Here is a 72,089-nt window from a genome sequence, read left to right on the forward strand (position 1 = left end):
TCGCTGAGTCTTGTCTGACTCTTAGCGACCCCATGGACTGCGGCCCACCAGGCTCCTCCGTCCATGAGATTTTCCAGGCAAGAGTGCTGGAGTGGGGTGCCATTGCCTTCTCCAAAAAGAGAGAGAGAGAAGGCCTAAGGGGACAACCAGCGTTCTCTGCCTCAGCTCTCCCCCTGGAGAAACAGGACATAAATATACGTGCTTACTCCTCTCTTGGTTCCTGAACACACATTCTGTATCTTGAAAAGATTCTGTGCTTCTGTATTATGCTCTGCCTTGAGGATTCTTATCATCAGCATCACTATCACCAGAAACTTGCCTTCTTTGTTCCCAGGCAGTGTCAAATTCCAAGGTACAAAGTTTTGTGTGTGTGTGTGTGTGTGTTTTGTTTGTTTTTTTTTTTTTAATAAGCAGGGGGAGAGGGAGCTTGCATCTAGAAGAAGGAGAAAGAAAATCCTTCTGCACTGTTCATTTGGAGCTCCAAGGATGAGTCACATGAACTGTGAGTCAGTGAGTCATGAGTATTTCGGTAGTTGGATGCGTTACATAAATTGAGATTCAAGTCCAATGTTTCTCATATTTTTCTAAGTAAGAAGTCACACAGAACCTAATGTTTATAGGAGTACATCCTCAGTGGAGCAGTGCTCAAATATTTGTAAGATGACAGCTGATGGTGAAGCTGAAGGGAGACTCTCTAGAAACCTTTACTTCTTCATGCCTATAATTGTTCATGGAGACCACACCATCAAAGCCCTGGGCTTCATAAAACCAAGAAATCTTATTCTCCTGCCTTGTCAATATAAGCATGGCTCATGTTCCGTAACCTTGCCTGACTTCTGTGCACTCCACTACCTCCTAGTACTTCCATCATGGGAAGAGAATATGAAGTTTTGTTTTAAATTATTTATTTATTTATCTTTCATGTATGGATGTGAGAGTTGGACTGTGAAGAAGGCTGAGCGCAGAAGAATTGATGCTTTTGAACTGTGGTGTTGGAGAAGACTCTTGAGAGTCCCTTGGACTGCAAGGAGATCCAACCAGTCCATTCTGAAGGAGATGAGCCCTGGGATTTCTTTGGAAGGAATGATGCTAAAGCTGAAACTCCAGTACTTTGGCCACCTCATGCGAAGAGTTGACTCATTGGAAAAGACTCTGATGCTGGGAGGGATTGGGGGCAGGAGGAGAAGGGGACGACAGAGGATGAGATGGCTGGATGGCATCACTGACTCGATGGACGTGAGTCTGAGTGAACACTGGGAGTTGGTGATGGACAGGGAGGCCTGGCGTGCTGCAATTCATGGGGTCGCAAAGAGTCGGACACGACTGAGCGACTGATCTGATCTGATCTGATCTGATCTATCTTTTGGTTGCACTGGGTCCTTGTAGCTGCAAGTAGGCTTTCTTTAGTTGCGGTGCACACGCTTCTCATTGTAGGGGCTTCTCATTGTGGAGCGCAGGCTCTAGGCAGACGGGCTTCAGTAGTTGCAGTGCATGGGCCAGTGGTTGTGGGGCATAGGCTTAGTTGCTCCATGGAATGTGAGATCTTTCTGGATCAGGCAAATTCTTATCCACTGTACCACCAGGGAAGTCCGAGAATATGACATTTTAAAACGACTTTTCTTCTTATCGTTGTTATTCCTAGTTACTCTGGCATTGAGTTTGGGCAGGGATATATTTGAAACAGTTTGTTGAGGTTTTCAAATGACCCTTTAGTGTAAAGTGGAATATGTGGAACAAGATTGCTGCATGGAGATGGCCAGGGTTGAGGGAGAGCAGCCAAATGTCTGCAAGAAAGTAACAAAACCCTATCTATCAAACATTTGCACTTAATTACAAAAAGTATGTATTTAATGTCCATAAATTATCTACCTGTCAGTGGTCATCTTTTCCTTTAATATGCAAAAATAACCTTTTTCTCAAGTCCCCATCCACTGAGAATTGTCTGGTGTTCTGTCTGGTTATTTTTAGGGTTTGTTGGCCTATGTATTCCTGGCTTTCTTTTACTTTGAATTCCTGCTTCTTCTGGATTCATAGTTACACTAGTGGCCAGTATTCCTCCTTCTATGCACTCCTTTCTTCCTTTTTTCACTCTCCCATTAGTTAGGATTCTTTTTGTTGCTAATGGCAGATACACACCAAGAAGGGGATTCGCTAGTTCACGGATCTAGGAAGGCAGGGATGGAAGCGTGAACCCAGTGCTCTCTCACTCTCTGTGTCTCTCTCGTTCTAACTTTCATCTCTGCCTGGCTTCATTCTCTCTCACGACGTTCTCTCCCTAGCTGGGTCTATGGCTGCCTGCAACCCCAGGCCTCCACCCTCACAACTTTCTAAGCACGAGGACAGTAGAGAACTACCCCTACCATTCCAGTTGGGAAAACTCTGGTGAGGGACTTTAATCGGCCCAGCTTAGATCCAAAGCCCGTATCTTGGTTCAGTCCCCAAGTGCAAAGGGCCATGGCGTTGTGATTGTCTGGCCTGGGTCGTGTGTCCAACTCTGAGTAGGGCGGGGAAATGGGGATGCTATGTTTAACCGCTCTATCACATGAAGTGGGAGGTGTTCCCCGGATGTAAAGAGGTGTTGTTACCCCTTCACAGGAAGACAGCTCTCAGAAACAAGTGCTTCTACTGCCCACTCTGGGCCACAGACATGGCCCAAGCGGCTTCTGCCCTCTCCACCCTGCAAAGCACCGCCAAGGCAAGGCCATTTTGTGTAATAGCGCCATCCTCAAGGTGACGGGTAACAAAGAGCAGTGGTGGAATGGTAGCCAATGTACAGTGTTAATATAAAGTGGCATTTAAAAGTCCCTGAGCCAACCCCACCAGCCTTTTGGGTCAGTGGGCATGTTGCTGGAGCTTGTGCTCTGTCCCAGATCACGCTCCTCCGTCTCTCCCCTCAGTGCCTGAGAGCCCCAGCTAGCTGCCCACCTGAGCATCCATGGGACACAGTGCTAAGTTTCTGCTTCTTTCTTGTGAACAGCCACTGAATTCCTCATTTTCTTCCCTTCTAGGCTTATGTTGAATGGCCCCCAAAACTCATCAAGGTGTTTTCATAAACAAAAGAGCAAATTCCTCCCTTAGGAAGAATCTTTCTAAGGATATTGTGATCTTATGATTATTAATAAGTAATATACATGTTTGCTCTTCATCTTGATCCCGGCACGCAGCTCCCCAAACCCTTGTAATTTCCTAAGTGATAAGAGCAATGGGAATGTCTTACTATTTTTTTTAATAATATTTGGTCTTTTGCCCTCAAATAGCTCCAGTTCCTGAAGTAGCTCCAGAGTGAGAAAGGCAAAAGAAACCTCTTGTCATGAATAACTAGGACTTCCCTGGTGGCTCAGATGGTAAAGAATCTGTCTGCAATGCAGGAAACCCGGGTTCAATCTCTAGGTTAGGAAGATCCCCTGGAGAAGGAAATGGCAGCCCACTCCAGTATTCTTGCTTGGGTAAGCCAACGGACAGAGTAGTCTGGCATTCCATGGAGTCACAGAGTCAGACACAACTGAGTGAGTTTCACTTCACTTTCAACCACACCTGAGTTTGTGTTATGGAGGTGATTTTTGGAAAGCCCTTAGATAACCACAGGACTGGGGACTGGTCACCAGGGGAACCAAGCAGGTGGTTAGAGAGGTGGAACTTTCTGCCCCCTCCCACCCTCCCACTGCTGACCTCCAGGGAGGGGATCGGGGCTGGGGATTGAGTTTAATCATGATTAGCCAATGATTTAATCAATCACACCTACATAATGAAGTCTCTGTAAAAAGCCCCTAAAGTGCAAGTTTCAGAGAGCGAGCTCCTGGCTTGGTAAAGAGGAGAAGGTGCTGGGAGAGTGGCGTCAGAGCCAGCCTGGGAGCTCCACATTCTTCCCCCAAGCCTTGCCCTCTGCATCTCTTCCATCTGACTGTTGCTGAGTTACAGCCTTTATAATAAACTGGTAATCTAGGGAGTAAACTTTTCCTGAGTTCTGTGAGCTGCTCTGGAAAATCAATCCACCCGGAGGAGAAGAACATGAAACCTCCAATTTACAGCCAGTCCATCAGAAGCACAGACCGGGCTTGTTCCACTTGCTGAACATTAAATCAGCCTTAAGGCCGATGACAACAAGAAACAAGGGCAGTGGGTAGACTGCCCTGAAACACTGACAGAGAGAAAAACCTGGCATAGTGGTTGGTTGCAGTTGTGTGGTGGTTAAGGACTATGACAACAATATCATCAAGGAATACTTCAAATGCAAGAAATGAACAAACAATGCCCTAGTTAGATACATATATTAATTGAATAATTAATTCGTTAAAGGATACTCGATCTTCATTCCCTTCCAGCACCTGCCATTCAAGGATTCGACTCTGGGGCCAGATAAACACAGGAAGTGATCCTCTATCATAAACATGCTTCTCAACTCCAAGCCAAAGGCGCACTTTCTGCTCAGCTGGTTAACTCTTCTCGTTCTGGATGGCTTGTTCTTGAATCATTTCTCTGGTGTGTTGGATAGACTTCTGAGCTGGGGCTAGGACCTGGTTTAGTATCTCTCTCATTGCCTGACACGGGCACGTCCCCATGCTCTGTCTGGGTTTGCTTTGCCTACTGTAATATTAACAGTGCATTTTTTCCCTGTTAGACCGTGACTATGAAAGCGCTTTGAACAGTAAAGAATGCTCTCTCTATGCAGGTGTTTATGAAGTGCACACATTCCTGTGCATCTCCCTTCTTTCTTTCCAGAACATGATGTCAGCATCGAGCCATGTGCTGACAGATGCTCCGACTACCACCGACTGGGCTGCAGAGGAGTCTGCCAGACGAGGCAGTTCTGCTCGGATGCTGGTCCACTGCGTGTTGTTTAGAGAAGAAATGTTTTAAGGTAAAGGAGGAGGAAGCTTGCCGAGGATGTTTAATGGGATCTTGTAAACATTTGTATTCCAAATAACTGTTACTGTTTCTTATTCTGGGCTCTTTATAAAGAACTGAAAAGACTGTGCCCGCATTGTAGGTAAGAGTTCAGAAGTGCACACCAGCTTCGTTCTGGGCTGGGTTGGCAGATACTGCTAGTGGCCTTTCCAATATCCATCCTCCCCTTTCTTCTTCCTTACCAAGAGAACCCTAATTTTTCTTTAGGCAGTATGATGCCCAATTACATATGCTCACCTTCCCAGACTCCCTTGCAGTTGGGAGTGACCATGTGACCCAACTCTGGCCGATGAGATGTAGGTGCAAGTCCCTAGGGAGGGGCCTCCAGAAACTTTTAAAGGGAAGAGTCTTACCTAGCATTTGCCCTTTGTTTTTTCCTTTTTTATTTAAAACGCACCCATCTTGTCTCCATGAACACAAGAGCCACATGCTAAAGATAGGAAAGTAGGAAAATAAAATGACTGCAGTTTCTTGTCACCCTTACCTGCTGATGTCTTATGTAAAAACAGTCAATTAAACAAACATATAGAAAGCTTATTTGGTTGATCCATTGTAATTAAGTTACTGTTCACGCACTCAAACATAGACCCTGCTAAGCTGTTTCATGTGCTATGTATAATAGAAAATGGATGCAAATCGACTGTAGAGTTTTTAGATCAGTGCTGCTCAAGCTTTCATGCGCATGTGCATCACCTGGAGAGCTTGTTGAAAATGCAGATTCTGATTCAGTAGGTCTGGATTGGAGTCGAGATTCTGCACTTTTCTCACAAGCTTGCAGCTAATGCTGATGATGCCAGTTCTGGACCACACTTTGAATAGCAAGGATTAGAAAATGACAGCTCTTTTGTCAGGCTGCTCTTATGCTGAGCTATTCTACTTTCCTTTGATATGCTTATTATTCAGTTAAAAATCTGCAGAGGACTCAGTGCATTTTCACAAAATGTTAAGGTTTTATTTGGAACATCATCTCAGAGACAAAAAACAGTTCATTTTGTTTAGCAAAATAAATTGACAAATGTATTTAAATAAGGGAAATTCAAGACTTTTGTGGATTTTCCCCCTTAGTTATTTGATTTTTGCCAGTTGGGATTTTTGTCTTCCAGCCTGAGTGCTTTCCAAGTTAATTCAGCTATAATCCAAGGAACTGCTTTATGAAATCCACATGAGTCAAAGTCCCTCTGTATTCTCACTCAATGTATTAAATGAAACACAAGGAAAATGACTTAGGGAAGTGGAATTAGAAGGAAATGTGTCTTTCTCTTGGTCATGTTATCTTTTCAACAGAAGCCTTGACCATTCTGAAATGGATATTGACAGTAAATTGTTACTGGGAGGTGATGGTCAAAAGGAAACTTAGGCGGTTTTTAACACCATCTGTCATCATGACTCAAAAGGAAATGCCAGCCACACCATCTGCAGCCACACCTCTGCCTTACACAGAAGCTGCTGCACACAGCTTCCTATGTGCTTGCACATAGAAAAATTGTTATTATCTTCTCTAGTTATGTACATTAAAAAAAAATACAACATTGTGTTAAATAGCAGGACAGCTAACAGTGGGACATAACAACGCTACACTGAAAAACCAAAATAGCTTGATGAAGCTGAAAAGAGAAATAGCAGATGGTCTTCATGAAGGGGAGCACCAATGCCCACCAACTCCTCAGTCTGTGACGGATCTGCACTCAGAGGGTAGGCCTTCAGATCGCCGCCACTGGGCCAGGCGCTGCTTGAACCATTTCTGGAGGAGGAAAATGTGCAAAATTACTTGTCACATATTGAAAAATGTCCATTCCCTTTCTCAAAGTAGCTTCTGTGACCCAATTGTAAAAAAGGAAAGTAAGAACTGAGCCCATAGGGCTGGTTCTTCTCACTGTGATACCTACCTTTCTGTCTCAGGACCTTTGTACATACTATTTCCTATGCTTAAATAAAACCTTCTCACTGAAGCCTTCCCTGACCGTTGTATCTAAAGTAGATTCTCCATCCATCTCCTTAGTCTCTATTTTAATACTTGGTTACCTTCACAGAACTTTGAATATCTGTAATGAATTCATTAACTTGTGCATTCCCTTGCTTTTAGTCTACATTTCCTTCTAAAAGATAAGAGCCATGAAAGCAGAGTCTGCATCCATATTATCATTATTAGCCCCTAGCATAAGGGCTTAACAGAGATTAATCAATGTTTGTTGAATGATAAAAGAAATCAAAGCATCTCCTTGTTGCCCCAGATAAATCTATATAACTGATTTACCTCATCAGTGTGGGATGATCCCAAGGGCCTTGGTCATCCACAGTGCTTCATTCAAATTTGTTAAATAAAATGAATGAAAAACCAAGCACTGGACAACCTTGGGGCAATTCTCTTGGGGGAATCTATGGAGTAGTCTGGCCCAATCTTCCTGCTCCAGGGCCACTGAGCAGTGAGAAAAGATAGAGTAGAACTCCCAGTTTACTCAAAATCTTCTAGATTTGTGTAACCCAAATATTCATACCTCATAAAATTAACCATGGATTTAGAAAAACCCCAGATGGGATAGTTCTAGACATGGTACCATGTGAAGGCTAAAACATTCTTCATATGTTGTAAAATTGCCCTACAACATATCAGTCAGTTCAGTTCAGTCGCTCAGTTGCTTCTGTCTCTTTTTGACCCCATGGACTGCAGCACGCCAGGCTTCCCTGTCCATCACCAACTTCTGGAGCTTATTCAAACTCATGTCCATCAAGTCAGTGATGCTATCCGACCAACTCATCCTCTGTTGTCCCCTTCTCCTCCCACCTTCAATCTTTCCCAGCATCAGGGTCTTTTCCGATGAGTCAGTTTGTCAGGTAGCCAAAGTATTAGAGTTTCAGCTTCAGCATCAGTCCTTCCAATGAATGTTCAGGACTGATTTTGTTTAGGATTGACTGGTTTGATGTCCTTGCAGTCCAAAAGACTGTCAAAAGTCTTCTCCAACACCACAGTTCAAAAGCATCAATTACAACATAATTACACCATTGAGATTATACCATTGGAGAAGGAAATGGCAACTCACTCCAGTATTCTTGCCTGGAAAATTCCACGGACAGAGGAGCCTGGAGGGGCTATAGTCCATGGGGTCACAAAGAGTCAGACACGACTCAACATGCTTGTATATTATTATACCACTGAGGGGTGGGAATTCTGCAAAGGGGAAATGAGGAGATCCATGCTGGGGAAGAGTCTGGAGTATGAAGCAGGTTGGCCAGAAAGGATCTGGATTTTTCAGAAAACAACATTGAAGAGAGAAGAGTGAAGGCATAGAAGCAGCAAGCATTGATCTACATGGAGACGATGAGTAGAAGGCTCTATGGGAGGGACGGAACCTCTAGGCTTTATTCTCCTGTGCTTCCCAACCTTTCACACAACATGGCACACTTTCTCCACCTCACTGCTTGAGTAGGTGACCACTGGGGGCTCTGTAGTCCTGGGCCCTGCCAACAGGAAGCTCTATTCTAATCAACTGGCTCTGAGAACTTGAGGAAGTTAGAGCGCCAGTCAGCTCAACTATAAGTGAAGAGGGAAGCTTAGGGAGTTTCTATTGTCCTGGTTAGGGTTTCTAACATTTGCCTATTCCTAGGACTTCCCTCGGAGAAGGCAATGGCACCCCACTCCAGTACTCTTGCCTGGAAAATCCCATGGACGGAGGGGCCTGGTGGGCCGCAGTCCATGGGGTCGCTAGGAGTCAGACATGACTGAGCGACTTCATTTTCACTTTTCACTTTCATGCATTGGAGAAGGAAATGGCAACCCACTCCAGTGCTCTTGCCTGGAGAATCCCAAGGACGGGGGAGCCTGGTGGGCTGCCGTCTATGGGGTCACACAGAGTCGGACAGGACTGAAGCGACTTAGCAGCAATAGCAGCAGCAGGACTTCCCTGGTGGTCCGGTGGTTAAGAATCCACCTTGCAATGCATGGCATGCAGATTCGATCCCTGGTCAGGGAACTAAGATCCCACATGCCTGGGAGCAACTGAGCCCATGCACCACAACTAGAGGGTCTGTGCATTGCAACTAAGCCCCAATAAAGCCAAATAAATGAACAAATATTAAAAAATAAAATGAACTTAAAATGTACCTGTTCTAGGGGCCAGTAGATGAGGGGACAGAAAGGAAGCAGAGAGAAAGAACACAGCTGTGGGATGGACACCAGACCTGGGATGTGCTGATGGAGATGGTGTGGAGATTGTGTGGTGACACCTAGACGTCTCTGACTTAGCACAGCCTCCCAGCAAACAGGGTGGGCTCCAGGGCCCTCATCTCTACAGAGATCTAGGGAGTCAGCATACACCCAAGATGAGAAGAAAGGGCGAGGACCACGGGGGAAGGAGTGCTTCTGTGTCTCAAGGCCTGAGAGCTAGAAGGAAGTGAGGAAACAGGATGGTCTAGGGTCTGCACCAAGGCTCAGCTGGCTGAACAGCAAGGGACCACGCCTATACTTTGCCCTAACTGTTCAACAGAGTTTACACACGGAAGTCTGTTACTCAGCCACTGAGATCTGTGGTCTTATATACCTTTGTACTGTGGATGTGGCAGCAGAGAAAAGAATTGAAAACCAGAGGCAGCAGATTGCTCTTAGGGAAACCTTCTCTTAGGGGTTGCTTTCTGGATGCAGTATTTCGCTCTTAGGGGTCTCCCTCCTTAAGGAGAATAGAGAACTCAGGTGTTTTTGGTGGCTTTAACCAATGCTCTGGGCTTCCCTGGTGGCACAGATGCCTGCAGTGCCGGAGACCCAGGTTCAATCCCTGGGTGGGGAAGATCCCCTAGAGAAGGCAATGGCTATACACTCCAGTACTCTTGCCTGGAAAACTCTGTGGGCAGAGAAGCTTGGTGGGCTACAGTCCACAGGTTCAAAAAGAGTCAGACACAACTGAGCGACTAACACTTCACGCTTCAGCCAATGTTCTACAGCTAAAGATAGGCATATTCGCTTCGGTGATCCATGGGTGTATTTAGTTAACTCTGGAATCTGGTTCAAGTTTCATTAATGAGGTGCCTCTGCAGGGATTTTGAGGCTACAAGGTGTGATTCAACAGAATTTCCAGTTACTAGAGCTGAATAAACAGCAGAGTTTTACAGACCAACTAATTAAAACTTGGAGGGAGAAAGGCTCATTTTCTTTCAGGATTTGTTTAGGACAAAATGATTGAGCTGGACTCATTCAGAAGCCAATTCTTACATGAGTAATGAAGCAGAATATTAATATACAGTTACTGAAAATAACGTCAGCAATGACCACATTTGTGAATTGGTGAGTTGGCATCCGAATACTTAATAAGTTGAACCCTAGCATTGGGGGATGGGGGGAGGCTCAAGAAAAGCTCAGCTATTTTCTGAAGATATATATTTTAAATCACACACATGTATAATAATTTAGCAAACCAGTTGCTCTCCAAAAAAAACTATTAAACACCTCGCTTGCTTTTTTTCACCTTCAGAGCGGAATCTTATCACATCTCACTCACGTCGAGACTAATTTTCCACCTGGCTTTTCTGTCTCTTCTTTGTTTTGGTCGGTCATCCCCTGGGATAGACATTCATCCTTTGCTTGCTTATAAACAGATGCCCTCATTAGCCTCACCCATTGATGGAGATTTATTTACTCCAAGGGAACAGATGATAATTAGACCCTGTGATGTGGAGGGGTTGAGGCAAAATAATACTGTTCCTGTCCTTTACTCCAGTAACTAACATTTCATTCTTTCTAGGAGGAGACCTTTAGAGGTCTTTTTCCACTGATGAAACATCTAACAACTAAAACCAGGGTTCTGGGAAGATTCCCAGGATATTAAAAGGAGACAAAAATTCTGGAAACCAATCTAAGAACCAATGCAACTACACTGGGGTTGAATCGGTGATAATAGAAAATGGCAGATCATCCTAACCTCCCAAGGGGCTGATGAGAGCTTTCCCAGCCCCTTCTCACACTGACTTCAAAAATAATAAAAGACACAGGGGTTGGGATTCTGTAAAGTTTATCTAATTTAAATATAGGGGAAATCTAATTACTGTCATGAGAAAAAAATCCATGCTGGGACTGAAGCTGAAGCTCCAATACTTTGGCATTCTGATGCAAAGAACTGACTCATTAGAAAAGACCCTGATGTTGGGAAAGATTGAAGGCAGAAGGAGAAGGGCACAGCAGAGGATGAGATGGTTGGACAGCATCATGGACTTGATGGGCAGGAGTTTGCTCAAACTTTAGGACCTAGTGAAGGACAGGGAAGCCTGGTGTGCTGCAGTGCACGGGGTCGCAAAGAGTTAGACATGACTGAATAACAAGGACCCCAGCAAATGCACCTTAAAAAGTTATTTACATTAGAGCATCCTTCACCTCATGCTGGGTTCCTGTTGGTGTCCCTCCACATAGAGAACACTGTCCTACAAGGGGACAGTTACAAAGGGGTCAAAGTCCCCAGTCAGGGAACAGTTTAACCTTTTAGTCTTACTTTTGCCAAAGTATCAGCAGTGTGAATCAGCTTGCATTAACTGTTAATATCTCACAGTAGCATAGCATGCTTATTTTTCTTTTCCTAGTATTCCTTGTTCTAGGAAAAAGAATATGAATCCAATTCTGGAAGTGGGTGGTATTAGGCATAAAGAGAGCAAGCATGTGAAATAAATATTATCTTGGCTTTGACGACCTTTTCTTATGGAAAAAGGCAACATTAATAAAAGAAACAGAGAAAGTATTGATAGCAGACACTGCTTATGTGCAGGCCCAGCACACCCTGGCCTCCATCAGTTATTTACAGGGTCCCTCCAGGGAGACCGTTCTCGCCCACCAGTCCCCGTGGGGGTGGGACGGTTGGCAGGGGGTTAAGGGGATGGCGGGTTTGGGGGGAGGATGGGAAGTAGGAAGATGAGATCTGATCTGATAAGAGCGGACAGAGGGTCACCTAGGAAGCCTCTTCCTCTGAAATTGCTCAATTTCGCCTCTCTCTGAGCTCTTGGGTCTCAGATGCTTCCTTGTGGTTGGTGCTGGAAGACAAAGGGGTAAAGCCAAGCTGCGGCAATGTCGGGGAGGAAGAAGGTGTTGGCCTTGTGGCAGGAAAAGGAAGCAAAGGGCCCTGCTATGAGGCTGACTCATCCCCGCAAAGGCTCACTTCAGAGCTGGGTCGCCCATTTGCCATTTGAGGGTGGGAGAAGAGGTGAGATGGGAGAAGGGCTGCCTGAGAGGGTGGAGGAACCTGCTGTGCAGGGGTCTGAACTGGCTGACCTTGATTACAGAAGGCTGCCCTCTTTTTCTTCCTGCCTCAAACCTGATTTCAGTGCAGTTCTCTCATATAAGGTGTATCCTGAGGAAAGACTGAATGCAGCCTGAGATGACTGTCATTTATGGTATAGTTTGTTTTTTTTCCTCCCATCCCATCCAGTTGTTTCCATTTCTTTTCTGTGGAGACAAAACAGCATGATATTTAAGCATCCAGGCCAGGGGGCCAGACTGCTAGGCCACAGATCCCAGCTCTGCCGCCTCCCAGCTGTGGCCTTAAGCAAATTATTTAACCTTTCTGTAAATCAATTCCCTTATCTGTGCAATGGGGCCAAAAGCACCCACTTCACAGCATTGTTGTAGAAAATAAAGGATTTAATACTTGGAGAATACCTGGAACAATAGGTGGCAAGCATCATCTCTTACAAAGGTCAATGTAATCATTCTGCTTTACGGATAAGGGAATGACAGTAACTTGCCAAGGGAGAATCTGACTCAGATGATAAAGAATCTGCCTGCAATGTGGGAGACTCAGGTTCAATCCCTGGGTGGGAAAGATCCCCTGGAGAAGGGAATGGTGACCCACTCCAGTATTCTTGCCTGGAAAATCCCACAGACAGAGGAGCTTGGACATGACTGAGTGACTAACACTTTCACAGAGCCCACAGTGAATCCACAGCTTTCTTTTTAAGAAGTTGAGTTACTGTCTCTGTGATCACTCCTCTTTTCTAAATATAGCGTGGGATTTTAAATGACAAAAGTTCAGCAGGCTGCCTCCTGGGGAAAAAGGGGGTGGTTCACAGAAACATGAGCTGTTAGACTTGGGTTACACTAAATCACTAAATTACCTTCTATTAAGTTCTGGTTCTGGTTAGCCAGACAGCTGTTTCCTTCTCTAAAAAGATATGTTTGACTTTCTGTTGGACCTAGGAATGGGAGAATCTCCTACAGGCAAATTCTTCAAAAGTGTTAGTCGCTCAGTCGTGTCCGACTCTTTGCAACCCCATGGACTGTAGCCCACCACGTTCAAAGGCTTAGTTAGTAAAAATCATTTTGGACTTGGGATCCAAGATGTATCTTGGGGTCTTGATCTACTGAAGCACCCATTACAGGCTCTTAAGCTTCATCTAAGTTATGATTCATGGTGAGGAGAGAACAAAATGTCTGATGCCCTGGTCTATAAAATGGGAAGAATAAGAAAGTCTCTGCTTTAGACTTGAGACTAGTGGTGTGAAGTGCTTTGGGTTCCCATGGGAGAGATGCTAGAGGAGTTCCAAGTGGTATTATCAGGCATAACTGTCTTTCCATGACCAAAGGGAAAATAGAAGTCAGAGTTTAGGCAGGGGTTAAAAAAAAAAGTCGGTTGAAGGAGCCAGTACTCCTTCAAGCCAGCTCCTAGTGGCTAAAATCCTGGGCAGTGTTACATTCTCTGTCCTAAACGATTTTCAGGATAATACAGAAGTTTTTAAAATAGATAAATAAATCAGTGCACTTACAGTGACATCTTTCTTCGCTCCCTTCAGTTGTAATGTTAGATGTCTACCTTGTCAGAAAACTCCAGAAAAAGAAGATCCTAGATCTCCTTAGAACCGTGGAATTTTTAAAAATCGGAACCAAATCTCCCTGACTCCCTTCAATTTTAGCTCTGCAGCTGAGCGGAAGCTGCAGCGAGATGTGGTGGAAAGAGCATGCATAACGACCTGTGCCGTCATGACAATTCCCTCCCTCTGAACCTGTTTCCTCGTTTACCAACCCCGAGGACTGAATTTATAGCTTATCACTACGATCCCGTCCAGCTCTGACATTCCCGCTGGGAATAGATTTGTGGACGCTGGGCTCAGTGGGCGAACGCGGCGCCTCTCCGGCAGGTTTCGCTCAGAGCCCAGAGGGGAACTAAACCTGGGAAAGCAAGACAAAAGTGGGTTCATTGACGCGGCTCCCAGCCCGGCGGGAGGAGAGAGTGCTTTCTCTGGCTGCAGGGGAGAGAGGAAAATCAGACGGGAGGGCGGGCGTGGGGTTTCTAAGCAGCTTCTGCGGGAGCCACTCGGCTGGGGTGCAGGGCAGACCCGGCGCGGGTGGAGCCGAGAAGCAGGGATGCTGCGGTGGAAGCGATGCAGGTCTGGGCTCCCGGGGTGCGGGCAGAAACGCTGATAGATCCGGGGGAAGAAGGCCAGGCGGGAGCCGAGGGAGAGGGAGGCCCTCACCTTCTCGAGATCTAGGCTGTCCGGAGGGGCGGGAGCGTGGGCGCGCGGGGCGCTAGCCGGGGCTTACCTGGGTCTCCTCCTCTGAAAGGCCTGCCTCTGCCGCGATCAGGCACAGCGTGGTGGGGTCCGGGTGCTTGTTGACCTTGTTGAAGTTGTACTCCAGGATCTCCACCTGGTCCTCAGTGGGGCCGCTCGCGGTCTCGGTCGACATGGTTCCGGCACGGCTGCTAGAGAGGGAGAAGCGGCGGTGATGAGCGAGGCCGTGGGCAGAGCGCAGGGAGGAACGGCGATCCGGGGTGCCCTCAGCCCGCGGGGCTGTCCCCGCCTGCGGTGGCACGGCGCGCGGGTGTCCCGCGCTGCAGGCTGTGCCGGGAGCCTGCGCGGGGCCCTTCCGGGGGCGCGCCTAGGGGATCCCTGCACGTCCTTGGGCCTCCCTCCTGACCCCAGTTTTTACAACAGGTTTCCCCGGGGCCCCTGCTCTAGGGCAATGCAAGGAGGAGGCGGCCGCACCCTCCCCGCCTTGAGGCCTTAAGGAAGGAGTGGAGGAAGAGCGGCGGTGATTTTTGAAAAACCGCCTTCAAACGCTCCCTCCGGGCAGAGGGAGCTGCTCTGGTGACAGTCCTGACGGATCGCTGGGCTGACAGCCGGGTTCCACGGCGGGACGCCTCACCCTTGCAAGCCCTGCTGCCTCTAAAGCGGTTTAGCACTTTGCAGCCTCTCCAGGGAGGGCGGTACACCCCACACCTCCTTCAGAGAAATGACCCAGAGGGCAGAAGTTACTTTTCACAGTTGGGGAAATGGGGGCGGCGCTTTTAATCTCTGCCTTTTACAGAGGTGGAGATAGGTCTGCAGCGCTTCACCCCTGCACTTTCCAGGGCCAGGGACTGAGCAGCAGGAGAAATTTCCACCTGAGGGCTTGTGTGAGTCACCCTGAAATCTGCAACCTTCTTCATCCCTCTACCCCAGGTTTTTCGAACTAAAGCTGTGAGTAGGAAGCTTCCTGTCAACCGGCTCTTCATGGCCCAGCGTGGCCTGGACATGATTCCCGCAGGGTGCAGTAGAGTCCACTTCACTATGAGCCTCTCTAGATAAGGATTTCCAAGACAGAGCCCAAATCCAGCTGAGGAGGATCTACAGCAACTATCTTTTTAATCAGACATCCCCTGTGATTGTATTAAAAATAACTGCAAAGTCAAGAGAATGGGTGTTTGACCAGCTTCAAGGTCTTTTATATTTCCTTACTTTAGAGCCAAATAGTGCTCTAGCAGGGGCTTCTCAGGTGACGGTAATGGTGAAGAACCACCTGCCAATGCAGGAGACGTAAGAGATGCCGGTTCAATCCCTGGGTCAGGGAAGATCCCCTGGAAGAGGGCATGGCAACCCACTCAAGTATTCTTGCCTGGAGAATCCCATGGACAGAGGAGCCTGGTAGGCTGCAGTCCATGCGGTCACAAAGTCGGACACGACTGCAGCAACTTAGCATGCATGTATGGATTGTTCTAGCAGATTTGAGGCAACATGACTTCCTGCTGCATATCTCATACCTAAGTAGCCTCTGAAATGGGGCTAAAAAATGGCAGATGTGCACCCTTCCCCTTCCCCCAGTTTAAGATGTATTGAGATGTAGGAAGTTAGAGTGTTCAAGTTCTTGGCTGAGGACTTGGGACAGACAGGTCAGGACTTGCCATCTCTGACAGTAAAAGACAAGCACATGTGTGGGAAACACCTTGGTTTGTTGTTTTAACAAACAATTGCAAAATCAGCCAGCACAATCCCGAGTGGATTTTGATGTAGTTTGTACCTGGGGATGAGCCACAATCCACTGACCTGCCTGCATAATGTCCCCGAGGCTGTGATAAACTTTTCTATTGTGACCTGCATCCTGGGCTCCCTAAATGTTTTTCCTTCTCCTCTTGGTCACTTGAAGAGGTGAGACAAGAAATCATTCTACTGTGAGAGATCCTGGGGTCAAACCAGTTGTTAGGTTATAGTGAAATCTTGGTGTTTTTAGGCAGTTCTGTGCTCCCTAACTTTAAAATCTGTCCCAGTGATGCCTGTCCCAGTGGTGAGGCAGGATGAGGTTAAGCCAGGTCGTAAATGCCTCTTCTCCTGTTGGTGCCTGTCCCCCTCTTTCTTTGACACAGAACTTCAAAGCTGGAAAGAACCTTGATGCCCAGCATCATAGAATGGAAAAGCCTTGGCTTCTCTTTCAGTACTGTGCTCTTCTAGATCCTTCTCAACAGGCCATCCTGTCTTTAGTTTGGCAGAAAAAATCAAGCAGGGGCTTGTTTATATTTTGAATGGGCATTGACTGACCTCATAGGATACCAACCTGCCAAACCTGCCCACTGGAACCACCCACCACTGCTCATTTTGCCTGGAAAAAAAAAGAAAACACAGGCGAGAGGAAACTCCTGCCTCTGGTTTTATTCCTTGCCCTAAAAAGAGTCCAACTATTTCCAGTGACACAGTTACGGTGGCTCTTCCAGGAAAATTTTTGCTGCTTCTTTGTAGAATCCCCAGTCTTTCAGAAGTGTTCATCAAACGCACAAATTTCTAAACTGAACTCAGATTCAAGGACTATTCCTCGTGTACTTCTTTCCCTCTTTTTGTTTCTTAACCATTATTACACAACTCAAAGGTGACACATTCTTAATCAGGTGCATTTTCTCTTATATTTTTGTGGCTCCCTCTTACAGGACTTTATATGATGTTTTATGGATAGGTCCACTTGGCTTTAAAGTTCTCCTTGAGTTATTTGACTAAGGGCATTGGACTTGGTTGGTTGCTATGGGAGGACCATTAGAAAGTACCCACTTCTCTTACGTACACCAAACAAACTTGATTTCTAGAAATGAGGATAGAAGATCTAACCACGATTGAGATATCTACCTCTTATTTCCCCACAAAGCTCAGTCTCTGTCGTTTCAGTTGTCTTTGGTTAACATGTGTTTGCTGCTGCTCCTCCATTTCTTCTTTCCCTCTCTTTCTTTCAAAGGAAATTTATAAATCACATCACCCTAGTAACCTTGGCCTTATAAAACTTCTCAACTCTTTCCAGTAAGGAAACTGTTGAAAAATATCTCTGAAGGTAGTCTAAACAATGTCAGATGAAAGGAACTAAAAATATTTTAAAGCTTCTTAATCTTTACTCTGAGCACACGTTGATCGTTGCTGTGGTTATTAATATCTTATGAAACATTCAAAGAGTCCTGTGGTTGTGTTTTCTTTTGTGGTTGCAAGAAGACAATGCATAAACCTTTGCAAGAGGTTAAATGAAAGCTGCTGGCTCTTTTGTAAATTTCAATGCCTGGATAGACATTTGTGCCAATCTTACAGCTTTACCTTTGTCCCTTAATCCTATAGTCATTTATTTATTTATTTATTTGAAAGTATCCACCTATATGAACCAGCTCATGGAGAGTGCTACTAGCTGGGACCTGCAGAAATCTCTCTGGGCTCACATTTACCATCTTCTTCTCCCCTTCCCAGCCATTCTGATCTCTCTGTAATGCCGAAAATATCAAACTAAGAGAAGAAGGTTATCAGTGGCATGGGACTTCCTGGACTTTTCTGGTGGTCCAGTGGCTGAGAATCCTCGCTCCCGATGCAGGGGCCCTGGGTTCAATTCCTGGTGGGGGAACTAGATCCCATAAGCCCCAACTAAGACCCAGTACAGTAAAATAAATACATTAAAAAAAAAAGTGATCAGTGGCAGATACTCCTCATAAACCATCCCATGGTGAACTGACAAAACAAAGAAAGCAGATGGATCATTCTTTAGGGTCATCCCCCAATTTACTTTAGCTTGTGTCTCCGTTATGTTCACTGTAAACTTTCTGGAAGCAACGTGCTCTTGAACCATTCTGTATTTTCTTAAGTGAAAAAAATAACATGCCACCATTTCTCCAAGGAAAGTGGTGGGTCTTTGGAAGCAGAGTTTTCTCCCTTATCACTTACTGAGCCACTCTGGATGGAGTGCCAGGGGGGATCACCCAGGCTGTCAGTATCTCTCAGAAATTGACACATAGGAGTAGAATATTAATCTGCTTCCTCAGGCTAACACAAGGCTATGTTAAAGGAAAGGACTTTTCTTGTTTTTGTTTGTTCTTCAAATATGAACCTGGTGGTTAATGTCTTTAAGCTTAGAACAGTAGTTCTCATGCCTGCTGAGGCTTACAATCACCTGTAGAAATGTCCAGGACCACTACAGACCTCCTGAACCAAAACCACACTGTAGGAAGCCAGCATGGCAGAGACACAAAAAATATTTCGGCTCTCACAAGATTTTATAACTTAATTGTTAAAATCAACTATAAACATTTAAGACCTCTTATTTCTTATACTGTAAAGATGCTTTAAAGTATCTTCTAACTCTGCTGCTGTATATCATCTCAACATTTGAGCAGATAGTAGGTTGAGGTAGTTTTAAAGGAATAAACTTCTAAAAATATACATTGGAGAAGAAATTTAGACATTACACTATTTACCTTTTGTATATATGGTCAGGAATGTGGAAAATGTCTTTAATATTATGAATTATTAAGAGAAATTTCACTATGCTTTGAAAAATTCAGAAATAATATAAAACCCTTTAAAAATCTTTTTCAAATAGAACATATTCTTGGGCTTCCCTGGTGATTCAGTGGTTAAGAATCTGAGATCCCACGTGCCAAGGAGCACCTAAGCCAGTGTGCCACAACTACTGAGGCCATGCAGCAGGACAAGCCATCGTGATGAAAAGACAAGCCATTGTGAAGAAAAGACAAGCCACCGAAATGAGAAGTCAGAGCACACAATGAAGAGTGGCCCCTGCTCACCTCGACTAGAGAAAGCCTTCATGCAGTGGCAAAAAACCCGCCACTGCCAAAAAATAAAATAAATCTTAAAAAGAAATTCTATTTTCTTTGAAGTTTTTTCTTTTTTTAAATTGGAGTACAATTGCTCTACAATGTTGTGTTAACTTTCTGCTGCATGACTAAGCTTATACATATATCCCCTCCCTCATAGAAAAACACATTCTTGTGTTGAGATTAGAATTTTTTTTTTAATTTATTTTTGGCTGTGCTGGGTCTTCTTTGCTTTGCACGGGCTTTCTCTAGCTGTGGTGAACATGAGCTAGTCTTTGCTGCGGAGCACGGGCTTCTCGTTGCGGTGGTTTCACTTGTTCCAGAGCACAGGCTCTAGAGCTCGGACTCAGCAGTTGTGGCACATGGGCTTAGTTGCTCCACGGCATGTGGGATCTTCCCAGACCAGGGATCCAACCTGCGTCCCCTGCATTGGCAGGCAGATTCTTAACCACTGCGACACCAGGGAGCTCCAAGATTAGAATTTAAGAAAGCAGACCATCATAAGGTAAAATCCTTCTACCTTATTACCATACAAAGTTCCATAAATGATTTAGAAACCAAAGATTACAGTGGAAGAGATTTGCCAACCTTGACAAACGATTCTATAAATTTTTGAATTTTCCAATGCAGCAAATGCTAAAGTTTAAGTTATTATTTATATAGACAATTTACAGAATACAACTTAAAACTGAACATTAGATTATAAATACACCTTTCCTACACACTTAGCATCATTGCTGTCTTCAGATAAATAAGGTTCCAAATCTAAATACGAAAAGACTTTTTAATGCTATATTGATTACAATTTTACTTGTTAAAAAAACAGAGGAAAATACAACAAAATGTTAACAGTGTTTATATCTAGACTGTGGGAATACAGATGACCTAAATTTTTTCTTTTTTATATTTTTCTCTTTTTTAATATTTATTACCTTGAAATTAGAAGATTTAGCATTTTTCTTTAAAATTAGTCTTTTATTTTTATTTATTTTTAATTTTAAAAATTAATTTACTTATTTTAATTTGAGGCTAATTACTTTACAATATTGTGGAAAAATTAGTTCTATCACATGTGTGTTGCTGCTAAGTCACTTCAGTTGTGTCCAACTCTGTGCGACCCCATAGACAGCAGCCCACTAGGCTCTTCTGTCCCTGGAATTCTCCAGGCAAGAATACTGGAGTGGGTTGCCATTTCCTTCTCCAATGCATGAAAGTGAAAAGTGAAAGTGAAGTCGCTCAGTTGTGTCCAACTCTGTGCGACCCCATGGACTGCAGCCCACCAGGCTCCTCTGTTCATGGGATTTTCCAGGCAAGAGTACTGGAGTGGGGTGCCATTGCCTTCTCCGTATCACATGTGTATGCATCCCTAAAAGAGCTTTTTAAAAGTCTTTATGTTTTTGAGATCTATAAAAACGATATCACACTATATATAATTCTTCTGTAGATTGCTTTGTCCATCAACATGTTTTCAAGATCCATTCATATCTCAGCGTGTAGAGAAGTTCATTCATATTCGGTTGTTTCCATTTAGTGAACACACTACAATGTATTTATGTCTTTTCCTGTTGGTGGATATTTGGGTTGTCTCCAGTGTTTTGCTATTATGAACACTGTGTCTCTGAACATTTTTGTATATGTCCTCTGAAGCACTTTTAGGAAGACTTCTCTAGGAGTGGAACTGGTCATAAAGTATGTGACTAGTAGCTTTACAACATTATACCAACTTCTTTTCCAAAATTGTTGAACAAAACTATACTATACTCCTCATACATACACTATTGATACTATGTATAAAATAGATAAAGAATGAGAACAGGGGACTAATATAGCACAGGGAACTCAATGCTCTCTGGTGACCTAAATGGGAAGAAAATCCAAAAAAAAGAGGGGGATATTTATGTATAGCTGACTCACTTTGCTGTACAGTAGAAACTAACAACATTGTAAAGCAACAATACTCCAATAAAGATTAGTTTTAAAAAACTGAAAATGAAAAAAAAAAAGAAAAACTGTACTTCTTCCAGCAGTAGGTAGCATTTCCTTGCTCGACATTCTCATCAACACTTGTATTGGCAAACTTTTTAATTTTTTTCCAAAATGGTTAGATTTTTGTGTGTGTGTGTCCATGAATAATATCTAAACCTTCTTGAAGCTGTTTATGTCTCCATCCTGCTTAACTTCTTGTGCTAAAATTTTCCATACATTTACTATTTAGTGTATAAAAAGAGTGTTTCCTGCTGGAGCCCAGAAGGAGATTTGAGGTATTTTTGGAGAGTTTAGACTGTCTTCAGGCTAGCTCGTTATTTCCACTGGTGACCAAGAACAATGCGAAAGATGGATGGAAAACTAATTACAGCAGGCCTTTTGTCTGTATAATGCTAAAAATGTTTCTATCTTCCCTTCTACAGAGCTTCTGGGAGTCAGGACTTCGCTCTGCACTTAAAAAATGTGTTAGCTGTATCAATTTATTGTTCCCTCACCCTTTAAGCAAATATCAAAGTCTCCAGATCAAAACGACAGAGATGGACTTAAAACAACTGAATAAGGAAGAAGAAAGGATGTAGGGATAGGCAGGAAGAATAAAAGAGATTATTTGGTTGTGGGCTTAAAATAAGATATAAACATGTGAGATCAACTAATGTGCTCAGTCTTTGAACTGCAATACCATGACCATGGGGGTACTGCCTTCCAGTTTAAAAGTGGGGTACTCTTAGTTCTTTCAGTTTTGCTCACAATCCTCTCTTAGAAATAGAATGGAATTGGTCCTGTTTTGTGGTCAAGAAAGGTTAACTAACTTATCTACAGCATCAGAGGAAGACTCAGAATTCCCCTTTTTATTCTGGCCACAGCTGTAACATCAGCTCTTGATGTCATAAGCAAGATTGACGCCTACTTCCAAAATGCAGTCTCCTTACACTCTTTTGATGTCACAGAAATTCTAAGATATGATTAAATCACCTGCTTGGATCTTTGAGCTCCAGTTTTGGTCATGGTCTTTCCCTTTAGTGAAGAGCTGGAACTGGGGCAGGCAGGCCATTTCTGACTGACTGGTCTCTCCAGCCTCATTCCCTAGTGGCTTCCACAGCCCAACCCTCTTGTAGAATTCCTCACCTCTCCTGGGAAAGCCCTAGTATCTACTTGACACCAAGGCAACAGAGAGAATGAAATCACCCCCTTTCAGGTTTTGTTCTGACTCCACACTTTGAAGTACCTTTTGGGGAAACGTTCAAGTTTGTCTGGTATGATCTGAACTCTTAACTTCTGATCCAGTGTAACAGCTATGGGCACTCACGGAACCACCTGCCTGCTCACAATGACAAGCACGCTTTATTCTCCCAAAACATGCTGCTCTTGACTCCACGGGGCAGGAAGGCTTAGGGCTTGAATTCATTCATTCCAACTGGTCACCAGCAATGCTACCACCCCAAGCACCTCTCATTTCTCAAAGTTTTGTTAGGCGAAGGTATCATCAGATTTAGTTTTCAGCGTTTCAGCCCTGCTCTGGGGTTGCGTATCTCTTAGGAGTTAAGCCACGACTTAAAAATATGAAATGCTGCCTTGCTTTAAGTTCTGTATATCCTATGCCCACTTTTATATGTGTCCTGTGTATTTGCTAATCCGGCTTAGTACATTCCAGGTCCTCCTCTTTAGACTTGCTTTCCTCTTGCCTTAGAAGCTCCTCTATTTCAGGAAACCCAGCAGAATTAAAAGCAAACTGAAACTTGAGCCAATGTAATGAAAAGGTCAAATAATTAGAACTCTTGAGCACTAATCGTTTGAAATATCACTTTGCTGAGCCTCCATTTCTTTCGTGGAAAGAAGGGGTATAATAATACACACCTGGGTCTAGTTCACTGCTCTGTTGTAAAGTTCATATGATATTGTTGTAAGGAAAGTGTTTCTAAACTGAAAAGTGTTTGCTTATGGAAAATACTACTTTTTTTAGGTAACTAACTTATTTGGCAGTGCCAGGTCTTCCTTGTGGCATGTGGGATTTTAGTTGCAGCATATGGGATCTAGTTCCCTGACTAGGGATGGAACCCAGGCCCTCTGCTTTGGGAGTGCAGAGTCCTACCCACTGAACCACCAGGGAAATCGTTATGCATGTGTTCATACTAAGTCATTCCAGTCGTGTCTGACTCTTTGCCACCCTATGGGCTGTAGCCCGCCAGGTTCCTCTGTCCATGGGATTTCCCGGGCAAGAATACTGGAGTGGGTTGTCATCCCCTCCTCCAGGGGATCTTCCCTGACCTAAGGATAGAACCCATGTCTCTTATGTCTCCTGCACTGGCAGGAGGGTTCTGCACCACTAGCACTACCTAGGAAGCCCCAGTCCTTGTACTATTGTTTTTTAAAAACCATAGTTCAGTAGGGCATCTTCTGGGTAGCAAACTGGTAAGAATTGTAAGTTTCACTCTTTCTGAGTTTCAATCCCTTTTTTATCTTTCTGGAATGGTAATGCACAATGGTTGAAATAAGAACCTTTTTTTGAGAGAAAAAAAAAAAATCAAATGCTGTATATATTGCTCCATCTTAAGAGATATTCCTAGATGGAACTTCTCAGTACTAACCAGATGAGGGTGGCAGGTTTTCTCATGAGCAGTTCTACACGTTGTATATTGATTTGAACTTAGCTGTTGATATTTTCCATAAAATGTTAGTTTCTTTGCTCATTCCTCACCACCACTCCCTAACATACTTTCATCTACTAATGAGAAAGCATTACTAGGACAGAAGGTGAGTAGTGAGGAAGTTAATAAGCAGGAACAATTATTCTATGAATTGGTGAGGAGAGTTTTTGAGGCTGTCTTGGCCTATGAGAATAATGACCAAATTGAAGTCGTTTTGAAATAATTTGTTCATGGGCTTGTCTTCCCCAACAAATTATAGGCTTTCCTTGGTGTTTATGTCATCTCTTACAGATTTCCATTTCTCCAGCACTCGTTAGGTGTGTCTACCACTTAATAGGTGCTCATTGTGTGTCTTTTGAACTGAATGTAGCCAATGACATCTGGCCTGACTTGATTTAGGACAAAAGTTAGGAAGACAGTGCTCTGTGTTTTCAACAATCAGGACCTGCCATGTTCAAAACCAAAACATAACACTGGAAAAAATAACATTCTAGCCTCCTAATAATGCCCTTTGGTTCTCACTGCCCAAAACAACACAGAGCTGATTCCTATTTTTGAATCAGATACAGAAACCTCACAACAACATATATATTGAGTAATTATTATGTGTCAGGCACAGTCCTAAATGTCTTAGACATATTGACTAGTTTAAGTGTTAGAAGAACAATAACACTATGTGATAGACACTCTTATTGTCTCCACTTAATATATGTGTAAAATGATGGAAATTATACACTTTCCCCAAGGAGATGTGTATAACCTTCTCCAAGTCACAAATGAAGTGAGTGGCAGAGCAGGCATTAAAACCCAGAAAGTGTAATTTCTGCATCCATGTTTTTAACCATTACACTGCCTTACCTCTGTGTACCAAGTAGCTAGGTAGATAGAAGCACCCTGATAGGTGGTTGCGGGAAGGGGGGCAGTCAAGCTGAGTGGTGCTCCTAGGACAGGAGTGAGGCTGTGTCCCCTGTCTGCTCCAGCTTCCGTGGGGTGGGGCTGGTCTGAGAGCAGAGCTTCTTCCCTGTGACACATTTCTCAACCCTGGTGACCAGACATGACTCTGACCCAGTTAAATGGATTAGTTGTGATTTTAGTTAATACTAGCAGCACCATCAGTCAGGCTAGCATTTTTTTTTCCCCACACATGCTCTTCTTTAATTGGTACAGATGTACTTGAAAGATGACATTATATGAATAATATAGTACACAAACGAGAAAGAGTTACAGCATCTGATAGAATGGGTCAGATGGGTTGGCTCCAACCAGATCAGCTGGCTCTTAGTGAGTATTGCTGCTATTTTAACCCCTACATGTACACAGTTTCGTTGACTTAATTAAGGAACTTCCTAAGACTATTGTTGGAACAAATCCTTCAGCGGTCCAGACCTTCTATAGCCATTTACAGAAAATAGCAAGATATTATGAAAAACTGTTGGAAGTGAATGACTTCCAGCAGTGAATTAATCATTAATTAACTTTGGACATAAAATTCTTTGCCTGAACACTGAGTTCTTTTCATTGATAGCCCAACTCATGTTCTAATCCAAAGATTTGTATGTGGAAACATAGGAAAACAGTGAAAATCAATAATAAAACCTTATACTCCTTTTGCGAAACAAGTGGAGCACTCAGTCTACCTCCTTAGAAATAAATGGGTAAATGAAAGAGGGCAATCCCATTTCCATAATCTTCTTAGAGGAGATCTCCATTTTGTAAGCAGGTTGCTTTTCAAAGGTTTATTTCTACTATTATTGTTATGAATTCAGAAATTTTTCTCTAGAAATAATACTGTAAACTATAGTATTATAATTATAGTAAATAGAATCCCAGGCTAACCCACAAAAGGGAATGTAACTGAAATGCTATATAATTCATAACTGGAAAAGAATAGAAAATAATCCTGATAAATTATCCTAGTGAAATTTAATAAGAAATCATTTCTTTATTTTGAAAGCAATGCTTAAGAAAAAGGAGTGTTGATTAAAATTTGACTTGAGAGAGATGAGGTTTTGGTGCAGATATGAAAGGGGTTTGGCAGGGAAAGTTTTGAGAATATTATAGGCTGATGGCACAACTTTGATGCCTGTGAAGTATGCAGAATAGTCCCTGACACTTTGTTGGGTGTGTAGTGAAGGCTTATGATCAAACGCATGTTGATTGAACTTTATTTTCAAAAATCACAGCTTATCTTTGTCTTGATGAAGGCATAGTAATTAGAGCTGCATTTTGTCTGTGTGTCCTAGAGGAACTAAGGAAGGGGAAAGAGGAAGAAGAAACGGGGAATGTTGAGAAGGATTGATGTGAAAAGCAGGTCATCTGAGATACGATTAACGATGTGAATGGTAAATAAAAAGCCAGAGGTTACTTTGCATGGTCCTCTCCTCCTCATCCTTTTAGCCAGTCCCTAAGTGCGCTGCTAGGCAAGAACAGTTCAGTTGCTGACCAGAGCTCTTTGTAGATAGGAAGGGAAAGAGAAGCAGAAATAAAGTTTTCTCCAAAGAGGGAATGTTTGTGTTTTTTTAACAGATGAATTATATGTAGGGGATACATGTTAAATAAATCCTCATTAATGAGTGAAAATACTAAACTGGTATGGAATAATGGAAAGATCACTGAGCTAGAAGTCAGAGCTGATTTCAACTTTAACACCTCTACTTAATAGTTACATTATCTTGGCTGAGGTTTGGTTTTTTCGGTTTGGGTTTTGTTTTTTGTTTTTTTAACTTATTTGAAATCTAGTTCTCTTCTCTGTAAAATGTGAATAAAAACTTCCCTTCCTGCCTATTTACTCTGGTTGTGATCCAGTGAAATTACTGAATATTATGCTCATGAAACAACTTAGAAAGCTGTAAAATAACATACACATTTCCAAGAGTGTTATGATTATTTCTTCAGCCAGAAAAAGTCAAGTTATTGGGTCAGATGACCTCTGAGATTGTTTCTCTTTTTAAATTCTGATGATGAGAATGGCCTGGGTTTTGAATTTTCATGTTATTCTTCATCAGCAGCTTAATGATGCCATGGACCTGAGAAAGGGGAGTACAGTGTCCCCCTAGGGCGTGTCCATGATCTACTCAGCACTTTGTACCTAGTTTCTACTTCAAAGGACAACTGAGGGACCCAAGAAACATTTTGAGCCACAGTGCTTTTTTAATATTCAGTCTATCTGTTAAATTAACATGGCCATATAATTTGTCATCACTTGAGTGGTGACATTTAAGTGTAAAAGGGATACTTGAATAATTACACCAGAACAACAGGCCTATATGAAAAATGTCCAGGCAAATCTAGACGTCCGGTCCCCTCATTACATGTAAAACGTTAAATTTCTCACTTTGGTGTAGGATAGTAAAAATTCTCCTTTGAATTTAGGGATCTGAGCTACTGTTATGTATTAGCAAGATGCAGGCCTTATTAGGATCTTGAGGACAGACCACATATACCTACCCAAAGTGTTGAATAGGAGGCTGCTTTTTGCTCTCAAGAAAGCATACTGTTGCAGCTCTATGGTTAAAAGGTAAGAGGATACACTATAGCTTCAAATTTCCTAACTTTCATTTTTATTTCAGTTTGAATACACAGAATAGAATTTATCTCACAGGGTGAATAATGCTTGGGCTTCGGCCTGCTTTGGGTATTGTTAGCAGAGTTGTACTAGAGCTTAGTAAGTGTGAATACCTATTACATATCAAACAGAGATTGGTCCTATGATCAAACATAAATAAAACGAAAATGGCTTGTACTAGAGATTTCCATGATACACAGCCAAGCCTTTTCAAACTAGATAAAACAGGAGGCATGAGACTTGTGAAGAAAACTGAATCATCAAGCCTTCTGTTTGAAAAATGTCTGATGCTCTAACACACGAAGAAATTAGACTTCTGTTATGGTATTTCTAAAGAAAACCATTAAACATAAAGACAAATTTGCACTACTAAACTTAGAATCAAGTAACAAAAGATCAACTTTCTGAAGTTGGTGGAGAAGAAAAATGGCACAAATAAGTCAAAAGGGCAGATTAACATTCTTTTTATGTTTTAGAGTATATTTTTAATATTAGTTTTTGTGTCAGCCATTAAGCTTCCTAATTATGTTTTATCTAGAACATTAATTACATTAAGTCAGTATTGAGGTGCATGTGTTTGTTGCATAGAAAAGGAAGGATGCTCAAAACCTTGAAAGCTGGGACTTCCCTGGTGGTCCAGTGGTTAAGACCCTGCCCTCCCAGTGCAAGGGGTCTGGGTTCCATCCCTGGTCAGAGAACTAGATTCCCCATGCTGCAACTATGATCCCTCATAAGACCTAGCACAGCCAAATAAAAATAAACTTTAAATTCTGATGATGGAAATCAGTCTGGTATTTTAAAAATTTGGTCCCTCTAAACCATGCATAGATAATTCAGAATAAAGTAGAACTGTCATATTTCTCTGTGGTCATTCTGTCACTTTAGAATGTTAAAAAATTAGTTTCTTTCTGAAAATATTCTCACTCCTGTGCCGGACTCTGAAGAGGGCTGTTCATTTGTAATTCTGGAGACATGTCATCATGATTTATTAATTTTCAAAATGTATGCTGGGTTATATAGTATTTTTGCCTGAGTCCTAATTACCTAGTAAGGAACAGCAGTTGGGCACCTTCACGGGACTACACAGGCATGATCAGTAGATGTTCAGGCTGCTGGCTCACAGGCTGTTGAAACCTGCCCAGTGCAAGCAGGCGTAACTTCTTCAGGTTGTTTGTGCATTTGCTGGAAAGGTTCTTTGATAGAATGGAATTATCTCTTTGCACAAATACACTTGAATCAATTATTATTTTTTATGGTCCAACTACCATTCTTATTTTATGACTGTACTTTAAGTAATGGATAAAATGACACACACCTGGTTTCTTTGTAGAGCTCCAAATTATGCCAAAGTCCAACCATGCATGCTGCTTGTTGCCATGATACTCAGTTATATGGGCCTTATTTTTCCCCCATTGAGTGGTTTTTATGAACAGGTGTTCAGCTAATGGGATAAACAGAGGGCGTGCAGCTCTAGCCTAACCATTAACATCACAAAATAATTGGAAAGGACAGATATACCAGAAAGCTAGCTCTGAACCTACAGTAGATCTTTTCTCTGAGCATCAGATATAATTTTGCAGAAAGAGCCTGGATGGAGCATCAGAAGACCTGCATGCTCTTTCCAACAGTAGCACTTAAGTCTCCAAGTGACTTTGGACAACTCACTTAATTGTTTTGAACCTCCATTTCTTCATCTATAATTGAAGCTATAATCCTACTCCACCTGTCTCACAGGGTTGTTGTAGGATTCAGTGAGACAGATTAAGTTTATGAATATCACTATAAATTATAAACATGGTATAGATATAAGATACCATTGTTAAGGTTCTAATCCAGCTTTCAGTGGTTCAGGATACAATGTTGGGCAACTGATAACACCAGCTTTTGCGATCATTAATATAGCAAAACACCATAAAAACTTCACTCTGCTTTATTCCTAATAAGATTTCTTAAAATATTTCATTTGCTTTGTCCAGTAATCAGTCAGCAATACAAAGAAATGAAATGCTTCTAAAACTGCCAACTCAAGTTTAAGAAAATAACATTTTGAGAAGGAGTGATTGCTGAAGATCATGCTCTTTAAGTTCTAGAAAATGATTTCAATCAGTTTTTAAAGTCTTATAAAAGAAACTTAGTGAAGCTTCTAAATGTTTGAAATATTAGACTACTGCTGCTGCTAAGTCGCTGTAGTCGTGTCCAACTCTGTGCAACCCCATAGATGGCAGCCCACCAGGCTCCTCCGTCCCTGGGATTCTCCAGGCAAGAATACTGGAGTCGGTTGCCATTTCCTTTTCCAATGCATGCATGCATGCCAAGTCACTTCAGTCGTGTCCGACTCTGTGCGACCCCATTGATAGCAGCCCACCAGGCTCCTCCATCCACAGGAGTCTCCAGGCAAGAATACTGGACTGGGTTGCCATTTCCTTCTCCGTGAAATACTAGACTAGAAGTTACAATATCAGGCATCTCCATTTTGTATGGGCGACTCAATATTCCATATTGCTTAGAGAAAACACAGGCCATCTAGCCCACTCCACTCCAATCCCCTGTCTTCCACCAACCAGATCTAAACGGTGGTTGACTATACCTGTGAGGGTATTCATTATAGCAACATTTGTGAGAATTGTAGGCAGAAGAACTGTCTAACACTATAGGATTAGATAAACCAATGGATCAAGTAGCAGACTATTAAAATGGAGTTAGAAATAATGCATTGGAAATATTAGAAATATAATTGGCAACACAGGTAGACCATAAACATGTGGTGTTGAGTTAAAAGAGAGAGCAAGAAAGGGAGACTGGGAGAGCAAAAGAAATAGAATGAGATATAAAACCTAAGAAGAGTCTTGTGTGTACTATGAGTTAAGGAATATGTTAATTCAACATGAGCCTAAAGACAAAAAAAAAAAAGACTTTGAAGACAAAAATATTGTTGGACTGCCCCATCTTTCAGAGCTTGCCTGTATAATTCTTTCCAATGTATTTGCTGCATAATGAGGGAATATATTACAGCTTACCTCATATTCTTCATGTGCAGACTACCTGGGCTGGCTTTTTTCCCCAAAGGGCAAGGTGAATAGCTGGTCACTGACCTCCAGGTCCACATACTCCATGCTTTTCAGTGCCATCATCAAATGACTCTCTAGCCCTCTCTCACCCAATTTAAACAGCATAGGGTCCTTTTGCCACTCCTCATAGACTTCTTTCGAGCTAGTTTGAAAGACTTTCTTTCCTTTTGAACTGTGGAACCCTGAACTGGGTACCAGGCTAATGAAGGCAGGAGAAGCCCTCCCTCCTTCTTCACACATGCTTCATAAACCTCAGTTCTAGTCATCTCCAAAGGATGCTACTCTACTATTCACAAAGAGCGTGAAGAACATATAATAAAGTGATAGACACTTCCAGGCATAAATTATTGAATTAAAGATTTTTTAAAAACATATTTCGCTCCTGGACCAGTAGACTAGAAATCTGGAAAGGAGGGAGGGAATATAAGCACTGGGGAAAATCGTTTATGTAAATTTCCTCAGGGAGCAAGCACACAGGAAGGAAACGAAAATACATCAACAAAAACTAGACTGTCTAAACAGATCTGTCATGGCCTTAAGAATTACAGGAAGCTTCCTTCGTGATCCATCTAGATCTAATAGCTGGAATGAGCGCCATTAGTTTCCTGCCCAGTTACACAAGGAGATTAGAGTGGATCAGTGTCTGCCTTACGTTGTATGTGACTTTGTTTTTGTTTTAACATATAAAGATAGAATAGTTCATTCATGAGTGATCTGACTGGATTTTTATGTTTGATCACTTTTTATCAAAACCACCAGAAGTAAATCACAAGAAATTATACAAGGATGGGTAAAAGTAATATGCGTGCTAAGTCTCTTCAGTTGTGTCCGACTCTTTGCAACCTTGTGGACTGTAACCCTCCAGGCTCCTCTGTCCATGGGATTCTCCAGGCAAGAATACTGGAGAGGGTTGCCATGCCCTTCTCCAGGGGATCTTCCCGACCCAGGGACCGAAACTGAGTCTCTTAAGTCTCCTGTATTGGCAGATGGGTTCTTTACCACTAATGTCACCTGAGAAGCTTAACTTCTCTACTTTCAAAAGAGCTTCTATCATGTCCTAAACATGGCCATGCGCTAACAAGAGCCTAAAGCAAATATCAGAGTAACTTGACCTTGTGATTTGTTGATCACAAGTTTCCTTGAACCCCTAGCATTCATTTTGAACTTCTTTTTGGTTCTCTGGCCGGGCAGGATGGATACAATGCTTCCCACAGGGAACCTGAGTCACTGGGGAGTGAGTGACTTGGCAGAGAGGCCAGAATGAGGAGTGGGGAGGCCTGGGTTCACAGGCAGTTCAGCCTCCAACTAACCCAAGATATAGGGCAACTCACCCTACTCTCTTGTTCCTTCATATACTGTAGTCACAGATGACCAGATAGTATATTGCTCAAGGTCAGGTATTTTTTAGAATGAAAGGAGGCACTAGTAGTACTCCACTGGAACAACTGATGTTTTAGGCTTTTCCCTCCCACTTAAAATTCCATAATAGCTGAAGTAGAGCTGAAAATATAACAGGTTCCTGACCACCAGACTCCTGCTCTGCTTCCCAGGCTAGGCTGTCTGCCCTGCGAGGACCTGTCTACCTTGGAGATCTGTGGAGGAGTGTTTACTTTATCACCTAAAGATCAAGGGACTTCCCCAGCCATTAAAAAGGACAGCCTGATCTGCACCTGCTTGGTCAGGCATTCATACGACCCAGACCCTGCCTGTGCTCAGAATCAACAGCACTGGAACCCCAAAGCCACATCGAGGTCACTGGCAGGCAGGGGAGGCTAAGGGAGACGGGCCAGGAAGAGGGCAGATGCAGGCAACCACTGTGTGGGGACAGGCCCTTTCCTTTGCAGCCTCAAGCCTGTTCTCCACTGGCCCAAGGCCTGTGGACAGGACAGGTGTGGTCCAGGGGCCACCTTGGGATCCTCAGTTGTTGGGGGGTTCGGCACCACATGGAATTCAGGATCTTAGTTCCTGACCAGTGATTGAATCTGTGCCCCCTGCATGGAAGCACGGAGTCCCTCCTCAGGTGTTGGTTTTTAATAGGCAGGTTGCTGCTGCTGCTAATTCGCTTCAGTCGTGTCCGACTCTGTGTGACCCCATAGACAGCAGCCCACCAGGCTCCCCCATCCCTGGGATTCTCCAGGCAAGAACACAGGTTAGTACTTCATAAATCACTCCAGGCCACAGGCCACCCCTCTAACAATTTCATCATTGCATAGCCCTGTTCACCTGGCTTTTTCAATTTGGAGGAGACCATCAACAAAATCCAAAAACTGATGTGGGTGACAGATCATGACACAGCCCTAAAATATATATGTATATCCAAGAAAAGTAAGCCATTCCACACAGAGAGAATTTAGAAACAAAGATGAAGGGAAAATATTCAGACATGTCATACCAAGAAGGTAGAAATTCTGTCACTGTTTTACAACCCTATTTCATCAGTGGTGCAAACCTGTCACTTATTTAAAAAAAAAAAATTTTTTTTTTTGGTGAAACTGAACGGTAAGAAGAAGAAACATTTGGCTTCATCTGCAGCATTAAAGCAAATTTGAGGGTACTACCCTGGTGGCAACAGTCTAATCCTTTACCCCAGAGCTTGGGTCTGCTGTCTCCTGGTCTCCAGGGGCCCAGGACGATGCTCACCTTTCCCCTCCTCGCTCACGGCTGTTCTCACCAGTCAGGACTCTGTGCCGTGTAGCTCCTGTATCTGGCAGACTCTGCTTCCCTGGAGAGAGGTTCAGAACACCCTGATCACACCCCTCTTCAGAGGCTGGCCCTACCTAGTATAGCTACCACTTGCCAACAAGAGCTGCAGCAATCTGAGCTTTCCAAATGCAAGAAAGTCTGTCAGAGTCACAGGAACTAAGGGGATACCTTGCCCCAGGCTGCAGGACTGGGTCCCCAAGGGAGGAGGCCCCTTGTCACTAAGCCTGGGCAAGTTGCTCTGCCAGTGCCAGCCTTCTGCCCTGAGAAGGAAGCAGGTAATATTTATAGAGCCCTGGAAGCAGAATTTATTGACGTCTTAATCCCTACTGTGGGGGAAGGCAATGGCACCCCACTCCAGTACTCTTGCCTGGAAAATCCCACGGACGGAGGAGCCTGGTGGGCTGCAGTCCATGGGGTCGCTAGGAGTTGGACACAACTGAGCGACTTCACTTTCACTTTTCACTTTCGCATTGGAGAAGGAAATGGCAACCCACTCCAGTGTTCTTGCCTGAAGAATCCCAGGGACGGGGGAGCCTGGTGGGCTGCCGTCTATGGGGTCGCACAGAGTCAGACATGACTGAAGCGACTTAGCAGCAGCAGCAGCAATCCCTACTGTAGTGACCTGATGGTGACTTTCCATTTCTCAGAAAGATAAATGAAAGGCAGCCATCTCTGAGGAGGATGAATGCATTTAACAAAGAATAGACTCATTCATAAAAAGAAATCTCTTAGGGCCCACAATGTGTAGGAAGGTCCATATGGGAAGTGACTGCAGGACTTCTATTGAAAACTCCCAATTTTGGTATAATTTCCCCCAGTAAGTTGCCTGGGATTCTGAGTAATAGGGATATGGTGATGGTGATGGTTTAGTCGGGCAGGCTCCTCTGTCCATGGGATTTCCCAGGCAAGAATACTGGAGTGGGTTGCCATTCCCTTCTCCAAGGGATCTTCCTAACCCAGGGATTGAACCCAGGTCTCCTGCACAGCACATTTTGCCTAAAACTTTGATTCTGCTGATTACTCCCTCCCAATGGTAATTATATTCAAAGAACTCCCAGATGTGTTATCTTGTTGAAACCTATGTAATATACCAGGGAGGGACATAACTCATTAAACAATCATTGTCTATTAACATTATTACTTTAATTAGTTTTCCAGAACTGGGTAAGCAAAGCCCTAAGGGATGAGACCCTAGAAATTGTTGGACTTGGAGGAGAAATGGAAGAAACCACCTGAAACATGGCAGGTGGCCCCGGCAGAGCAGGTGAGGCTCTGCGGCCCCAAAGGCAGACCTACACCTGCCCCTGCATGGACACAGGTGCCAAGGTGAGGGCCCCATAGGAAGAACAGAAACCACAAACTCCACTCCGCTCATGTTTCTGCCCCAGCTGCCCTGGGAATCATGATGAAAAGACCCGTGGTGCCAAATAGACGCATCCCAATGCTGAGAACCCGGGCTAGCGCCTGAAAGACCGACTTGGCTGTCCCCCAGAGCAGAGCGCCTGATGCATCCGCCCTGATTCTTTTCAATAATTATAATCCCCTGACTTAGATTAGATATTATGTAGGAAACAAAAGGAAGCTTTAGTTTTGAAACATCCCTTCTCACACGTTAGCACAATCCTTAAATAATGCACCTTTGAGGCTCTGACTAATTCGTCATGCCTGGCACCAGGAACATGTCTGGGTTCCAAGAATTTGCTGGAAATGCGCCAGATATCCTTCCCTAGCTAGAGTTGGAAGTGTGGTGCTGAGGACCCAGAAGCAGTGGTCTTGGGGGTCCCTCGTCCTCTGAGGTCCTATCACTATCCAATTGGGTCCCTGGCACACGATGGTCAAGGGGTTGGGGGTTCATGTGGCCGAGGGTAGGCCCTGCCCTGTCCATGTGTCTCATGAGTGGTTTGGGTTTCACTGGTTCCCATCCCCAGCTGCACATTAGAATCACCTGCAGAGCTTTAAACAGTATTACTGGAACCACCCATTCCTGGGTTCTGATTTAATAGGTGGGGGCGGGGCTCAATCCCAGGTATTTTTCTCGAGGTGCACAACCACCACCTGAGATGATCTCTGGGACCCTTCCAGTTCTATAAAAGTCCACAATCTTGATGGTTTGGGCCTTCACTTTATTTACTGAGTTAATTTTTCCCCAAAATACTCGTTTCTCATTTTCATTATGTTGCTTAGGCAGATTATTAGAAATGCTTTTAGTTATCTAAAAAAAGGTGAATTGTTAAATTATTGCTTGTTGAGTATAACTGGCTTCTAACACTGCACGTTTAAAGTGTGTGATCTGATCAGTTTTCACAAGTGAGAAATGGTTGCCTAATCATGATAGTGAACACACCCATCACCCCCAAACCCTCCTAATCTGCGTAACTGTCTTTCCAGCTCCCCTGTCTCAGGTAACCACTGAGCTGCTTGCTGTTCCTATAGAGTAGTTTGCATATTTTATCATTTTGTGCAATGCAGTCTGTACTAATTTTTTGCTAGCTTCTTATATCCTTGTATTTGAGATTTCAAACTCTTTAAGAATAGAAGCCACCTTATATTTCTTTTCTCTTCCTCTTGGCCCCCAACTAACCTTTGCTCAGAGAAGCCCCTTAATCATTATTTGCTCGATGGAAATCAGACCTTTATGACCTTACAACTGAGCTTCGGTTTGGTGGCAAGAAGTGCCTGCTGTGTTAAGGGTCTTGACTCCCCACTACCTCTCTGTAGGTTCCTAGTCAGCAGCTTCAGCTCAGTTAAAAAATTATGCACTTTCTTAAATCTGAGTCTTTATTTAGGGTCATGGACTGCTGCTGCTGCTGCTAAGTCACTTCAGTCATGTCCAACTCTGTGCGACCCCAGAGATGGCAGCCCACCAGGCTTCCCCGTCCCTGGGATTCTCCAGGCAAGAACACTGGAGTGGGTTGCCATTTCCTTCTCCAATGCAGGAAAGTGAAAAGTGAAAGTGAAGTCGCTCAGTCGTGTCCGACCCACAGCAACCCCATGGACTGCAGCCTACCAGGCTCCTCTGTCCATGGATTTTCCAGGCAAGAGTACTGGAGTGGGGTGCCATTGCCTTCTCCACATAGACTGCTAGGGATCCAGAAAATGGGCATCCAGATGAGTACTGGGGGCAGAGGGCAGGGGAACTACATGGAAAAAGCTCTTGGATTTCCCCAGATTCTTCATCACCAGACTCTTGATCCAAAAGGAGGAACTATGGAATTCCAGGTTTGATCCCTGGGTTGGGAAGATCCCCTGGAGAAGAGAGTGGCAACCCACTACAGTATTCTTGCCTGGAGAATTCCATAGACAGAGGAGTCTGGTGGGCTACAGTCCATGGGGTCGCACAGAGTTGGACACAACTGAGCTACTAACACACACACATGGAAGTCACATCATGTTTCATTCCTTATTCTAGTCCTATGCATTTATGAATATGATGTCTAATTATATACCCCCTACTATCTGCTCCCCCTACTTTTTCCTTCCTTAATCCCAAGTACCTGTATTTTGTTTTCTGGACTCTGGTTATTCTTAACCCTACTGAACTAAATACACTCCAGGGCCCTGTTGACTGTCAATGCTACCTCATGGGAATTTTTTTGCATTCCTTGTCTAAGATCTTCTCACCTAAGCTTTGTGGTATGTTGTGCCTTTTAATTCTTATTTCACTTTACTTAACAATCTGCCTAGATACCTGGTGCTCAAATATCACAAAGTTACATTTCTGCAAAGCCCCAGAGCATGTTTATTTTCATCTTAAACAAGATCAATGTTTTCATTGTTATAACTGATAAGGATTATGAGAACCAGAAGTAACAACAAATAGCATTGCAGACTCTCAGCGGAGCCACCTCTAATCAACCCAGAGACACCTTCCCTTTTGGAAATTTTGACTCCTTTTGGGTCAAAAAATATTTTTAAACAATACTATATCTGATTTTAGACTAAGGTGTAGAATAGCAATATTGACTTCTAAAGGATAGAAATTCATATGCACTGAGCACAGTCCTACAAGCGCTGCTTTCACTGTGTCTTTCAGAGATAGGACAGATATAAAAACATCTCACCTGCTAGTCAAAAGGTCAACACAGACTCCCCCTGGCTCCAAATGCCCCTCCACCCCCAGGCAGGGTTGCCAACATCTGATGCCTCACACCCCTCATCGTTCTCTGGCTCCCTGCTTGGGGCCGGCTCTTTAATTCTCCCTTTTGTCTCTACCTTTTCCTATCAGAATAGCAAACAGGGTCACAACAGCATTTCAGTCCAGTCTCTACACAAGTTCATTCCTCTGCCTGAAAAGGCAAACCTCTGAAAGTTACTTACGTGGAAGCGGCAAAGGCAAGCGCTGGATTTGGATGCTGAGTTAGCTGATGCCAGCCTGCTTAAATAGCTGGGTTGGCTGACGCAGGCTGTGGATAGCACGTTTATTTACGCCCGTGAGTGCACGCTCAAGCAGGGACCTGAAAAACCTGCAGCGTGGGCAGGAGGAGAACAGCCGAGCGTTCCATCTCTCCTGGTAATTCAGGTTTGGTATTCAGGCGGTGACTTCTGAGAGTCTCGTGGAACTTTCTCGGCACTGCCTTCTTATCCCTGATCTCTTTCTTGGCAAAGGAGAACTCTTCACCAAGATCGGATGAGAGAGGTGCAGCTGAGAGAAAAAGGAAGAAATGCAGGACCCTGGACCCTTGGCCTGAGCTCCTTATTTTGAATGGACTTCCAGTTAAATGTTGCCTCATTTCAAAGCATAGGCTTGAGGTTGATTTTGCAGCTCCGTGGACAGGATGACAAACTAAAAGCCTGGGCAATAGCCCAATCAATGAAAAGTTTTTTTTTTTTTTTTTTCTTCGGGCACAGAATGTACAAATAAGTTATAAGGGAGGATCAGGCTAGGATGATACAATGTGAGGTCTCCTTTGAAAGAGATTTTAATTTCTTTCCCTCTGCATCTAGACTGTCCTCTCAGTTGTCCCTCCTCTCCCTTTGTTAATGAAATTCCTAGCTGAGAGTTGCAGGATTCCCCATGAGAGCTCAAATAAATAACCAGTGTGTGAGCAAGGCTGTGGGAAGATGCACTCTCCGGTGCATGTTCAGTGATTTGTGTGGCCATCAGAGGAAAGCTTCCTAAGGGTGAGGGTATGTGTGTGGGTGTGGGGACCCAGGTAGTCAGTGTTTATCTGGATTTGACAGCTAGATACAGGAGTTAATAGTCAACTGCATGACACTAAACACATTAAGTGGGTTTGATTTTAAGAGGATGAAGGGAGACAGGGTTTGGTGAGATCATTTATGAGAGCATCTGTGTATATTTGCTGGTACGTAGCCCATACTGGTAAGTACCATCCAGATAAACACAACCTATATTTTTCACTTCACTGGAGAAAGAAAAGGCCCACTTGATTCTCTTGGGAACAGCGGCTATAGGTGAAAGAAGAGCAGCAATCATTCAGAATATTTCTTTCTCTCTTGGAAAAGGGGATAATGGTCATAAAACATGTGTGGGAGAAAAGCGGAGACGGAGCCTAGCCCACCCCATCCCTGGTTACCAGAGGAATTCTTTTGTTTCTCCTAATTCATTGCCTAACTTCTGACTGTTCTGTGGCCAAATCTGGATTCTCGCCTCCCAGGCTTCTTGAATACAGGGTCTATGTCTTGTTCATCTTTTGACACCCACAGTGCCTGGCACAAATTCTTGTGACAATGAATATGATCATCGTCATCATCTAGGATCTAGAGAAACTGACTACGCGCCAGCACCTGGGCAAAATGGTTTATAGAGAGTTTGCTTGCTTATTTAATCCTCACAATTCTATGAGTTAGTTTTTTTAATATCATCATTTCACAGATAAGGGAACTGATACTCAGAAAAAATCAAATGACTTTCCCAAGGTCACAGCAAGTGGTAGAGGTAGAATTTGAATCCCTACCTCTGGTTCCAGTGTCTGATGATACTCAGGATTGATTTGAAGCAATATTTTGAAAGTTGCCTAAGAATGTTTTCGCCTATTCTTATTTGTTTACTTGTTTATCATTAGTCTCCCAGAATGTGATTTCCTTGACTTAATGACCTTGCCTACTTGTCCAGTCCTGTAAACCCAGCACCCAGCACAGTGTACGGAACAAAGCAGGTGCTTGCTCAATAAATATATGCTACTTGTTCAGTTTCTAAATTCCTCTGAAGGCTGTGCATCCCAAGAGATAGAGTCTGACATCAGCAGAGTCTTATCTTGCTCCAGACACATTTTTTTCGCTCTTGTATAAATGCACTGGTTACAAGCTGTTTCTCGTTATCCAGTGTATCATGGGGATGAAACTAAAAGTGGCTGAAACCATAGAGCAGTTTTACATCAATTAAGAACTCTGCAGGTATGTGGTTTCAGTTTGTCCAGTGGTGCAATGAGGTCCTCAAGACCCAGACTTTTTCTATTTTTCATTCTGTAGCCTTCAGAGTGGCAGTGTTACCACCTCTCATGGTGGCCAGGTTGCTGCAGTAGTTTGGCACATTTCATCCTTAGATGAAGCTGAAGCTCCACTACTTTAGCCACCTGATGTGAAGAGCTGCCTCACTGGAAAAGACCCTGATGCTGGGAAAGACTGAGGGCAGGAGGAGGAAACAGAGGATGAGATGGTTGGATAGCATCACTGACTTAATGGACATGAGTTTGAGCAAACTCTGGAAGATCTGAAGGACAGGGAAGCCTGGCGTGCTGCAATCCATGGGGTTGCAGAGAGTCTGATATGACTTAGCAACTAAACAACAAGACAGGTAGGAGGTGATGTGGGCTTTCTCCTTAGTATCTCTCTTTGTCAGAGAGAAAAATCTATCCAGAAACCATCAGCAAATTTCCAGTTATGTCTTCTTGCTGAGAAGTGGACCACATGAATACCACATTGGCTAAATCCATCATCTGCAGGGAGGAAATGAATCACACTGATCAAAATTTATCTCATGAACCCGGAGGAAAGGTTCCATATTCCTCAGACAAGTTTCCCTGTTATCTAAACAAAATCAGGGTCCAGTGAACAGACAGGTAGTACAGAAGTGCTACCAACAGTTCTGTCTATCTAAGGGGTCCTTTGAAGTATGACAGCCTCAACGGCTTTAGTGCTTAGGAACCATCCAGGACTCAAAAATTGGATTTTCAATTTGCGTGGGTGTGTTTTAAGTGGGGGCTTCCCAGGTGGTGCTAGTGGTAAAGAACCCGCCTGCCAATGCAGGAGACATAAGAGATGCAGGTTCCATTCCTGGTCAGAAAGATCCCCTGGAGGAGGGCATGGCAACCCACTTCAGTATTCTTGCCTGGAGAATCCCCACGGACAGAGGAGCCTGTCGGGCTACAGTCCATAGGTTTGCAAAGAGTTAGACACAACTGGTGACTGCAGCCATGAAATTAGAAGACGCTTACTCCTTGGAAGGAAAGTTATGACCAACCTAGATAGCATATTCAAAAGCAGAGACATTACTTTGCCAACAAAGGTTCATCTAGTCAAGGCTATGGTTTTTCCTGTGGTCATGTATGGATGTGAGAGTCAGACTGTGAAGAAGGCTGAGCGCCGAAGAATTGAACTGTGAAGTTTTGAATTGAATTGAACTTTTGAACTGTGTTGTTGGAGAAGACTCTTGAGAGTCCCTTGGACTGCAAGGAGATCCAACCAGTCCATTCTGAAGGAGATCAGCCCTGGGATTTCTTTGGAAGGAATGATGCTAAAGCTGAAACTCCAGTACTTTGGCCACCTCATGCGAAGAGTTAACTCATTGGAAAAGACTCTGTTGCTGGGAGGGACTTGGGGCAGGAGGAGAAGGGGACGACAGAGAATGAGATGGCTGGATGGCATCACTGACTCGATGGATGTGAGTCTGAGTGAACTCCGGGAGTTGGTGATGAACAGGGAGGCCTGGCGTGCTGCGATTCATGGGGTCGCAAAGAGTCGGACATGACTGAGCGGCTGAACTGAACTGAACTGAACTGAAGCAACTTAGCATGCGTGCACGCACCTGTTTTAAATGAGAAAATCTTGCTTTCACTCTCAGCAGAATTAAAACGATTTCATCAACCCATAATTAAGGGAAGTAGCTGACCACAGTGGTTTTTTTTCTATAGATTTAGATCCTAGGTCTTTATATGACCACTGATTTTCTGCATATCCAAGGAATAGCATGCAATCTGTTAGCCTCTCATCTTCTCCTATATCAAATGGGGCTGATAGAGCTGTTGACTTCTTAGAAACATCAAGTCCAATAATGCAACTAATTATAGAAAGGATTGCAAAACAAGGTATGGGGGTTTAAGGCTCAGTTTCCTGTTCCTCCTCTTGTTTATTATTTTTTGGTGAACAACATAATCCCACATGTTGGCATCTGCCTCTGCCTGAGAGCTTCAGCTTTTGCCTGGGATGTGTGAATTAGAAATATATGGTTGATACAGTAATTCGCACATGTGTTTTTTTTTCTCCTGGTGGTTAACACACTTCAAATTAACACCTGCAGATGGGTAATTACTTTCCCTTGCTTTGCTGTTCTAGACCTCTTCCCTGCGGTGAGCTTCTGGAATTATCTGTTGTCACCATCAAGAGAATTAGGATGGCTCTCAGCCTCAGTGCCATCTTCTGAGAAACAGCAGAACGAAGTGGAGGAAAGAAGTGAAAGTGCAGGCTAAAGCGCAAAAGGAGAAAGATGAGGCAGAGGTCCAAGTAAACTTGTACACCATGGAAGCCACCAAAGCAGAAACAAGAGAAGCCAGAGGCCAGGGCCGCTGGCACGAATTGCTGAATTGCCTACTATCTAGAACTTGTCTCAGTGGATCTGGAATGTCTATGGACGTTCTGATCCCCTCGACCACCTCTGGGAGACTCACCTTGTTCACATGGAAGCTGTCCCTTTTGCTCCTTTGCCCTGGACCTGTGACATTCTGGGCTAGTTCTCTTCCCCGTTGTGGCTGAATGTAACATGTACAATAAATCATCTCTTTTGCTGTCTTAGCAGAAGAAAAAACAAAAGAGAGAGAATTAGGATAAAGGATGAAGTGAGCTAGTTGTTATGCTTTACAAGGAAGGAACAATGTCCAGGAATTGGTAAAAAAAAAAAAAAAAGGTGTTTTTGCCGAGCTACTGGAAAAATGGTAGAAAGGAAAGAGTATGGGCTCCTGAATCATACAGACTTGGATTTAAGCTCCATCTCTGCCACTTTCCATCCATGTGACCCACAGAAAGTTGTGTAACTTCTCTCAGACTTAGTTTCCTCAGCTGTAAAATGGGAATAATGATGCTTATCTCACAGGTTCGCCATAAAGACCAGATATAATACAGGTAAATTACAGCATAGTGCCTAGAACATGGTATATAATCAACAATTAGTAGCTACTGCTAATACTTAAAACAGGACCCCAGATTTTCCTTGGTCTTCTTTGTGGAACCCACACATGGTGGGCATAAAGTATTTGAGCCTAAAACCCCCAAGTACTACAACAAACAAAGGTGTTTGGTAGAGTCGCATAGAAGACAGTGATATCTGAATAGCCATTGTCTTCCTGTCCAAAGCTAGACATCACTGGGTGCATCCCTGTATGAATGGGGAGCACATGCAACTGAGCAATAGTGCAGAGAGAGAAGTTATTCCCTGGGAGTCAGGAAACTATCAAAAGCGTTTAAGAAAATTCACTGTGAAGGATACAAACTTCCCAAAGGCCAAAATCGGACTTGTACAGAAGCAGATGGGGAAGAGGAGGTAACTAAAATACAGAAGCATACTTGTTGGAAGTTCTGCCCTCAAGGTATGAACTTGTAGACAGAGAGACTGAGAATTCTCTATAGATGATGTGGAAGTTCTGACTCCTGCACGCCCTTCCTGGTCCAGCCTGTCCGGGGTGCAGAACAGAACAGCGTGGGAGGCAGAAAAGGATCTGCAGACGACAGAGAACCTGGATCCAGAAAAGGATGCCAGTTGGCCTGGGTAGGAGGTGTCTCGCTTGGCTGCTCCCATCAGTGGGTGTCACAGTTTCCCTGGTGAAGTGGGGCTGGCGGTTACAACATAATCACACTCTATTCGTTGTAGTTTGTTGTATACCTAGTAGTGATTAGGTCATTTTCTCGGTGAACCATAGGTATTCCATCGTCAGTGTGGAATCCATCATCTTACCTAATCCATCTGTTGTCCGTACAGAGTTCTGAGTCAGCGGATGACTGGGGGTGAGAATGCTGCCACCTGTAAGCAGCACCCCTTAACAAAGTGGCCTGGGTAAGGCTGTTCCCTCTGGTATGGCCCGTGCTGCCTTTTCTTCTCATTCCATTTAGTTTCATCCAGAGTCTAATGAATGGGGAGGGAAGGGGCCTTGTTTTCCTTTGAAGTTCCATTCAGCTAATGATCAGAGGAAGAAAAGGCCCTTGGTAATGAGGAACATCACCCTGTCTGTGGAATGAGGATGGAGGCGGGCATCTCTTCAGCCCAGATGCCTTGCTTCACCCCTGCCTCCCTCAACATGAGGACCTACCATCTCTGACATGAGCTGCAAGAGAAGCAGCATGGTGACTTTCTCAGGGTGGAGCCTCACTGGAGAGGCTTCCTGGTTCATGAATAATGGGAAGATGTTGCAGGTTTGGGGCCACCTCAGCCTGCTCGTAATCCCCTAACACATGGGGTGAGGAAAGAGTCCCCACACCCACTACTGAAATTTCAGGGATGGGCCCTGTGCTTTTAGAAAACAGGCGGTGGAGACTGGAGTAAAGAAAAACAAAACCCTTAGGTAAAAACTTGCTTGACTGGGTGTCCAACCCAGGCATAGTCCACATTCCTGACCACTGCGTGGGATGATCTTTACAGCCATTTCTCTTTTTTTAAATAAATAAGTCTATTTATTTATTGATGGTTGTGCTGGGTCTTGGTTGCTGCTGGGCCTTTTCTCTAGTTGCGGTGAGCCCATGAGCCACAGCTATTGAGCCGATGTGCCACAACTACTGAAGTCCACGCACCCCAGAGCCCATGCTGCAGCCTCTTCTAACAGCAACTTGCAGAGCCCCAAGAAGGAGAGGAAGAGTGGCCCCTCCTCCTCCCCCCGGTCCCCCCCAGCTCTGAGCTCCATCTATTTAAGACACTTGACTTCTGTGAATGATTTGAGTTGGGAACAGAGAGGAAGAAGAAAGGACAGAGCTAACAAAAATATGATGTTTTAAGACAAAACAAAACAGAGAGATTTGCATGTTTTATATAGTGGAGGAAAAAGGGTTGAAAATAATTCAGGCTAAAATTACAGATCAGCAGAAGGGAGAGGAGAGTTTTGATCAGAAGCTACAGACCTTCTTCCTCCTGCCTCCTCCTCTCCACCCCAGAGGCGCCCATGGACTCCTGGGCTGGCCGTATTGCCAGCTCTCAGCTCCTCCCCTGCCTCAGCCCTGTGTGAGGAGGGAGTCCAACTAAATGATCTCTTCGAAGCCCTTTCTATCTTAATCTTCTGTCCTCCAAGAAGACAGAGTCAGGTGTGGGTGGGTGGAGAGGAGGGACCCTCAGCAGCTAGAGTAGAAGGATGGCTCCCCCACTTAGGGCTGAGAGGAGACTCAATACCCAGGCCCAGCTTTACCACTTGTTATAACATTGAAACCCGCCACTCCCTTATCATTGGTAAGTATCCACTCCCTGGTCCTCCCCCTCAATAACCTGGGACCCCCTACCCTCCTAGGATCCAGCAATGAGAGGGTAACACCTGACACAGTGTCTGTGTGTGTGTGTGTGTGTGTGTGTGTATGTGTGTGTGTAGGGGGACCACCCACTCAGGACTGGGCTCCAGCGACACTTCCACCACGTGTTTAGTTGATCATTGTTTAGTCTGCTGTCATCCAGGGAGACATCTTGAAAGAGAAAGCCTGGGGGTGAGGGCGGTGTGGGGAGAAAAGAGGGAAGGGACTGTAGATCATCCCTGAAAAAAGTATGCTGTGGTCTGATTTTGTAAACTAATTCAGCTCAATCCTGCTCTGTGCGTTTCAGCAAAAGCCTGACTCCTCCGTGGCCTTCTCTGAGGTTTCTGTAATGAGGCCCTGGCAGTGCAGTGGGCAGTGATTTGAGGTCTCCTGTAAGTGTCTCATGATGTGGGGAATTGCATAAGTGCTGGTGCATGCTCTTGTGTCTGGCGTTCACCTCTCTGCAGAGGGAGCTCCCGGACTCATCATCCCGGTGGTTCCGAGGAGCCTGCAACTGGCTGTACCGAGCTGATCTCCCAAATCTGATGGCCCTTTGTTCTCTGACTCAAAGGGAAATGAACTCTGCATTTTGCATCGTGTCCAAACTGTTCCAAGGTCAGAAGTCAGGCTGAGGATGATTCAGGGTTCAGGGGAAAGGCTCTAGAGACCTGGTTCAACCTTTGGGCAAACAATCTTCCTGCCTTTCCCAGCATTGTCCTGGTTTTAGCTCTCAAAGTCCCTTGTCCCAGAAAACCCTCTAGTCCTGTGCAGTCTGGTGTGGTCACTTGTCCCTAGTTCTTTCACTTCATCGAAAGTGTCAAAATGTTAGTCCGCTCAGTTGGGTCTGACTCTCTGAGACCCCATGGACTCTAGCCTGCCAGGTTCCTCTGTCTACAGGAGGCAAGAATACTGGAGTGGGTTGCCATTCCCTTCTTCAGGAGATCTTCCCAACCCAAGGATCGAACCTGGGTCTGCCCCATTGCATGCTGATTCTTTACCGCCTGAGCCACCAGGGAAGCTGGTAATTTAACCTCTTTGAACATTTGTTTCTCCATATGTGAAATGAGGATAATGGTAACAATCTTATATGGTATTTGAGGACTGGGGTTGATATCCACCCAGAGATTGTTCAGGAAGAAAAGAGGATTGGGTGAGAAAAATTATATCTTTCTTCCTCTGGTCCCAGAAGAAGTGGATGTCTCATCTCCCCAGGCGTTTTTCCTTTTCCAGGTGTAGGCGTGAGGACAGCACTTGAAGATCCTGGAACAGTCTACAGAAAGTCTTGCAGGCCCTGGCTAATGCGAAAGGGCAGATTAAGGGCTCTCCCAGCTCTATGATCATCTGATTTAGTGTAAATGGCAGAAGCAGATGCCTGTTTGCAGAAGTCACTTTTAGCAGCTACCACTTGAGAGGCACAAGTAAAGGATTATGAAGCCTTTTCAATTTCTTTGCTGCCCCTTAGCTATTGTCTGCAGTGTCTTACCTAATAGCCATGTTCCGAATATCTCCTGGTAACTACTGTTTCAGGGCTGAAAAAGGAAAAGAAGTCAGTGTTTTCAAAAGACTCTTTGCAAGGCATTTGCAGCACAAGGGTGGATTTCAGAGGCATCTTAATCCCTGGCAGTGGCTGAGGGCTGTCTTGGAGACCAGAAGCATCAAGCAAGAACTTGGATGACAAAAGAGAGGCGGGGTGGTGGGGGTGGGGGGTGGGGATTGTGTATTCAAATGCCCTGATAGAAGAAGGCCTTAATCAAAGACGCTATTATAGAAAACAAGCCACAGGCTGATAGGGAGTATTTGGAACATGAAGGTGTCAAAGGGATCCAGTCTTTCTCTGAAAGGAAGGAAATGACTGGGGAAAATGGTCCTTCATTAATGGAGCAGAGTTCTGTCAGTGCTAAGGACAGGAGGAGGCCCTTTTTAGGAAGATCCCAAGACCAGGAGATTATTTAAAGTACAAACATCATCACCACCCCAGCCCTCTCACCCTGACTGCAAATGAAATAAGAATCATTACAATTAGTGCCAGGGTCTAACTGAAAATAGAAGTCTTCAAAAGTTGGAAAATTCAGCATGCAAGACTCTGGCACAATAATAACTAACTAGCTTGTGTCCAAGGCAAGTGTTAGTCACTCAGTCAGTCGTGTCTGACTCTGTGACCCCATGGATGGTAGCCCGCCAGGCTCCTCTGTCCATGGGATTCTCCAGGCTGAAATACTGCAGTGGGTTGCCTTTCCTTTCTCCAGGTTGTCTTCCCAACCTGACGATCAAACCCCGGTCTCCTGAACTGCAGGTAGGTTCTTTACCATCTGAGCCACGAGGGAAGTTCAAGGCAATTGATGGAATAATTTTGCATAGTTAGGACACCTTTGGGAGTAGAAAGAAAAAAGAACTCTGCAATGAGGAATTTACTGATTTACACAAACAAGAGTATAACCGGAGGTGTCAAAGCCAGCCTACAGTACCTCCTTCACATTTTCGTTCTCAGCCTGATTCACATGTCGTTCTCTAACGAAGGGGAAGAATGGCAAGGAGAGCAGCAGTGCTGGCTTTAGGGAGTGTACAAAACTGCCCCCCAGATTCTGGGGAAATCTGAGAAGTAGATGTTTCTAGGTTACCAGATCATCTTTTCTCCTATGTGCTCTACTCTTTTCAAAAGACAATTAAAATCCAGAATAATTAGTTTAAAGTCAAGAAATTTGATTATCAGAGTAGCTTGTTAAGCCATACCCATTAGCAGTGTAGTGCTCAAAGGACAAAGAATCTGACTACAATGCAGGAGACCCAGGGTTGATCCCTGGGTCAGGAAGATCCCCTAGAGAAGGAAATGGCAACCCACTCCAGTATTCTTGCATGTCCTAAAAACCTTCTTTAAATTTTAAGGAAAGGTTTTCATTAAGGCTGTTAATGTCATTAGAATATTTTAGGATTAAATGTCCTTTTTGTTAAAATGTAATGATCAAATGTTATCTATGGGATTTCATTCCCTCCCAAATTTTCTATCATCCTAATGCCCCTAGTTATGTAACTTCACATGGCATAGAATTTTTCATGACTTTCAGTTCAGTTAAGTTCAGTCGCTCAGTCATGTCCGACTCTTTGCGACCCCAGGAATCGCAGCACGCCAGGCCTCCCTGTCCATCACCGACTCCCAGAGTTTACCCAAATTCATGTCCATCGAGTCGGTGATGCCATCCAGCCATCTCATCCTCTGTTGTCCCCTTCTCTTCCTGCCCTCAATCCCTCCCAGCATCAGGGTCTTTTCCAACGAGTCAACTCTTCGCATGACGTGGTCAAAGTATTGGACTTTCACTCTCAGCATCAGTCCTTCCAATGAACACCCAGGACTGATCTCCTTTAGGATGGACTGGTTGGATCTCCTTGCAGTCCAAGGGACTCTCAAGACTCTTCTCCAACACCACAGTTCAACCACTGGAAAAACTATAGACAGACCTTTGTTCGCAAAGTAATGTCTCTGCTTTTGAATATGCTATGTAGGTTGGTCATAACTTTCCTTCCAAGGAGTAAGTGTCTTTTAATTTCATGGCTGCAATCACCATCTGCAGTGATTTTGGAGCCCCCCAAAAATAAAGTCTGACACTGTTTCCACTGTTTCCCCATCTATTTCCCATGAAGTGATGGGACCAGATGCCATGATCTTCATTTTCTGAATGTTGAGCTTTAAGCCAACTTTTTCATTCTCCACTTTCACTTTCATCAAGAGGCTTTTGAGTTCTTCTTCACTTTCTGCCATAAGGGTGGTGTCATCTGCATATCTGAGGTTATTGATACCTCTCCCGGCAATCTTGATTCCATCTCGTGCTTCTTCCAGTCCAGCGTTTCTCATGATGTACTCTGCGTATAAATGAAATAATCAGGGTGACAATATACAGCCTTGACGTACTCCTTTTCCTGTTTGAAACCGGTCTGTTGTTCCATGTCCAGTTCTAACTGTTGCTTCCTGACCTGCATACAGATTTCTCAAGAGGCAGGTCAGGTGGTCTGGTATTCCCATCTCTTTCAGAATTCTCCACAGTTTATTGTGATCCACACAGTCAAAGGCTTTGGCATATTCAATAAAGCAGAACTAGATGTTTTTCTGGAACTCTCTTGCTTTTTCCATGATCCAGCAGATGTTGCCAATTTGATCTCTGACTTTTCTAAAACCAGCTTGAACATCTGGAAGTTCATGGTTCACATATTGCTGAAGCCTGGCTTGGAGAATTTTGAGCATTACTTTACTAGCATGTGAGATGAGTGCAATTGTCTGGTAGTTTGAGCATTCTTTGGCATTGCCTTTCTTTGGGATTGGAATGAAAACTGACCTTTTCCAGTCCTGTGGCCACTGCTGAGTTTTCCAAATTTGCTGGACTATTTGGTGCAACACTTTCACAGCATCACCTTTCAGGATTTGAAATAGCTCAACTGGAATTCCATCACCTCCACTAGCTTTATTCATAGTGATGCTTTCTAAGGCCCACTTGACTTCATATTCCAGGATGTCTGGCTCTAGGTCAGTGATCACACCATCATGATTATCTGGGTCATGAAGATCTTTTTGTACAGTTCTTCTGTGTATTCTTGCCACGTCTTCTTAATATCTTCTGCTTCTGTTAGGTCCATACCATTTCTGTCCTTTATCGAGCCCATCTTTGCATGAAATGTTCCCTTGATATCTCTGATTTTCTTGAAGAGATCTCTAGTCTTTCCCATTCTGTTGTTTTCTTCTATTTCTTTGCATTGATCGCTGAGGAAGGCTTTCTTATCTCTCTTTACTATTCTTTGGAACTCTGCATTCAGATGCTTATATCTTTCCTTTTCTCCTTTGCTTTTCACTTCTCTTCTTTTCACAGCTATTTGTAAGGCCTCCTCAGACAGCCATTTTGCTTTTTTGCATTTCTTTTCCATGGGGATGGTCTTGATCCCTGTCTCCTGTACAATGTCACAAACCTCTGTCCATAGTTCATCAGGAAGTCTATCAGATCTAATCCCTTAAATCTATTTCTCACTTCTACTGTATAATCATAAGGGATTTGATTTAGGTCATACCTGAATGGTCTAGTGGTTTTCCCTACTTTTTTCAATTTAAGTCTGAATTTGGCAATAAGGAGTCCATAATCTGAGCCACAGTCAGCTCCCGGTCTTGTTTTTGCTGACTGTATAGAGTGTCTCCATCTTTGGCTGTAAAGAATATAATCAATCTGATTTCAGTGTTGACCATCTGGTCTCCTTGTAACCTGGGTTTCACATATGTAGCAACCTAATTCATTTAAGGAGGCTTAAACAATTGGATGGCATCACTGACTCAATGGACATGAGTTTGAACAAGCACCAGGAATTGGTGATGGACAGAGAAGCCTGGCGTGCAGCAGTCCATGGGGTTGCAAAAAGTCAGACATGACCGAGCAACTGAACTGACTGAAAGAAAAATCTATTGATTTTGGGGATTTGATATTGGTCTCTCTCAATATTATACACACATTTTGAATTTTATTTTCTTTGTATGTCTAAAGCAAAAAAAAAAAAAAAAAAAATAGGCTCATCCCACTGTCTCATTAGGGAAGCCACAAGTCTTTGGCTTTCTTGACCTAGCACTTACCTTGCACTTGTTTTCAAAATACCATTCGATCATTAAATAGCCAGTTCCCACCACATCTTTGTAAAATGTGAACACTCTTGCCATTTTTAGTAAAGGCAATTGAAGCCAAGGCACCAAGGTGACCTGTGCAAGGTGAGGTAACAAATCAGGAGTAGACGCAGAGGTCTGCCATTCCCTGAACTAAAGCTTTGTCCAGGGCAAGCCCAGGGACAGATTCTCATGGCCACATCCTTATCTTCTCTTCCCAGAAGCCACATGCCCACTTTCCCCCTTGCTGTGCAGTCATTAGAGGGGCAGCAGGAAAGGCAGAGTTTAGCCCATGCCCAGCAAACAAGGAGGATGACTAGCAGATACCCACTGGGAGTAGGCTTGTTATTAGTGTTTGTAAAACTTCCCCTGTAAGTCCCAGAAATCTAAAGGAAAAGACTTTGGAATATGAGTCAGCAGGTGGGCATCCCAGTGCAGTTTCTTTGGTACTTACTGAGTAGTGAGATCTGGGAACTTCAGGCCATATGATAATAATACTACTGAAGATACGGAATGTGTTCCTTCTAGTCCTATAATGCTGTCATCTTCTTGATCAATGACTCTATTAGAAACAAGCCCCGCCCCCAGTACTTTGGTCTTGTGTTATGCCAAAAACAATAATAGCAACCTTTATTCTTAATTCAAGGAAGTTTCTGCAGGAAAGAGTTCCAGACATCTTATGTGGCAGCCTTTCCCTGAGGACTGGTAGGCACCATAATGCCCTGTAGTATTTGCAAAGTTCTCTATTATTTCTCTGGTGAGGAAAGATTGCATGTAATTGGCTGGTCTTATACTTGAGTGAAGGGAAACCAATGGCATGCACATTATCTTGTTTAAGATAATTCAAGATGCCACTCAGACCAGCATGTTCCTCTTAGGCAGACCATTGAAGCAAAATTACATTTACTAAACTGCATTCTCCTCTCCTGAGGTATCAAACATACCGTTTCCTTGCTTTTTTCTTTAGTCATTTACTTTAAAACTATGACTGGCTTATTACTAGGCAGAAGTATATTTAGTAAGGTATGCTTCACTCTGATTATATGATACTTTGATTACAGGAGACAGGGATCAAGACCATCCCCGTGGAAAAGAAATGCAAAAAAGCAAAATGGCTGTCTGAGGAGGCCTTACAAATAGCTGTGAAAAAAAGAGAAGTGAAAAGCAAAGGAGAAAAGGAAAGATGTAAGCATCTGAATGCAGAGTTCCAAAGAATAGCAAGAGATAAGAAAGCCTTCCTCAGCGATCAATGCAAAGAAATAGAAGAAAACAACAGAATGGGAAAGACTAGAGATCTCTTCAAGAAAATCAGAGATATCAAGGGAACATTTCATGCAAAGATGGGCTCGATAAAGGACAGAAATGGTATGGACCTAACAGAAGCAGAAGATATTAAGAAGACGTGGCAAGAATACACAGAAGAACTGTACAAAAAAGATCTTCATGACCCAGATAATCATGATGGTGTGATCACTGACCTAGAGCCAGACATCCTGGAATATGAAGTCAAGTGGGCCTTAGAAAGCATCACTATGAACAAAGCTAGTGGAGGTGATGGAATTCCAGTTGAGCTATTTCAAATCCTGAAAGGTGATGCTGTGAAAGTGTTGCACCAAATAGTCCAGCAAATTTGGAAAACTCAGCAGTGGCCACAGGACTGGAAAAGGTCAGTTTTCATTCCAATCCCAAAGAAAGGCAATGCCAAAGAATGCTCAAACTACCAGACAATTGCACTCATCTCACATGCTAGTAAAGTAATGCTCAAAATTCTCCAAGCCAGGCTTCAGCAATATGTGAACCATGAACTTCCAGATGTTCAAGCTGGTTTTAGAAAAGTCAGAGATCAAATTGGCAACATCTGCTGGATCATGGAAAAAGCAAGAGAGTTCCAGAAAAACATCTAGTTCTGCTTTATTGAATATGCCAAAGCCTTTGACTGCGTGGATCACAATAAACTGTGGAGAATTCTGAAAGAGATGGGAATACCAGACCACCTGACCTGCCTCTTGAGAAATCTGTATGCAGGTCAGGAAGCAACAGTTAGAACTGGACATGGAACAACAGACCGGTTTCAAACAGGAAAAGGAGTACGTCAAGGCTGTATATTGTCACCCTGATTATTTCATTTATACGCAGAGTACATCATGAGAAACGCTGGACTGGAAGAAGCACGAGATGGAATCAAGATTGCCGGGAGAAGTATCAATAACCTCAGATATGCAGATGACACCACCCTTATGGCAGAAAGTGAAGAGGAACTCAAAAGCCTCTTGATGAAAGTGAAAGTGGAGAATGAAAAAGTTGGCTTAAAGCTCAACATTCAGAAAATGAAGATCATGGCATCTGGTCCCATCACTTCATGGGAAATAGATGGGGAAACAGTGGAAACAGTGTCAGACTTTATTTTTGGGGGGCTCCAAAATCACTGCAAATGGTGACTGCAGCAATGAAATTAAAAGACGCTTACTCCTTGGAAGGAAAGTTATGACCAACCTAGATAGCATATTCAAAAGCAAAGACATTACTTTGCCAACAAATGTTTGTCTAGTCAAGGCTATGGTTTTTCCTGTGGTCATGTATGGATGTGAGAGTTGGACTGTGAAGAAGGCTGAGCGCCGAAGAATTGATGCTTCTGAACTGTGGTGTCGGAGAAGACTCTTGAGAGTCCCTTGGACTGCGAGGAGATCCAACCAGTCCATTCTGAAGGAGATCAGCCCTGGGATTTCTTTGGAAGGAATGATGCTAAAGCTAAAACTCCAGTACTTTGGCCACCTCATGCGAAGAGTTGACTCATTGGAAAAGACTCTGATGCTGGGAGGGATTAGGGGCAGGAGGAGATGGGGACGACAGAGGATGAGGTGGCTGGATGGCATCACTGACTTGATGGACTTGAGTCTGAGTGAACTCCGGGAGTTGGTGATGGACAGGGAGGCCTGGCGTGCTGTGATTCATGGGGTCGCAAAGAGTCGGACACGACTGAGCGACTGAACTGAACTGAAGGTGGAATAGTACATGATGTGGACTTCTTTATGAGCAAGAATATAAACTGAGGCATCTCATATTCATATCAAGGTACCATCTTTGTGTCTTGTACACAAATCCTAAGCATGTGGATATAATCTTTTAGGCCTATTTTCATAATCACTACTAGGAAATTCATCCTATTTCTCATTTCACATTGGCTGCTGAGAAACTCAGAGCCCAATTTAGTGCTCAGCTTCATTATATAGTCTTAGTTTAGGTTTTCAGTTATAAAATCTTCACAATGTTTTGCATGCATGCTAAGTCACTTCAGTCGTATTCAACTCTTTGCAACCCTATGGACTGTAGCCCACCAAGCTCCTCTGTCCATGGAATTCTCCAGACAAGGACACTGGAGTGGGCTGCCATTTCCTACTCCAGAGGATCTTCCTGACCCAAGGACTGAAACTGCCAGCATTGGCAGGCAGATTCTTTACCACTTCACCAATTGGGTTGCTTTGTGTTATTGAAACCCCTGGAAATGCTATCAAGTATGTGTTATCGTCCTTAACTTAAAAGAACTGAATCTCAGAGAAATGGAGAAATGTGTCCAAGGTGACAGAAATGTGCCATAAGAAATGTGCCCATGCTGGTAACAATCAGGGAAGATTTAAATTCCTATTTTTGACTTTAAATCCATGCTTTCCCTTGTTACCCTAGATTCTTCTCTGGAGGAAGTGGGACTTTGCAGCAAAGAATAAAGAGAAGACAACTAACTGGCTGGTCCGGGTACCTTGATAGAGACCTCTCAGAGGATGGCACACAGGGTTCCCCTCTGACTACGAGAGTCAGAGGTTCTGTTTATGACAGTATTCTCCCATCACTCACCCTTAAAAACTGGCAGTCATTCCCAACCCCTCATGTTCCCTCACTCCCAGCTCCAGTCACCAGTCACCTCATTTCTGCTCTAGCAATGCCTCTCATGTCCTTTCCATTCCATCCATACCTTATGCTAACACTTCAAGTTCACATTACCTCATGTCCAGACCATTTCGAGGGCCTCTTAGCCCGTCTCCCAAGCTCCATGTCACCCCTCCCACCACCACATTATTCCTCAAGAAACTGCTTCCATCATGTGATTTCACTGTTCAAAACCCCCTAATGACTACCCAGTGTCTACTGAATACAGCTCAGCTTTCTAGAACAACATTCAAGTTTCTTTTTAATCTAATTCCAATCTTCATTTCCAAATGCTTTCCTCAGGACTCCTCTGTAAGAATCCTATGATTTAGCCAGGAGGGTTTCCTTGTCATTTCTTAAACATGCTATTTCCTTCCTCCAAGCCTTTGGTGGTGCGTTCTCTTTCGTGTCCAACTCTTTGTGACCCCACAGACTGTAACCCTCCAGACTCCTCTGTCCATGGAATTTTCCAAGCAGGAATACTGGAGTGGGTTGACATTTCTTTCTCCAGGGGATCTTCCCGACCCAGGGATTGAAACTGCATCTCTGCGTTGCAGAAGGGTTCTTTACCACTGAGCCACCTGGGAATCCAAGCCTTTACCCACTCCAGTCCCCACATTTGGCTCACCCTCCTCCAGTTGTCACAGCCCAGCTCACTCTCTCCCCACTGTGATGCCTTCCCTTGCTCACTCCAGGGAATGGAGCCTCTCCCTGTTCGAATCATACAGCACGTTCAGCACTCAGCCCCTACTGCCTCATATTACCAATTAGCCCTTAGCATATGCTTTACTTTCCCTGTTGTGACTGTCTTACAGCCAGAGGACTGAGGGAGAGGGGTGGTGGGAGGCCTGTGACGTGGGCTACAGTGGTACAGATGGGTGGTTATGCTCTTGGGCTCAGAAATCACATAAGCTGGGTTCACCTCTCAGTTCTGCACTAACTAAAGACACAATCTCATTAAGACACCTAATCTTAGGCTCCAAAATCACTGCGGACAGTTACTGCAGCCGTGAAATTAAAAGAACTTGCTCCTTGGAAGAAAAGCTATGACAAACTCGATGGACATGAGTTTGAGCAAACTCTGGGAGATAGTGAAGGACAGGGAAGACTGGCATGCTGCAGTCCATGTGGTCGCAGAGTCAGACACGACTTAGCAACTGAACAACAACAGATCTCTCAGTGTCTTCATCTGTAAAATGAGGATAATGACAGTCCTTTCCTTATAGTGGTGGTGTGAGGATTAAATGAGTGAATATGTAAAGAGCTCTTACCCAGGACGGACACATATTAATAGATAAAGCTCAGTTAATATTAGTTACCTTTATTTTCTTTATCAAACAAAAGAAGGTTTATGATGTATCGATACTAGACACTGTATAAATGACCTTATTTAATCTGAACGTCTGCCCTATGAAGTAAGAGGATCATGCCCTAGCTAGCCCCGCTGTGGAACCCTCTGACTAGCCCTGAAATGCTAAATCAGGACTTTTACACGAGACAAAAAATACACACCAGTCATATTTAAGCCATGTTTAACATCCCTATTGCAGCTGAACTTAATTCTAACAGTCACGATTCCTGTCACTCTAGTGCTGCACACAGCTAACATCTCTCTGGTGGCCATGAGAAATTTCTAGGATTTTACAAACATTCTATTAAGAGGAAATGATCCAATTTAACTGTTCAGCTCTCTCTTCGACTGAGCAGGAAGATATTTGATTGAGGAATAAAAGAGAAGCATAGATTCTTTCTAAATGGGTGGGAAAAAGTAGGACTAAAATTAGGGACTCTAGGCTGCAATCATCCATAACACCATGGGGACACTGGGTCTCACTGTTGGCACAGTTTCTTCAGATAACCAACAGCAGCACCAGAAATGGATGTTTTGCACAATGTGAATCTAAACCCAGCCTCAGATCAGGAACGTGACTGGAGCTGGCTTTGGGTCATGGTTTAGCAATTTGTGTTGTCATGGCCTTGATTTGTTCTTCATGCATCCACACCTTAGAGATGAAGACAAGGAAAATATAAAAACAATAACTAGGTGGTCAAATTAGTGGCACCACACCCCTTACCCCAACCTCATTCTGACTTGTTGGAGGTGCTTGTCTTTCAGTAGAGCTGTGAATTGTAGCTACTCACGTCCTCAGATTCTCCTGCAGCATAAGACACAGACATGAGATCCAATTTAGTACAACTGACCTGTGACATCTGCTGAGAGCCTTATGGGAAACTCCTTCTTTGCTGGATATATTCTTGTTGACATGTGTTGCCTGGAACTGCTGCAGCCATGTTGTTAGTAGGAGGGAGACATGGTTGAGATACCCAGGAAGGCAGAGCCAAGAGATGGGAAATATCTAGATCCATGAAGACATCACTGATCCAGTCCTTTAAAGTTGGACTGAATCTAGGTTTATTGCTATGTGAAAGAATAAATGTCCTTATGTTTAATTAATTTTGGTTAGATATTCTGTGTGTGCATGCTAAGTCGCTTCAGTTGTATCTGACTCTTTTCGACCCTGTGGGCTGTAGCCCGCCAGGCTCCTCTGTCTGTGGTACTCTCCAGGCAAGAATACAGGAGTGGGTTGCCATGCCCTACTCCAGGGGATCTCCCATCCCAGGGATCAAACCCGAATCTCTTAAGTTTCCTGCAGGGGCTGGTGGGTTCTTTGCCACTAGCGCCACCTGGGAAGCCCCATAGATATTCTGTTATTTGTAGAGTAACTTACTGATACAGTAGCCAAAACCATTTTACCTTCTAAGCTGTGATGCTACATCTTTAGTACATCTTTAGCTATTTCTTTATAGTCAGTCCACCCTGTGTCTTACCCTTTCTGGCATGTTGTTTCCTCATTTTCTGATGACAAGCTAGGGAAATATGTTATATCCACTGAATGGAAGATTATGTAGGTAGGTGATCTGTGTTCAAAACCTGACTTTACCCTCATGACATTGGGAGAATTACTTTTTGTGTCTTAGCTTCCTCATCCATTAAATGGTGACAAGAATTATCTTGCCTCATAGGACTGAGAATTAAGGGAGCTAATACATAAACAATGTCTTCCCTTGTGGCTCAGAGGATAAAGCATCTGCCTGCAATGCAGGAGACCTGGGTTCGATCCCTGGGTTGGGAAGATCCCCTGGAGAAGGAAATGGCAACCCACTCCAGTATTCTTGCCTGGAGAATCCCATGGACCACGGAGCCTGGTGGGCTATAGTCCATGGGGTCGCAAAGGGTCGGACATGACTGAGCAACTTCACTTTCTTTCTTTCTTTCTTTAATACATAAACAATACTTAGAAGAATGCCTGGCTCATAGCGAGTCATCAATCAATTTACATTAGCTTTGTCTTCATCCTCCCCAGCAGTGGCCCCTTCTGCATGTTTCTGAGGCATTTTGCTGTCACACTTTCCATCCTCGTTTTCCTTTGCCAAGCACCGCTGGAAAGAGCTGGAAAGATGTGGGACAGACATGGTCAGCTTAGTCCTTGTGCTAGCTTGCATTGCCAGGATCATCAGAAAAGAAGCTTCATGAACAGAAAGGAAGAAATATTTTGTCTGGAAACACCATATAGAAGCCAAAATTCCCTATGCTCCCCAGATCCCACGCTCTGGATGCCCTTCACCCTGTGCACTGTGGAGATGACGGGCTCCCGGAGCTGTTTCCCACAGGCCCCTGGGCTGTGCCCTTGGCACCAAGTGTGTCCTTCATACATATAAAGCCCTAGAGACTAGAAACAGGAAAACCCCACAGATTCTCTTATATTACTTGCAGTCCCCTCTCCGCAGCTTTTTGCTGGGTCGAGAATTCTTCTAGTCTTCTTTTGGGAGATTTCGTTCCCATCCTTGCCTGGCTAACACCCCCTGCCCCCCACCCCTCCAGAGACCACAGAGACCATTTCAGTTTCTTGTGTCTGCATTAGGCTTGTCAATCTAAGTCGGTTTTCAGCCAAGACTTCTGTATATCTCATCTGTAGAGCCCTTGGCAGCTTCCAAGTTGTCAAGCCCTTGGCCCAAGTTGTCTAATCTTCATGAAAATCTTGTATGGTGCATGTTTTTACCCCAAACTAGACTCCTTGGGGCTTTCCCCCTTTCCTGTAGAGATCAAGGGCAGAGGGAGGTAGGACAAAAATACTTCACTTTCTTTGCAGCACAGACCTGAGCGATTAGGATCTCGTCCAATTTTCCCTCAGCAATGAGACTTTCAGATGGAGAGGAAGCAGTGACCCTGCAGAAATCACTCAAAGTGAACCTGAAACCTGAGTACTTGGCTTTTTAAAAAAATATTTATTTATTTGGCTGCATGGGGTCTCAGTTGCAGCACACAGGATCTTCTGTTGATGGGCATGGACTCTCTAGTTGTGATGCATGGGCTTAGTTGCTCCAAAACATTTAGGATCTTAGTTCCCTGACCAGGGATCAAACCCACGTCCCCTGCATTGGAAGGTGGATTCTTAACCATTAGACCACCAGAGAAGTCCCAGACTTGGCTTTTTTAGGAAAAACAAACACCTGATACTTTTCTGGGTCAAAGGATCTGCTCCTGATTTCTCACTGGAGGTCCAGTGCAGAAGGAGAGACAGGGAGGAAGAAGGTTCTGGAAACTAGCTGGTTTAACGAAGTGCTTCCCGGCATGAAAGTATTAGCTGTCGATCTGAGACTGAAGAAGCACAGTATCTGGCCCCTTCAGATGAAAGATGCTCTATTGATTTATTTACCTGTGTGTGTGTATATACTCAGTCACTCATTCGTCTTTGACTCTTTGTGACCCCCATGGACTATAGCCCTCCAGGTTCCTCTGTCCCTGGAATTCTCCAGGCAAGAATACTGGAGTGGGTTGCCATTTCCTTCTCCAGAGGATCTTCCCAACCCAGGGATCGAACCTGCATCTTCCGAGTCTCCTGCATTGGCAGGCAGGTTCTTTACTAACGTGCCACATGGAAAGTCCATTGACTTATTTACTGGAGAACCCCTTAAACGTTTATATTGGCAACGACTGGGCTAGAAACTGAGGAATCCACTGCAGACCCGCAGGGGTGGAGGTTTCCATTCTCTGTGAATAGCTGATGTGCTGGTGAGGCTTGGTGAAACAGGACTGCCAGTTTGCTGGTTGCCTTCTGGAAGGTAGAAGAAATGGAGGTCTTGGTGTGTGGGCTGGTACCTCACAGTTCTACCACCTCAGTGTCTCTCTAAGCAGCCAGAATTATGGAAGCGCCCCTTTCATTTCTTCAGTTTTGTTCAGGGCCAGGTTGGGGTCAGAGGCCCCACCGCTGTGTTCATCAGAGCAGAAAGAGTGACAAACAAATGCTGTGCTTTCCTTTTTTCCTTTTTCCTTTCTGCCTTCCAGGAAGATTTTTTAAAAAAACAAAATAAAAAACCCAGGTCACTTTCTGCTTTCAAGCACACCCTGTTCCTTTACAGGAAAAGAAGCCCAAAGAGCAGCATGTACTCATAAAGTCTCTATTGAGCCCTCCTGGCTTGTTTTTTGGCTCAGGGTTTAGCTAACTTGTTGCCACACAGTGCACACCAGCAGGGGAGGTAGGGTTCACAGCAGGGGACAGTGAAAAGATCTGCTCTTCCAGAGTCAGGATAAAACCCCACTATCTCTGGATGAGGGGCAGGAAACACAGGGGGACTCTAGTCCCTATTTTCCCCTTGGATTGAAGCCCGCCCACCTCAAGGCTGGCTAGGCTCTCCTGCCCATTCCTGCCTGTGACACCCTCTCTCAATAAGGGCTTCCTTGGGAGGAAATGGGGTATCTTCTTTCATATCATTTGAATGGGCTCCTTTGGATGATTTTCATAATTGATTGATTCCTACCTTAGAAAGAGACTAGTGAGCAACTTTCTAGCTGCTCAGGGTAAAAATTTTGGAATCATCCTTGATGCCTTTCTTCCTCACATCCCACTTCCAGTCCACCAGCATATCCTATCAGCTCCACGTTAGAAATTTGTTTCATATTTAAAACAACCTAAATCACAAAAGGTATTCAATATCTGTATCTATATATATGGTTCAACAACAGAAGCAGAACCTGTAGGAGATGTATTGCCAGGAACTGGCTTAAATGATTGCAGAGCTGGTTAGATGAGTCTGAAATCTGTGGCGTGGGCTGTGAGGAAGGGCAGGAGAAGATGCTCAGGCATGAGCCAAATGTGCTGTCCACAGGCAGAACTTCTTCATCAAGGAAACCTTAGTTCCACTTACAAGGCTTTCCAGCTGATTGAATCAGGCCCACCCTGAATCTAGGATGATTTCCCCAATTTAAAGTCAACTAAAAGCTTGTTCCTTGGAAGAAAAGCTATGACTAACCTAGACAGTGTATTGAAAAGCAGAGACATCATTTTTCTGACAAAGGTCCAAATAGTCAAAGCTATGGTTTTTCCAATAGTCATGTATGGATGTGAGAGTTGGACTATAAAGAAGGCTGAGTGTCAAAGAATTGATGCTTTTGAACTGTGGCATTAGAGAAGACTCTTGAGAGTCCCTTGGCCTGCAAGGAGATCAAACCAGTCAATCCTAAAGGAAATCAACCCTGAATAGTCATCGCAAAGACTGATGCTGAAGCTGAAGCTCCAATATTTTGGCCACCTGATTCGAAACTGACTCATTGGAAAACACCCTGATGCTTGGAAAGATAGAAGGCAGGAGGAGAAGGGGACAACAGAGGATGAGATGATTGGATGGCATCACCTACTCGATGGACATGAGTTTGAGCAAACTCTGGCAGATAGTGAAGGACAGGGAAGCCTGGTACAGTCCATGAGGTCACAAAGAGTCAGATATGGCTTAGCAACAAAACAGTAATTAGAAACTTAATCACGTCAACACAGCTACACCCAGATCAGTGGTTTTTTAAAAATAATTTTTAAAAATTAAATTAATTTATTTTGGCTGCACTGGTCTTTGTTTACTGCTCTTGGTCTTCCTCTAGTTGCGGGAGTGGGAGCTGTTCTCTAGTTGCAGTGCACGGGCCTCTCATTGTTGTGGAGTGCGGGCTCTAGAGTGTGTGGGCTTCAGTAGTTGTGGCACGCGGGCTTAGTTGTCCCATGGCACGTGGGATCTTCCTGGACTGGGGATTGAACCTGTGTCCCCTGCACTGGCAGGCAGATTATTAACCCCTGGACCATGAGGGAAGTTCCCCAGATCAATGTTTGATTGAATAACTGGGGACTGTAGCCTAGTCAAGTTGACACATAAAACCTACCATCACTTATCCAACCTCAACTCCCTCCTCCACAACCCCTCCCCTGATCCTGGCCACCAGCATTTCTCTGCTGAATTATTGCTTTAGCCTCTTTACCAGTTTCCCTGTTTTCTTTCTTGGCCTCCCTACCCCTTCCCAAAACTGTTTTCAAGAGAACAGCTAGAATAATCATTACTCCATTGCTCAAAGCCCTCATGATAGTCAGAATCACGGTTCCCCAAAGATGTTCAAAAAACCAAAAGCTGTTTGAGCAGACTTGGAAAACCACAGCCAGAATTGTACAGTGTTTTCCACTGGAATTAAAGTGTGGGTTTTGATGCTTTAATGTATGAAAGAAAAATGGGTTTCAACTAAATACAGTATCTTAGATTGGTTTCTGGCTTCCCAGGTGGCTCTAGCGGTAAAGAACCTGCCTGCCAACACAGGAGACTTATGACATGCAGTTTAGATCTGTAGGCTGGGAAGATCCCCTGGAGGAGGGCACAGCAACCCACTGCAGTATTCTTGCCTGGAGAATCCCCACGGACAGAGGAGCCTGGCAGGCTACAGTCTGTAAGGTCACAAAATCAGACATGACTGACATGATTTAGCATGCACACATGCAGATTGGTTCCTAGAACAGAAAAAGATTATTGGTGAGAAAACTGGTGAAATCTGAATAAAGTCTGGAGTTTGATTAATAGTAATAATACCAATTCCTTAACTTTGAAAAAGTTAAGTTTGAAAGATGTTAACATTTAGGGTAAACTGGAGAAGACTATACACAATTCTCAATGCTATCTTTGAGACACTTCTATAGGTCTAAAATTATTCCAGAATAAAAAGCGTATTTTAAAAACAGGCTTCAGTTCCTAGATAGATCAGTTCAGTTCAGTCGCTCAGTCATGTCTGACTCTTCACGACCCCATGAACCACAGCATGCCAGGCCTCCCTGTCCATTACCAACTCCTGGAGTCCACCCAAACTCGTGTCCATCAAGTTGGTGATGCCATCCAACCATCTCATCTTCTGTCGTCCCCTTCTCTTCCTGCCCTCAACCTTTCCCAGCATCAGGGTCTTTTCAAATGAGTCAGCTCTTCACATCAGGTGGCCAAGAATTGGAGTTTCAGCTTCAACATCAGTCCTTCCAATGAACACCCAGGACTGACCTCCATTAGGATGGACCGATTGGATCTCCTTGCAGTCCAAGGGACTCTCAAGAGTCTTCTCCAACACCACAGTTCTTTGGCACTCAGCTTCAACACTCACAGTTCTTTGGCATCAATTCTTTGGCACTCAGCTTTCTTTATAGTCCAACTCTCACATCCATAACATGACCACTGGAAAAACCATAGCCTTGACTAGACGGACCTTTGTTGGCAAAGTAATATCTCTGCTTTTTAATACGCTGTCTAGGTTGGTCATAACTTTTCTTCCAAGGAGTAAGTGTCTTTTAATTTCATTGCTGCAGTCACCATCTGCAGTGATTTTGGAGCCCAGAAAAATAAAGTCAGCCACTGTTTCCACTGTTTCCCCATCTATTTCCCATGAAGTGATGGGACCAGATGCCATGATCTTCATTTTCTGAATGTTGAGCTTTAAGCCAACTTTTTCACTCTCCTCTTTCACTTTCATCAAGAGGCTTTTTAGTTCCTCTTTACTTTCTGCCATAAGGGTGGTGTCATCTCCATATCTGAGGTTATTGATATTTCTCCTGGCAATCTTGATACAGCTCAGGTGTCAAGCTTGTGCTTCCTCCAGCCCAGTGTTTCTCATGATGTACTCTGCATATAAGTGAAATAAGCAGGGTGGCAATATACAGCCTTGAAGTACTCCTTTTCCTATTTGGAACCAGTCTGTTGTTTCATGTCCAGTTCTAACTGTTGCTTCCTGACCTGCATATAGGTTTCTCAAGGAAGTAGAATAATGGAATGGAAATAGAAACTTTAATAGAAGTCAGAAAAACTAGGGTCAGATCTAGAGGACCCTGGATTTAAGTCCATGCTTGGCTTCTTCCCAGCCGTGCTGCCTTGGCCAAAACACTTTACCTCTCTGATCCCTAGTTCCCTTTTGAACTAATGGTGCTGTCTGGGGAGACAAACAATGACACCAACAATGACAGCCCGGCATGATGCGGCAGGGTGCTAGAGTAGGAAGGAGAGGGAGCTGGTCCTGTGTGGACACCTGAACTGTATACGAATGACGTCACTCCTCAGCTCATGACTGATACTTACTTTTCTGGACTTTGACAAATAAAAGAAAAGATCACCATCATGCATATCATGATTACAGCCTCTTCAGAGATTCATGTACACGGAAAATCACAAATCACTGTGCACACGCATTCACCTTTCAGGTAACATTATCTCATTAGCATTTTTAATGTTTGTAATTGTCTTCATAAATATTTTAACTGCAAATATATATGTATGTATATATACATACATATATATACCACATACTCGTCAAGACCATGTCTACAGAGTTAGGCTCCTGGTTTGAACCCTAATTCCACCACTGGGTGATGGTCATCCTCTCCTGTCCATCACATTCCTCAGGCGGAGAAAACATAGCACCTGCTTAAAAGACAACTGAGGTGATGTATGGCAAAACCAATACAATATTGTAAAGTAAAATAAATAAATAAATGTTAAAAAAAAAAGACAACTGAGGTAATAGCTGAATAAGGTAATGTATGCAAATAACAGAGACTCCCCCTCATTTGGGGTCTTTGTATTCTTCTCGTCCATCAGTATGGACTCGGTATGGATACTTCATATTAAAATAGTAGTCCTGGGACTTCCCTGGTGGCTAAGACTCTGAGCTCCCAATGCAGGGGAACTGGATTCAATTGCTAGGAAAGGAGCTAGATCCCACTTGCTGCAGCTAAGTGTTGGCATGCCATAACTAAAGATCCCACCTGCCATAACTAAGACCGAGTGAAGCAAAATAAATAAATGAAAATAAATATATAAAAAATAGTAATCCTTTGTTTTCTTCCTATTTGCTGGATATTTCCTCTAATCTATGTTTAATTTTTTATTTTTGGCTTGGAGGTCATATGGAGGTTTGATAAATATGATTTCATAGCCCATGTAAACTGTATTTCTGCCCATTCCCAGGCTGACTTTCTTTCCTTAAGGAAGTTCAGAGGGAGTGTGTGTATAGTAGCAATACTTGGAAGTGAAGGGCCAGAATACTGGGCTCTCCGTGTCGCTGTCCATCATAGTAGCACCTTCTGAGGCCCCCTTATTCCCATCTGGTCATCAGTGTGGATCCATGCGGGCCCCACCCCTGAGGCCTCTTCAGGTCCCTCATCACCGGTATCACGTCCTGATCAGATCAGTGATCCCTTACTGTTCTGGCAGAAGCTCAGGCCTGTGGGAAGTGAGAGACTCACTCAGGCTTTCTCAGCCAACACAGGTCGAGTGTCACTTCTCCCCTAGGGTCCTGCAGTAGGCTGAGCTTCAGGGGCTCTAGAGCCCCTCCAGACTCCTTCCATTCCTCAGTTTTCAGATGTGTCTTCCCAGGAGGTGGCAAGACCCATTGGAGCCTTTATTTACGTGGATGGATGTTTGAGTGCAAGAAGCTAGAAAGGCATGGGAATGGGGAAACCCTGGGGAACAGCAGCTATGTTCAGGCTGAGGGAGAGATTGAACGGGGGTGCTGCAGATGCCCCCATCAGTTCCTCAGGAAGCTTGGACATGGAATGTCCTCAAAGAGTTATTCTAAGTTGAAGCAAGAGGGCTGGACCTTTGTTCATCCACACAGAAGAATCTATGGTTGTCTCTAGGGAAGGGGCACACTCTGGGCAAAGCGGCCTTCTGTACGCCTGGGGAGGGACTGAGGTGTGAGCCATGAGCGGTCAGCACTCCAGCAAGCTGGGGGGAGGGGGAGCATTCCGTCCTGAAGTGGGGTGTGGGCAGCCTCTGTAGCACCCTCCCCGCCACCACCCCAGGCTGGCTCTGAGCTCTCTGTGTGCCACTGGCTGCTCTCTCTTTGCACTCTTCATTGTCTAGTCTGCAGAGGTAGCTTGGCTTGTTTTTATTTTTCCTAATTTATTGCGTTTGCTCTCAGGCCTGCGATTTTGAAACCCCAAAGCCTAAAATGAGCCTCTTTTGTTATCCACATTCTGCTGTGTCACCCCTTCCCTGAGCCAACAAAACAAAATGCCTAGCTGCCTGAATGTGGGGCAGGAGAGGGGTCAACTGGAAATACCAGGTCAAAAGATCAATATATGACACAGATGAGGACACAGAGAAGATGGAGGGACTCTCAAAATGTACCCAAGCACACCTTGCTAGGGAACACATTTCAGAATCTCCAGGACATGCAGTGAGAAGGGATGAGAGAGATCTTTCTATTAGCCGAAGGAAGTGTGGATTTCTTTATAAATATAAGAACACTGCAAAAGAGTATGTGAGCTTTTTAGAGGCTAGAAAAGATGGGATCCAGAGACCAGAATGATTCTTGGCAGAATTCCTTTTAACTGGAAGGTAGAGGAACATGGGGTGTGGAGGAGGAATTGCAGGGTACTCAGGAGTTGCCTTTAAGAGGTGTCCTTTTCACTGACAAGTTACCAGCGGGGTCATTTGATGTGAGTGGAGGAGATCCTCTTGTGGAGTGAATTTTAAGAAGAGAACTTTGAAGCAGCCTCATGGGAAGCAAGAGAAAGCCCTTCCCCACGGACACGTGAAGGGATTGGTGGGCAGCACAAGAGCTCTGCAGAGATTAGGCACCCCTGGCTGAGGTTGGCAGGTTTTCTCCAGCAGCACTGAACAGCACAGGTGTGGGCTCAGATAAGGAAGAGAGATACTTTAATTACTTTCCTTTCTTCTTTTTTTTTTTTTTACATTTTTGTAAACTGATTTTTATTTTTGGCTGATCTAGGTCTTCCTTGCTGATCCTAGGCTTTCTCTAGTTGTGGCGAGTTGGCTTCTCATTGCAATGACTTCTCTTGTGGTGGAGTACGGGCTCTAGGGTGTACGGGCTTCAGTACTTTGAGCTCTTGAGCTCAGTAGTTGTGGCACTTGGACTTAGTTGCTCCTCAGCCTGTGGGATCCTCCCCAACAAGGGATCAAACCCTTGTCCCCTCCATTGCAAGGTCAATTCTTAACCACTGGACCACCAGATAAGCCCCTCTTTTTTTTAACTTTAATTGACGTGTATTCAATTTAACTGAATAGGAAAAGGAGTACATGGAGGATGTATATTGTCACCCCACTTATTTAACTTATATGCAGAGTACATCATGAGAAATGCTGGGCTGGAGGAAGCACAAGCTGGAATGGAGATTGCCAAGAGAAATATCAATAACCTCAGATATGCAGATGACACCACCCTTATGGCAGAAAGTACAGAAGAACTAAAGAGCCTCTTGATGAAAGTGAAAGAGGAGAGTGAAAAGGTTGGCTTAAAGCTCAACATTCAGAAAACTAAGATCATGGCATCCCATCACTTCATGGCAAATAGATGGGGAAACAGTGGCTGGCTTTATTTTTCTGGGCTCCAAAATCACAGATGGTGCAGATGGTGACTGCAGCCATGAAATTAAAAGATGCTTATTCCTTGGAAGGAAAGTTGTGACCAACCTAGACAGCATATTAAAAAGCAGAGACATTACTTTGTCAATAAAGGTCCGTCTAGTCAAGGCTATGGTTTTTCCAGTGGACATGTATAGATGTGAGAGTTGGACTATAAAGAAAGCTGAGTGCTGAAGAATTGATAGTTTTGAACTGTGGTGTTGGAGAAGACTCTTGAGATCCCTTGGACTGCAAGGAGATCAACCAGTCCATCCTAAAGGAGATCAGTCCTAGATGTTCATTGGTAGGACCGATTTTGAAGCTGAAATTCCAATATTTTGGCCACCTGATGCGAGGAGCTAACTCATTGGAAAAAACCCCAATGCTAGGAAAGATTGAGGGCAGGAGGAGAAGGGGATGACAGAGGATGAGATGGTTGGATGGCATCACTGACTCAATGGACATGGGTTTGGGTGGACTCTGGGAGTTGGTGATGGACAAGGAGGCCTGGCATGCTGCAGTTCATGGGGTCGCAAAGAGTTGGATATGACTGAGCAACTGAATTGAACTGAACTGAAATGTACCATATACATAGAAGACTGCATACATCACATATAGTTTGGTGAATTCACACAGAGAAGGCCCTTGTGTATCCAAGCAACCTAGACCCCCTATGTTAGTTTCCTATGGCAGATGTAACAAATTACAACAAATGTGGCTTAAAAACAACAGAAATCCATTCTCTGATAGTTCTGAGGCTAGAATCTGAAATCAAGGTGTCAGCTCTAGGGAAGGACTTACCTTGCCTCTTTCTAGCTTTCAGTGATGGTGGTTTAATCACTAAGTTCTGTCAACTCTTGCAAGCTCATAAACTGTAGCCCACCAGGCTACAGTAATAATTATTCAACTTTATATATGTCAGCCAGATTTGTCACACATCAGGGCTGAAATGAGGGTATAATCTTATTTAAAGATAGAGCCACACAGTCACATCATCTCGTCAGAAGAGCAGCAGAATTACAACAGGTTACTGCCATTTACACAAAGGACTTAAGCCTGGAACCATCCTCTCAGCACAACCTGCTTTAACATAAACCAGATAAGGTAACAGTGGAAATGACCTGGAGTAAAATCCAAGTTATGACCAACCTAGATAGCATATTAAAAAGCAGAGACATTATTTTGCCAACAAAGGTCTGTATAGTCAAGCCTATGGTTTTTCCAGTAGTCATGTACGAATGTGAGCGTTGGACTATAAAGAAAGCTGAGGACTAAAGAATTGATGCTTTTGAACTATGGTGTTGGAGAAGACTCTTGAGAGTCCCTTGGACTGTAAGGAGATCCAACAATTTCATCCTAAAGGAGATCAGTCCTGGGTGTTCATTGGTAGGACTGATGTTGAAGCTGAAACTCCAATACTTTGGCCACCTGATGGGAAGAGCTAACTCATTTGAAAAGACCCTGATGCTGGGAAAGATTGAAGGTGAGAGGAGAAGGGGATGACAGAGGATGAGATGGTTGGATGGCATCACTGACTCAATGGACATGAGTTTGAATGAACTCTGGGAGTTGGTGATGGATAGGGAGGCCTAGAGTGCTGCAGTCCATGAGGTCACAAAGAGTCAGACACTACTGAGTGACTGAACTGAACTGAAAATTCAAGAAGTAATCATGAGGAGTGAGGCAAAGATGATCTGATACTGCTGCCTCTCCCAAGGGCTCTGCAAACCACTGAGGCCTTAAATTGGAAATTTCCAATAGGCTTTTGCATCTCCAAACTTTTACTCACCTTAAGTTGACAGACAAAGTTCCACAGACTGTTGTCTGAGAATAGTTAGCACTCCCCAGATTTTCCATGAGTTCTTGTCTTAGTCTGAATTCACCCCAGATCAGAGTCTGACAGCAGGACTTGGCCTAGGTATTTTACTGAGGAGAGACCCCTGAAACCTGACCCCTGAGGGGTGTGATGTCAAGAAAGAAAGTCTGTTATCAAGATGAGAACAGTACAGAAGGTCTCCTATAGCCATTCACCTAATGGTGAGAGAATTTATCTACTAGCTTCTGCCCTTCAGTGGTTGGAAGTTGTCAAGAGGGACCTTAACACCTCTGTACTTTGGGGTACTATTACCTGTAGGCTAAGCAGGGTCCCAGGGTGTTGGAGAAGGCCCGGGGGGAAGAACGCTGAAGGACAAGACCTCATACAGGAAGAGGGATGGTGCCAGGGAGAACAGCATCTGGGCTCCCATAGGATGGCTGTGCACTGTAGCTGTGGCTGAGATTAGAGGTGGCCATGGGGGTGTGATTGTTGTTGTTGTTGTTTTTGTTCAGTTGCTAAGTCATGTCTCACTCTTTGTGATCCCATGGATTGTAGCCAGCCAGGCTCCTCTGTCCATAGGATTTCCCAGGCAAAAAAACTGGAGTGGGTTGCCATCTTCTTCTCCAGAAATGGGATGTGATGAAGGCCACTAAGTCAGACTCTTACAGTGCCCAGCCTCTCTTGCAGCTAGAGTGTGGTCATGTGAGCCTTAAGTCTGTATGGAAGATATCTGACAAGGGCAGAGCCACACTCTTTCTACTCACTTCCACTTCACCAGGGAGGCAACGACTTCCAGGCAAGTGAGGGATGGATATAGGAGGGAGTTGTTTCTCAGAGTCAGGCAACAGTTTCAGTAAGGGGACTTGGAGGATTAGGAGTTCTTTTGTTGTTGTTGTTCTTTTTCTTCTGAGGAGCTAGATCTAACAACAGATAGCTGACATATGTCCATAGAACCTCTCACTTTCTTATAAATGTACACATAAGTTTAGGATTAACTTTCAAGTTATGGGTTTGAATCTCACTCTGTTCAGTTGCTCAGTCATGTCCAACTCTTTGCCACCCCATGGACTGCAGCACATCAGGCTCCCCCCTGTCCATCACCAACTCCCAGAGCTTGCTCAAACACATGTCCATCAAGTCAGTGATGCCATCCAACCATCTCATCCTCTGTTGTCCCCTTCTCCTGCCTTCAGTCTTTCCCAGCATCAGGGTCTTTTCAAATGGGTCAGTTCTTCCTATCAGGTGGCCAAAAGATTGGAGTTTCAGCTTCAACATCAGTCCTTCCAATGAATATTCAGGACTGATTTCCTTTAGGATTGACTGGTTTGATCTCCTTGCAGTCCAAAGGACTCTCAAGAGTCTTCTCCAACACCACAGTTCAAAAGTATCAATTCTTCAGTGCTCAGATTTCTTTATAGTCCAACTGTCACATTCATACATGACTACTGGAAAAACCATAGCATTGACTATGGTTCCATAGATGGTTCCATAGATGGAACTTTGCTGGCAAAGTAATGTCTCTGCTTTTTAATATTCTATCTAGGTTGGTCATAGCTTTTCTTCCAAGGAGCAAGCATCTTTTAATTTCATGGCTGCAGTCACCATCTGCAGTGATTTGGAGCCCAAAAGAATAAAGTTTGTCACTATTTCTGCTGTTTCCCAATCTATTTGCCATGAAGTGATGGGACCAAATGCCACGATCTTGGTTTTTTGAATGTTGAGTTTTAAGCCAACTTTTTCACTCTCTTCTTTCACTTTCATCAAGAGGCTCTTTAGTTCTTCTTCACTTTCTGTCATATGGGTGGTGTCATCTGCATATCTGAGGTTATTGATATTTCTCCTGGCAATCTTGCATAGGAACCTGGAACAATATTGCATAGGAACCTGGAATGTTAAGTCCATGAATCATGGTAAATTGGAAGTGGTCAAACAGGAGATGGCAAATGTGAGCATCAACATTTTAGCAATCAGTGAACTAAAATGGACTGGAATGGGTGAATTTAATTCAGATGACTGTTATATCTACTACTGTGGGCAAGAATCCCTTAGAAGAAATGGAGTAACCCTCATAGTCAACAAGAGTCCGAAATGCAGTACTTGAGTACAATCTCAAAAATGACAAAATGATCTCTGTCCATTTCCAAGGCAAACCATTTGATATCACAGTAATCCAAGTCTATGTCCCAACCAGTAATGCTGAAGAAGCTGAAGTTAAACAGTTCTATGAAGACATACAAGACCTTCTATAACTTACACCCAAAAAAGATGTCCTTTTCATCACAGGGGACTGGAATGCAAAAGTAGGAATTTAGATTCCTGGAGTAATAGGCAAATTTGGCCTTGGAGTACAAAGTGAAGCAGGGCAAAGGCTAACAGAGTTTTGTCAAGAGAATGCACTGGTCATAGCAAACACCATCTTCCAACAACACAAGAGAAGACGCTACACATGAACATCACCAGATGGTCAACACCAAAATCAGATTGATTACATTCTTTGCAGCCAAAGATGGAGAAGCTCTATACAGTCAGCAAAAACAAGACTGGGAGCTGACTGTGGCTCAGATCATGAACTCCTTATTGCCAAATTCAGACTTAAATTGAAGAAAGTAGGGGAAACCAATAGACCATTCAGGTATGACCTAAATCAAATCCCTTATGATTATACAGTGGAAGTGAATCTCATTACTTTGGTTTAAATCACACGTCCATCTCTGAACCAAATACTGTGGCCAATGTGTGAAAAACTCTGATTGACCAGTCCTGGATCATGTGACATTTATATATGCCTTGTCTACATCCCCTGAAGGTAAAGGTCAGTGGTAAGTCAGGTTTAAATTACTTTAATAAAAGGATTTTTTAAAGTGCTGGATAGCAAAAGCAAGAGCTATTCATAACCTACTTTTTTTAAGAAAATTGTTTATCGATTTATGACTTGAAGACAGTGAAATGTACCAATATTAAATATGTACCAATATATAGCTTGATAACTCTTTGCAGGTACACTTGGGCAATCATCACCCAAATCAATATTTAAATATTTTCAGAACTCTCAAACTTTCCCTTGTGTCACTTTCCAGTCGTATTTCTGCAAAGATAACTCTGCGAAAGGGGTATAGACAACATAAATTATCTTGCCTGTGCTTGAACATCATATAAGTGGAATCATGCAGTGTATGTTCTTTTATGTTTGGTTTCTTTCA

The 72,089-nt window shown here is 43.9% G+C and overlaps 1 protein-coding gene and 1 long non-coding RNA gene across 7 annotated transcripts; one reads left to right on the plus strand and one right to left on the minus strand.

The window, feature by feature from the left end:
* Nucleotides 1-5,833: 5,833 nt before the first annotated feature.
* On the minus strand, nt 5,834-37,905 carry HOPX (HOP homeobox). Of its 6 annotated transcripts, XM_027544573.1 has the most exons (4): nt 37,478-37,904; nt 33,098-33,179; nt 14,411-14,570; nt 5,834-6,646 (listed from the first exon to the last, which is right to left on the minus strand). In XM_027544573.1, the coding sequence occupies exons 3-4, from the start codon at nt 14,552-14,554 to the stop codon at nt 6,569-6,571; spliced, it is 222 nt and encodes a 73-aa protein (XP_027400374.1). In that variant the 5' UTR covers nt 14,555-14,570; nt 33,098-33,179; nt 37,478-37,904; the 3' UTR covers nt 5,834-6,568. The 6 variants fall into 6 exon arrangements, with proteins under 6 accessions (XP_027400374.1, XP_027400378.1, XP_027400372.1 ...); XM_027544577.1 differs by lacking the exon at nt 33,098-33,179 and having other exon boundaries at nt 14,411-14,567; nt 37,478-37,905; XM_027544571.1 differs by lacking the exon at nt 33,098-33,179 and having other exon boundaries at nt 37,478-37,902.
* Nucleotides 19,576-42,127, plus strand: LOC113894318. The gene is made up of 2 exons (XR_003511534.1): nt 19,576-19,698; nt 41,675-42,127. It is a non-coding gene; the product is annotated as an uncharacterized LOC113894318 (long non-coding RNA).
* Nucleotides 42,128-72,089: the final 29,962 nt, after the last annotated feature.

Source organism: Bos indicus x Bos taurus, chromosome 6 (genome assembly GCF_003369695.1).
Source record: "Bos indicus x Bos taurus breed Angus x Brahman F1 hybrid chromosome 6, Bos_hybrid_MaternalHap_v2.0, whole genome shotgun sequence".
NCBI lineage: Eukaryota > Metazoa > Chordata > Mammalia > Artiodactyla > Bovidae > Bos > Bos indicus x Bos taurus.

Bases quoted from the DNA above. Each gene is read 5' to 3' on its own strand.
- HOPX (XM_027544577.1), bottom strand. From the start codon at position 14,554: ATGTCGACCGAGACCGCGAGCGGCCCCACTGAGGACCAGGTGGAGATC. The intron at 6,647-14,410 runs GTAAGCCCCGGC...TTCCTCCTCCAG, and splicing joins TTTCAGAGGAGGAGACCCAG to AAATGGTTCAAGCAGCGCCT.